The sequence below is a fragment of the Lineus longissimus genome, chromosome 16 (genome assembly GCF_910592395.1).
Source record: "Lineus longissimus chromosome 16, tnLinLong1.2, whole genome shotgun sequence".
NCBI lineage: Eukaryota > Metazoa > Nemertea > Pilidiophora > Heteronemertea > Lineidae > Lineus > Lineus longissimus.
Window position 1 is genome coordinate 16,218,646 of NC_088323.1, and position 60,948 is coordinate 16,279,593.

General features: G+C 43.6%; 2 protein-coding genes and 1 pseudogene across 2 annotated transcripts; 1 reads left to right on the top strand and 2 right to left on the bottom strand.

The window, feature by feature from the left end:
* Positions 1 to 33,432: 33,432 nt before the first annotated feature.
* On the top strand, positions 33,433 to 36,311 carry LOC135500363 (carboxypeptidase N subunit 2-like). The gene is made up of 2 exons (XM_064791794.1): positions 33,433 to 33,478; positions 33,969 to 36,311. The coding sequence occupies exons 1-2, from the start codon at positions 33,473 to 33,475 to the stop codon at positions 36,027 to 36,029; spliced, it is 2,067 nt and encodes a 688-aa protein (XP_064647864.1). The 5' UTR covers positions 33,433 to 33,472; the 3' UTR covers positions 36,030 to 36,311.
* An 11,090-nt stretch (positions 36,312 to 47,401) lies between these two features.
* On the bottom strand, positions 47,402 to 50,494 carry LOC135500680 (uncharacterized). Its single transcript, XM_064792289.1, has 3 exons — positions 50,370 to 50,494; positions 49,629 to 50,021; positions 47,402 to 48,290 (listed from the first exon to the last, which is right to left on the bottom strand). Exons 2-3 carry the CDS (start codon positions 49,961 to 49,963, stop codon positions 47,993 to 47,995), a joined length of 633 nt encoding a protein of 210 aa, XP_064648359.1. The 5' UTR covers positions 49,964 to 50,021; positions 50,370 to 50,494; the 3' UTR covers positions 47,402 to 47,992.
* Positions 50,366 to 59,932, bottom strand: LOC135500186 (uncharacterized; annotated as a pseudogene).
* Between the last annotated feature and the right edge of the window lie 1,016 nt (positions 59,933 to 60,948).

Sequence of the window (60,948 nt, forward strand, 5' to 3'; positions counted from 1 at the left end):
ACGGTTATTACCGCAAATAAAGACAAACCAAAGCAAAGACACTTGTGTAGCATATCAAGGACACGTAGATTGATACTCCTATGTGTGCCATATCAAAGACATCTAACGATGCGAAGTCAACAGACGGCGCCACCGTCTTGGGAAAAGTAAAAACGACATCGACAACTTCAGGTTTTTGTTGATATAAGCGACTAGCGGGAAAATGCACATGTGTTGTTATGTCACTATTGCATCTATTCGTAGTAGACTGTCGTATTTTGAGATCCCCTTTCTTTTCAACATCATCAATCATACTAGTATATCATAACCATGGATAGAGATAAGTTAGAAAACCGTGTCAACCTCCTTCAACGTTTTACTTTTCCCAAGACGGTGGCGCCGTCTGTTGACTTCGCATCGTTATCTTTGACGTGGTGTATCATGGTCCAGAGAGGTATTGCCTTCATGTCTTATCTGCGCTGTGTATGGCTCATGAAAACAACTGTCCATCCCAGAGAGGTTGCGGTCTAGTTTTATCTATGCTGTATCAAACAAAAACAAAACATGCATTCCAGATGTCTTTGATGTGGCACACATAGAAGTATCAATCTACGTGTCCTTGATATGCTACACAAGTGTCTTTGCTTTGGTTTGTCTTTATTTGCGGTAATAACTGCCCATAATCCAGCCTCTCGTACTAAACGATGGTACAGTCCCACATGAAGTCATGTTCGACAGAATTCTAAAACTGAGGAAGTTGTACTTAGAATCGCGGTGACGCACTCATCGACAGGACACTCTGCTTATGACCCTAGCGGACAACGCAGAATGTTGCTTAAAGCAAATGACCAGGTTATATGTATGATACAGATCTAACGATTTGTAGCGCACTCATTGACACCGATTACAAAGAATATAGCCTTTGTATTGGTCAATGTAATCTCGCCCAGTGCTCCTCCCCCACTGTGTAGGGTAGAACTCGGTCTACCAGCCAGGCTATGAAGGAGACGTTTATAGCCTGGCGACTGGTACAAATGTGCTTGTCACCGAAGTTAAGCAACTAATGCAGGTAATAATATCAAACAAAGTGGAAGAAAGCATTGATCAGTTACACTTATGTGGCTGGAGTTTGGTAAATTCACTATTGACATTATGGGATAGTTACTGTTTTTATACTGTTGTATCTGAGTTTTTCAAAATCAAATGTTTATTTTTTGTGTCACCGATGTAGTATACAGATCGATGGACAGTAATGTACTAAGCGACACCGCCCAACACCCGTGGAATGTAGTGGATATTTGCTAGGAGCAAAGGTCGAGAGGTTGAAATGTGTGAGACGGACCCGAAGGACAGTAATGCACTCATCGACAAGGCACACCGCCCAACCCCCGCTGACTCCACGGGATATTGCTCGGAGCAAAAGTCAAGAGGTTAAAACCGAAGAACAGCAATGCACCAATCGACAAGCCACTCCGCCCAACCCCCGCGGACTACTGGATATTGCCTTGAGCACAGGATACTTCGTAAATTAAATATCGGACAATATGAAGCACATCCTGCTGTGATTTGCGAATTGGTAAATAATATATTGATTCCTTGACAGCGTCTCTCTCAGAGCTAATGTCCCGAGTGGTGCTCAAGGATTTGGGAATGGTGTACCATGAGGTGGGTTTATTTACACGCGCCAACTAAACGTTGGTATATTCATTAAGTAATTAGCTCAAAGCCCAAAAATAAAGAATAAGATTTTTAAGATCTTTTTCATTTTTTTTTTATAAAGTGTATGTACATTCGTCTTTTCTGGATTTTCAACTTGTGCACGACAGGAGGAACTGCAGAAGACATGATTTGATTGGACCGGGAGAGGACAGTGCCGAGGGAAGGGAATTTACAGTGTCATAACCTCAGGATATAGCAGACCACATCCCAGGAGATGCACCTCCACACACATCCAAGTCTCATACAGTCTTACCTACTTGATCTGAGGCACCAGTAGCGTAATTTTTTGATAACAACTTTTACTTGTCAAGAAAAGTTTACATCAAAGGAAATCTTATTAAAAGCACGCGATGTCAAGTTGTTTTTCTCATTCTATTGTGGCGAATCTTGATGAGGAAAATGGGGAACTAATTAGCCCTCGTTGGTGGTAATGGAAGTGGTGAGGGGGGGGGGGGGTAAAGTTACTTGAAAGGTCACTTACACATGGGTTTTTGTTTTCCATCTATTTCACCTTGGCGCATATCCCGCGTCCATAAGCAGACATTTCAAGTTCATCACAATCGATTCACTCAGTCACGTTTTATGCGTGTATTCATGTACCAGGTACATTATATATCAAGTCCAATTGCATACTGGTAGAATATAAATTAAATTGTCGCATTTCTCTTTGACAGAATCCAGCAATAACTGTCTTCTTTATGATCAGACCATCTGTTAAATAATTCAGATCCATTGCCGGACCATTGATTTATGAGACTATGATTGTTATTGTCAATCTGTTAAAGTTAAACAAGAAATATTGACCGACTGACAATCATTAAAATCTTAAAGTATCAGCACCTAATCGGCTTAAAATATCTCCCCGAATAGTATGGGTTCTTACAATTTAGATTGTGAGAGCGACCTGGTCAATAATCTAATTCTCGGAACTCCGCGCGATACAAAATAAAATTGATTGCCTCTGTCCCTTTATTATACGCGTTACAGGCCTGTGCAGGAATAAGGGATAAAGCAATTATCGAATAATTGGTTTGTTTACAACATTGCTGAAAGTATTTTCAAATGGTAATTATAAATGCAGTACATCCTTTAAACCAAGAGACATGTTAAAAGAAAAGAAACTCAGAGATTGTTACAAAATGCGATCAACAGTTTGGAAAAAATGAACGTTTTCCCCCACTTTAGAGAAATCTTATGATAAAAAATATTTCTTAGAATTGTTGTCACATGACTCGTATATGGCAAGCCAAAGCGGAATTTATTCAAGACTTTAGAATTACCATTCAAGAAGTTAAATATAAGTTCAAGAAGGAAATATATGTTCAAGACTAAAATATGTTCAACCTTGAATCAAATGTTTTCAACCTTGAATAAAATATGTTCAACCTTGAATAAAATATGTTCAACCTTGAATAAAATATGTCCAACCTTGAACAAAATATATTCAAGACTCACGTGACCATATTCAAGACGCACGTGACCACAAAATTGATGACGTAGAGCGTAGAATCTGTGGTACTTCCGATGCGTTCTGTTTCACGACAGGCATTGCGCATTTTGAACCTATAATTTGCCTGATATGTCTGTGAAACATGTATCGACTCTGACATTCACTCGGCATCCATGTCATGATGTGTAGGATTACAGTACATGTCAGGTGTAGGCGGCTAGGTACGTGTACAACCATGTGTCAAAACCTCGTGCGAACAATTCGAGCTCCGAAACGCAACACAAGTACCATGGGTTCGGGAAAGTCCGGACGCGGGTTCGGGAAAGTCCGTAAAGCATCAAAACATGAGCAACTACGTCATCAATTTTTGTGGTCACGTGCGTCTTGAATATGGTCACGTGAGTCTTGAATATATTTTGTTCAAGGTTGAATATATTTTGTTCAAGGTTGAATATATTTTGTTCAAGGTTGACAATATTTGATTCAAGGTTGACAATATTTGATTCAAGGTTGACAATATTTGATTCAGGATTGAACATATTTTGGTCTTGAACATATATTTAACTTCTTGAATAGTAATTCCACGGTCTTGAATAAATTCCGCTTTGGCTTGCCATACTCGTATGACGTGTAGAAGTGGACAATTAACCAGTACTTAAGTCATAGGTTTAGCGACCCAGACTAATACCTACTTACTTAAACTGCAGGTCCCGCAATTATAGCTATTGCGAATTTCGTCTCTGAATTCATTCCAAGTAGATTAATTTACAAAGTAATCAATATCTTCCTGTCTTCTCATTAATTACCTCACGTGGTGAACTTAAACTTCTCAACCAATGGCTTATACACGTCGAACCTTGACGTGACCGCATATACTTCGAAGTCATAAAGTTCATCTTGGTCCATGGTCATTATAAACATCGACCCGGGCCAATATTGCTGTGACCACCGTACCATCTGCACAGTCAATAAACTCCGTTTGCCTATGTGACAAAGCTAACACAACACATTGACTTAACATGTGATATTTAGTTAATTAGTGCCGGCTTTTCCGACAACATATGCGTATTAATGCGCATTAATTGCACTGATGAATTCCCGGTACACCATAATGGCTTTGCAGTTGGGTTCGAAAACAGACAAATATTTTTGTAGAAAAATTTCCGGATTTATGAGCGCCCTACAATATTTACGCCCGTTTTAATTACATGACAGTGACGGACATTTTTTTTCCGCGGCATGCTATTGTTTATAAATCACCGTAATGTGTTTGTGGTTGGGTTCAAAAACCGACAAATATATTTGGTAGGATTATTTCCTGAATTTACCCCCATATTGAGTAGATGTTTCTGTGCAATTTTTCCCCAATCTATATTTAATAACTTATAATAATGGACTGCTAATTACAATGCAAACATATAATGTGACGTCACTCTGAGAGCAGAAGGTTTAATATGGATGTGTTGTAGTGTACTCAGTCTGGAACGAAATATCACAGATTGTATGATGTCAACGAGATGTCCTTCGATCAATCCACTGATGAATACCCTCCCAGTCAGGATGAATTAGTTCGTAGCAAATTTCAACCTGTGGCTGTGTGAAAAAACACTCTGAACTTTGCTTATATTACAAAATGATACCCTCGTTTATCATAGGAATGGCGCCTTTGCCCTTTCATCATCATCTCTTTCGCCATCGTTAACTGGAGGTATGCGGATCGAGTCCGCCACAGATCACTGTAGGCTACTGTCCACCTCTGTGGGGTCTTTGTAACACAAGAAAAAACATCAAGGTCCAACCGGGGATTGAACCCGGGACCTCTCGCTTATAAGGCCATCACTCTACCGACTGAGCTAAAGGGAATTTCCCTCTAGACTGGGCTATTAGGAATGATGCCACCACTACAAAGGGACCACGGCGCTTAGTTTCATCCGACAGACCCGCGATTATATTCATACACCAGCCTGTGAAGAGCCAGGAACTGTAGTTCATTGAAAGCCACGCCGATTCATCGAGAAATACAATACCAGTTTCTTAAAAACCGCTAATGTTTGGCCACAAATCATTACAACTGACAATGTTCTGCTTTTTGGCTGCGCAGATAAGATTTAACAACATTGCTATACGGACGCAGAGAGTCAACCAGTGGTTCCAAGCATCCATGCATGCATCACATCAATAGCAGCATCTATATTGTGGTTTGTAGTATTAGCAATGTATTGAATAAGGTATAAGTACAGCGTAATGGACAAGTGTTGTCATGGGCTAGTTGACACTGGTAACCCATCCATGGAAGAACATTCACGAGTGATCTGACATCGATCTGGTCTCCTCCAATAACATGAGGTACTGCCGCGTACTAATTCACTCCCATGATGAAGGACGAGTGGACAATGCCACTCATTCAGTGTTCGTTGTCCGGTACATACACTGACCTGACTGAAGCGCTGACTGAGATAACATATGTGACGAACACAGGGCCAAGATTTACCCAATACCAGGTCAAGCATACACCAAGGTCGGGGTGTGCACTCAATACGGTTTTTGCCCCTGACCTCGCAGTAAAAAGGAATTCAGGCCTAGCCCAATACACGGTCTATTGTCTTTAAACAAAGCCCGCTCGCACCTACGCCTAAATTCCTGTCGTTACGTTTTTCGCCCTTTCCCTCTCAGTTAAAGAATTGAGGTCGAGCCCAATACACGGTCTATTGTATTTAAACAAAGCCCGCTCGCACCTTGGCCTGAATTCCTGTCGTTACGTTTTTCGCCCTTTCCCTCTCAGTTAAAGAATTGAGGTCGAGCCCAATACACGGTCTGTTATCTTTAAACAAAGCCCGCTCGCACCTAGGCCTAAATTCCTGTCGTTACATTTTTTGCCCTTTCCCTCTCAGTTAAAGAATTCAGGTCGAGCCCAATACACTGTCTATTGTCATTGGACAAAGCAAGCTCTCGATCACCAAGGCCTAAATTCCATTGCATTAGAGCAAATCGTTATGACATCGCCTCACATGAAATAGCTTTCATGAGGGTCAATAGGCTTGAATAAACAAGGGAAAATAACTGTCATGCCAATATGATAATTATATACGTCTCAGGATAAGGTTTATTTTCGAAACAGCGCATAGGTCGACGTTCGCGCTGATTCATAATTCAGAAATGACATGTTTCTCATTCGCGTTGTGTCACATGACAGTGACCGACAGAAAACAAAGTTGTCCGATCAGTCGATCCAATAGATGTTAAAACACGTAAATATATTTCGCAAAAACCCCAGTTGAAATGAGCTATGCTTTCTGTCCGATAAAATGCAATCCACATTTCAGCAAAAGACGAGGCATGGTTCTTTTTTTCACATGCCTTCCGTCAAAATTGACAACAATAGTTCACTTCGCTCGTCTTTCAAACGAACAAGTATCAAAGGATGTGAAGACTATTTCAGTATTTTATCTTACCTTCATCCAAGGGAAAACTTCTAAAATGTACTTTCCGATATGTAATCCAACTTTTGCACACAAAACAATTAAGTTGTATATTTCATTGAGAACTTGCATTAACAACTATCGCCAACAAGGTAAGTGCCAGTCGTTTCTTTCAGTCAAATAACCAACATTGATAATAACATCGGCAATTTTTATCTTAGCTACATCCAGAAAAACGCTACCTCCATAAAACCTAGCTGCTGAAAAACGTGTTGCGTTACTTTCGTCCGATAAAATGTAACCCAAATATCAGCATGTAGGATTGGTAGGTTTCAGTGTGAAAACTTACACGCGTTCTTTTAAATTTACTGCTACATGTACTTATAACAGTAAAATTTATTACCAGTCTTTTCTAACAACAAACAGACACTAAACATATTGTATTTTATCCTACCTTGAACCAAGAAAAAACAGTTGATATATACCACGTTTTCCGTAAATGTAATCCAAATAATAGCAAACGATCTCAACAGCAACATACCACGCGACATTATATCAATACTTACATCAAACTAACCAGCGTGTTTTCCGATATTGGACGGAAATTGCCGATTCGCCTCCCGATTGGTTTTCAAACAGCATCGTCGCGCCCAGTATACACAAACAGCCAATATTGCTTTGTTTGCAGTCATACTGCATGTATTGTAGCGTTTTGGGTTATCATCGAATGTGTGTGAATTCTAGGGCGGGGTTTTGCTAATTCGTTATTTCAGCTTCGACATAATGATACTTATCACAAACGCATAACTAGGATAAGGGGCTAACTACTCTTGAATGTGTGCCTTTAATCTATGTCAGATATTTTCAAGCAGTTTTTTCGCGTGATACTCAGATAGACACTATGTCTTGTAAAACATCTCAAACCGAATATTTAAATGTAATTTTGATTATTATGTTCAGTTTCCCTTGCCGTTTTAAAAAGGCCTAACGACCACCATGAAGGGTGTTTCATGGGGGTCGATGTTATCAAGATTTGCCTTCAGAACCCCTTGATAAGACAGTAGAACAATGGAAATTTAGGCCTAGGTGCGAGCGGGCTTTGTTTAAAGACGATAGACCGTGTATTGGGCTAGGCCTGAATTCTTTTAGCTGCGATGGGATTTTAAGGCCTAGGTGCGAGCGGGCTTTGTTTAAAGACACTGGACCGTATATTGTGCTAGGCCTGAATTCTTTAAACTGCAAGGTAAGGGGCAAAATACATATGTAATGTGATGACAACGTTTTTGCTGCTTCCAACTGTTGTTCCATCCCAGGCGGTGAAGCTCCCGACACCAACACTTCTGTGGTCAACAAAACGACAGCGGAACCCGAACTCACCAAGGCACTTTAGAATATGATACTAACTAATTTGTTTCTCTTCAAAATGTCACTCGACTCCATTCATCTTTTTTCAACGACAATTCTGTTGACTGAGTGATTGATTCTTGCGGAAATTCAGCATTCAGCACGAAGAATAATTGGAACATTGCACCGCGGGATCCGTGTATTGTGTTGGGCACGTTCTGGCTGCTCAGTCTTAGCAATCAATATGTCAAATTAGATGTAATTACTAATTGAAATTGCGGACTACCAAACTATGTTTTGTGCTTTAAAGTACGTGTAGCTAGCTGCTGATTGTGCTGTTCCTCCTATACCCTATCCATCATTTCTAACCCAAATTGGACCCGGTTGTTAAAAAACATGTTAGCTCAAAACATCGTGTTGACATGTCGTTTAATGTCGACACATAACAATCAGTGTCAGTATTTCATTAGATGTTTTGAGCTAACATATCTTTTAAACAACAAGGTAACTAAACGATGTCACTTGACCGGTCATTTGAACGCTCTCAGCCTGCAGTTGGTGGTACCGTAGGAGGCATACAAGTACCATCGACGCTCTCTGTAAAGGGTTAAAGCTAAACGCCAATCAGCATCTGTCTTAGACTAGAGATCATGCTTTGTGCTTTAGAGTAACTGGCAGGCGAGTATTGTACCTACTATAAACATATCCATCATTTATAATCCAAACTTCCGAGAGTGTCAAATCCACGTAACGTGATCATTTATTTAAACTCGTGACCAGCACTTGGTTCCAAGGTTTATGAGAAAAATATCCTCGAAGCGCTCTTACATGTCCAAAGGGTTAAAGCTTTAAACGACAATCGGCACTTGTCATTGGACTAAGTTAATCAATGTATTATTTGTGGAGTAAGTTGCTGGCTGATGAGCGTGTTGTATAAGGCTTAGGTATGATGAATTAAGGGGATAATACTGGGTTGGGAATGATCGATCACTAGCGCTGATGCTCAGCATTAATCATGACAGTATCACCGCTTGTTCTGCGGGTGACTACGCTGGGCGGTGGATCAGGTTGAAAACTGAGATGAGGGAAGTTTCATTGGGAAAATAATGGAGTTGAGAGTAGTTGTCTGGTGCCGCATCAGTGGTTTGGATAAGGGCTTGTCATCCTTTCGGCCAATTGGACCGATAATTCCGTTGTTATTGCCCCTATGGCCCAGCCCCGTACACCGTCTATTGCATCCAAACAAAGCAGGCTCGCACATGACCTACATTCTAAATTCCCTTTGTACTACCAACTTATCAGAATATTATCCTGGTAAATCTTGATAACATCGACCCTCACGAAACAACTGTAATGGGGATAGATGGGCCTAGGCCGGCAAGGGCAAATACACGTAATAATAATTGTCTGCCCGGTCACATCACTTCGTGTTTATATTCCGACGCCTGAAGACCAAAGACCTCTAAAAAGCGACGACCCAAATATAAAACGAAGACCCCCATCGGCTGTAAGAAGAAGACCTTACGATGAAACGAAGACCCCACCGGTTATAAAACGAAGACCCAGCTAAAGAACAAGGACCCAGCTATAAAACGAAGACCCCACCAGTTATCTGAACGAAGACCATTGATGCTACAAGAAAATGACTTATTTACATGTTTTTACGCCGAGCTGGTTTTCCACGCATTGGGACAGTAATCTCCGCTGAAATCTTGAGTGTCCTACAAATGTCCTTATTCGGCAGGGTATGGTATTCCAGTTCAAATTCAAAATTCAATGATTCTTCATTTCTACTACATCCAGTATTTGTTTTAGAAGACGATTTTCAGCAATTACAAATGTAATACCCTTCATCATTTCCTATGTTGATTGCTAACGAAATGCGACACCGATTAATTCCCATTCATTAATTGCCATGTCAGACGCTGTGTAAAACTCGTCATGATGCCATTTCAAATCATTTCACTAATTACCTAAAATGGTGGGTACAAGAAAGATTCGATGATAGGTTTGGATTTCAGAATGAGGACTTGTTGTTCGTGTTTGTGATAGGCAGGCTTCACGATGGAGATTTACGAATGGCGGAGTTGGATATACGCAAGTGTATTTGAACGCCGGCGGTCCTTGAGGATTTCCTCGGCTACCTATGCCATTGAGTGTGAAATCTGACGATTGTCGCGTAAACGAATTCCCGATCGCACAGGACTTGATGACACCACTGACCCTCGTACATCGTACTTCGAACTTCGTCTACAGAAGAGTTGCGCAAGATGCCCCTTGTAGAAAAAACACGAACCTAAAGATTTAACGTTCGATTGAGTTATAGCCATCCATCAGAAATGTTCACTCTTAGATAGAAAGGTTTTTGAGCTCAGACAATTTCCTACCAACACAAATCTGCAGCCCGTTAAGGTTTTTCAGCGAAGTGACAAACCTTTGTTCCCAAGAGTGCTGGGGCACCGGCACTTAAATCCTATTTCTAAAAACCCTGTAGTCATCTCCTAAGTCAAGCAATCAAGTCAATCCTAATTAATTCCGTTGATCAGAATCCCTGCTTTCTTTCCAAACAGCAAGACGGTCATCTCTGCCCTAATCACCCTCAGCTCGCAATCAATGGCAATTAGGTAAATACATCTAATTGTAATCTTCCCAATTGGACACCTAATTCAATTATTAGAATGACTAGACAATACCTCATTAATCTTAATACTTAAAGGGGTACGCCGTTCGCATTTACTGCTGGCTCAGCAAAATAGAAATGCAGTTATACACAATGCCGTAATGCAGTTATCCTGACTCCAGCAACTTGGCTTTAACTTCGTACTCGTGGTCCACACAACGTTACTGTTGACACTTATATTCAGTACCTATTCAAGCAATTTGAAATTTTCAAATTCAATTACAAATTCTAAATTTTGAGGAATTTGAGGCAAGGCGTACGCCTTTAATCATTCGGACTACGACACAAATGGGCAACCGAATTACGAGCAATCGCCGAGGCAAAAAATCTTTTAGGATACGAACAACAAGATGAAAATAAAAATAAAAGATCACCCGCGTCTTAATTTATTAGATCCCAATGGAAAATTACACTCAAGTATGGAGTGTACGTATATACATGGTAGATACACTCTTCGAAACAGAGTTTCTTGAGTTTCGATTAACACAAATATATGTACACCGTAGAGGTTTTTCAGCGAAATTGAAAACCCTCGGCGGTATTTCAGAATCTCAAAACCATTCGGGGTGTTTCATTGTTCGAAGAAATAAAACCATCCACGGGTCCTTTTATTTGTTTTGACCAAAAGCTCAGAAACCTTTATTTCTAAGAGTGTATAGCTTTCGAATGTTGATCTTTTGTTTTCAGTTTAAGACCTGACATAACAAATTTAAACATTTATAGCAGGTTATTAGTTACAAACAGAATGCAAGTTCCCTTTAACGACGACCACCAACGTCTAAATGAAGTCTGTTAAAACTATAGCTTGCATAAACAGTCATCCCAATATAACCACCATCGGCAACGGACTTAGTAACAATATACTATCAGTTCAGAGTATCAAAGCCATACTTCTTGTATCTGGATTAAGCTTAGCGGGAGGTTGAGGGTGGTGTCACTCGAGGAACGTGAGATCAAACCAATAGTGGCCATATACGGGTAAAACCATGAATGGAACTGTTTCCATTTTCAAACAGTTTACGCACGATGTTGACAGCGTCAATTGTCAAAGAATGTACGTACGTCGTATTCTAATCTTCTTGCTTTGATCTGACCATGGTACTTGTAGAAGAACAGGAATTGCGTTATTGATAATAACACCCTGGGGAAATGGAGCTGCCCGAATCCCCGAGGGCAATCCAATTACCGAGGGCAGCACTGCTCTGATAGTGAGTTTACCAAAATCAAGCAAAGATTATCATTTCAAGGAATAGTAGAAGTTAGATATAGGTTCATTCTGGTGGACGCATTTGATCCTGCACACGTGACATTCTGAAATGCGGACCCCGCATATTCATGGTGTATTTTAGATGTCGTCATGACATTAAGGTGATTCGAAGTCAACAGAATGTATACCTCTAGAGGTACATGAATCTTTCTTCTGAAACAAATCCGAGATTGAGATCCCAGAAAGTTCTGCCAATAAATATCCCGACCGTTCTGGTATAAAATACCTTGAACCATCTTTCAAAATGAACACGAATTCTCATAAAATTAAATCAGTTCTGGCCAAGCCAGCCAAGCCTAAGGACAGGCAGCATGATTGACACGACAAATCATCTTGGACGATGTCACCCAGTAATATATTATACACATCACATCAGTACGAGATAACAAAGACCCCGGGCTAGAATAATGGGAGAAAGAATAAGTCGCCATCGCTGATCCCGAATAAATATAACATATTTGATTCTTGGTGACTACTTCTCAAAAATCAAGCTCTCCGACCTCAGTAATAATGCATCCCTTTTTCTGTTCTGTGGGTTGTGTATCGTGGTTGTTGGGTTGATCTGATAAAATGGAGGCAACTTTCCATGCTGCACCACCAGGCGAACATCAGAGCAATGATTAATAAGCATTTACTTAATCAAGGGCAGACATTTTGAAAGTAATGTTGAAAATCCTCTTGAACATGTTGAAAGTCGATATGGTACGATATCATCTTTAGTCATTTTTGTTAAGATAACAGCTTTATTGTCGAAAGGCAAAAAAAATCTGTCGTGATTGACACATGTCAAGTGATTCGAAAAAATACAATCAAGGCCATCAGAATTATTAGTCACAACATGCCTTGGCATATCTCTGCATCAGGTCAAACTTGCAAATATTGAAGAATGATAAAGAGAGTGGCGTATTTTATTACGATTTATCTTTTTAATTAGTTTTGTAATCACAACACGTCAGAACAGTGGTCGTTATCACCATCGCAAAAAGACGATAACAGACACGAGGGACCCAGGAGTCGTTGCCTTGCCAAATCATCAACGACTAGGGTATTTCAAAGGTTGTAGCATCGTTGAACCACAGCAATGGCGGGAAGACTTGGCGATATCCTCCCATGTTTCGGCACAACCGTAGCATTTCTGAGGTATAAAAGTGAAGTTTTTTTATCATTGTGTCATGATCGCCCTTAACATGCTTAAAGAAATGACCATAACCCCTCTCCCCTACCGCGAGTCGTGTGCTGACGAATCGGCCGCATCGGAACAATTAAATCAATGGGCTCGAACCTCCGTTCACGAGGCGGACGCCTTTACAACCATGTTACATGTTGAAAGACTCGGGCATGCCTATCGCAGAGTGTTAACATCCTGTCGGCAAACTGGCAAAGCCCGATAAACGGGCCACTTAGCGTATTTCCTCCGTCTAATCCCTGATGTACTTGTAGTTTTAGAGAGCATGACAATAGCAGATACTGAACTTCTCAATACATTCTTTTGGCGAGAGTCAGTTCAAACACACTTGTATCACGCGAATGAAAGTCTGATATTGACAAAATGACTACAGTTTACTGAGTGACTCGTTTCTTTGTATGGTTTAGCATCAATCCTGTTATTTTACCCTGACTGACCACTTTAACGCTGACATGCATGAAAACCCCTAACGGCCAAGTTAGAAAACACTATAAACGCCCGTCCACCATGTTTTAAACGACCGGTCAGCCGTGTTTCAAACGCCCTCAGATATGATAGACTACCAGCAGGCCGCAGTGGCGCTACCGTATTCACCAACAGAGCACTGGACGTAGAGCACCCATAAGTGGCCATTGCGATTTCGCGTGATCAATGTTTGAAATCGAATGCCTCTTCATCAGACAGTTCCTCAATACATGCATGGTTTTAATACCAGCAAAGCGGGAAATTGTTTTGCATCTTTAAAACTCGAAAAATAGCTGCGTGCTCCTGTCATCATCACAGGGTGTCATGTTCATCTCCTGATTATGTATCTTATGAATTCACTTTGCCAATATTGTAAAAGAGCAAATTTTAAAGGCCACTTTAAAACTGAAAATGGTACAGATGGCACAAAAGACGCCATTCTGTCAAGCTTGCACGTGAAATGAGAAAGTGAAAAATATGTTCATTTCCAACAACGGCTTCATGGCATAGCAGGTAAGGCGGCTAGTATCAAGCGTCGAGGGTTCCGAGTTCGAACCCGCTCGAGGAATATTTTTCATTTTTTCTTTCCACGAGAGCGTCTCTATGACCTGTCTCGTCAATGAACTTGTTGTTTGTGCAGTCAAGTGTGACCAGTCGATGGATGGTATCATGTTTCCAGAGGATGTGCCTTTGGTGGTCGGGCGTTTGTAGTTTCTAACTTGGCCGTTAGGGTTTTATGTCGGCATGTCAGCGTTAACCTTCAAACAGCTTCTTCTCTAAAGGAACCATGTCTGTATCGGTCGTGTCGACATGTTCTTTCAAATATACCCTGTATAAGGGTCTAATGATTTTTCTATCTGTCGATAATAACCTTCATCTTCATTGCTTTTGTTACTTAAAATCGGCGAGGATGAATGATTGATGAGCCTCTGACGATGTCATTTCAAATCCTTTGTGAATAAGTGTGGAATCCTAACTGAGCCTTTAAACGGGTGTAGAGTGTCGAGAAAGTGCACTCTATTCCCAGCCTGACCCTGACTCTACCCTGATCCCCAATGCTAACCAAATCCCTTAATCGCTTCTGACCTTGACTGCCCTTACTGAAGTCGGACCATTGCGTTTAACATTTTAACTCAAACGTGAATTTCATTAGCCTCTATAACGAAACCCCGAACACCCTCCTGTCTTTTTTCCATATCCAGATATCACTTAAAACATTAATTTGGTATTAAAGGTGTCGTATAGCGGAAACCAGGGAACATCCCTCTCGAACTGTGTTAGCACAGAACTTGAGTACAGTGTCCCTTTACAGCAGCGGTGAAACCTGTTTGAATTTAATCACGGTGAACATGACCAAATCAATTAGATGGCTCGATCCACTGTCTAGATTTCAAAGTGGTGTTGACATGGCCTTGTGCACGGGGTTTGTTTTCCCGTAATTGGACTAGGTAGTTAATTGAGTGGAGCGCTCTTGATAGGGGTAATCAAACTTAGGACAGTTTGCTTTCGTCTGGCGGAACTTAGAGGATGTGGTTGCTATTGCATGTTTGATGACATCTTCGCCTATATTCGATCCGAGGGGGTTAGTAATGTCAAAAAGGACAAGACATTGGCGAGTGAAATGAAGACTTGCTTTAAAAATGTTTGAGTTGTCTGAAGTAACAAGTGGTAGAAGGGCTAGATAAAAGGATCATGCTATGATATGAGACTCTAAGACGAAATATAACTGCGACCAACGCGCCTCTGTCTAAAGCATGCTCTCACGCTTCACGAACGATCGGCGTCCGAAAAAAAAGAAGTAGGCTTGCGTCGAGAGGCTGTTCGTTCACAAGCGTATGAGGAGTATATATTTCAAACTAACCAATCAGTCACCTGAGATTTCCATTCAGTTAATTCTCAGTATAAGTCGTCGTCAATGCCATCAACATTTTATAATCTCGACTTTTCGGGATGCCGCCATCTCGCCGGGGGATTCAGTCGTTTGAAATCTAAACCACAGCTCTCCTGTAGCGACTGGTGATATCAAACAGGTGGGTGATCGTGGTAAATAAGCCGGCCCCATAGTCAAATCCATCATTTAAAGTCCGATTACTAATTCAAAAGTCGGAAATAATTGAGGTTCTCGCAACTTTTCGTACCAAACGGATTCGTTATAAAAATGTTGACTGGCCATAAAAGATCAATGATTCTATGTACCAACGTAACATCATCTGTTGATACATTTGTATTTATCCGAATCAGATTGAGAATGATTACCAATGATTGTATCTATTCCATTCAGATTGAGGATGGGTACCACAGATACCGTATATATTTCGATGGATAAAGGTGTATTTAGCAGATACAGATGAAGATCTTGTGACAATGAATTTATTCCATGATTGGAAATCTCATTTGAACGACAGGACAATAAACCAAAATATGAATTTGAATTGGATGCTGGTATTGCCTAAAGGAAATATGTTTCATACAAATATAAATAATCTCCATTAACGATTTCAAGCTAATTGCCGTTGTAGAGTGGTATTTATTGCTTCTCAGAACGAAGGCCGGGTCATTCAAAACTCATCTTTTCTATGAGCATTTATCGACAAGTTTGCTTTAAGCAAGTGTCATGTTCAGTATATAAACGATTGTATTGAATGTGTACATGATCAAAATCAACAGTTAACTCACTGGGGGATATGAGGAAATGACCTTGCAGCGAATTTTCTATAAACTAGTTGCATGTACTGCGAGCTCGGAAATTCCATCAACGAACATAACCTCTTGTGTATCAAACGAAATGGGCACTATTTCGGATCACATTGACTCGAGAATTCTCACGCGATTTGCCAAAATGCGATATTTTCTAATCTACGTGAATAGCCATCGATGGTATGTTAACACTTCCGGGATGTTTAATAAAATATATAAAAACGAAGTCAGCCTCGTCCCAAGTCATTACGCCTCTGCCAATTCCTGACACAAGGTTGGATTGTAGCAACGTTTACCGCAGCGATCAACCAGCCAAATGTCACGAGATCATGCAGGAAGGCGTGGCTTCACCCGGCTGTCAACCAAGCAATCGCATTCAGTGTGAACCTCCTCGAACGAAGGATCCATGAGTGCGTTTCGTAAACGCTTTTGGTGGAAACATACCCTGCCCGAGGTATATTTCCACAGAATGCAAATTTGCTGGAACCTTCCCGACGTTTGCGCTAAGCGGGGGATCCACCAGCTGCTACCGATGCGATTGCGATATAGGGAGTAGTTAGGGTAAGCTTCCAGAGTGCTGTAAAAAAATTCAGAAATCCTAGCGAAATACATTGTTTATTGTCTTTAAACAAAGCCAGCTAGCATCTAGGCCTTAATTCCACATTATTTTGCCACTCAATACCGCGAATTATGGCACAGCCCAATAATGCACGGTCTATTGTCTTTAAACAAAGCCCGCTCGCACCTAGGCCTAAATTCCATTGTTCTACTATCTCATCAATGGGTTGAAAGGGTAAATGTTGATAACGCCGAACAAACAAAACACCTTTCATGGTGGTCGATGGTCCTAATCCGACAAGGGCGAATGCGACATTGCAAAGGAAAGCTTTTCTTCTTTTTGTTTAGAGTGTATGCAGTATACCCTGAAATAGCAAAGCCGTCACGCGAACTTTCTCGCAATCGCACTCAGCGACCCGCTTCTAAATGTAGCAGCTCAAGTTTTCTCGCAATTTCTTGTGAAAGCACGACCTCCATCAGAATTCTTCCTACCCGCAACACCCTCACTATCAGTCGCACTGGATGACAATTACAGCGGTAATACGCACCCCGCGGCGGCTACCGCGATGGCGCCGGTTCAAATTCAAATTGGAACCACTCGGGACTGAGTTTGCCCGAGGTGTGAGCGGAGGTTAACCAAGCCATGATGCTCAGCCCCAGGACACAGCTCTCCCATTGAACAATCCGTCGTCTTCGCCGGGGTAATTTTTGTAGCTAATGATATCTTTATTGGGTACAAATTATCTATTTCTATTTCCTGTTTGAGCAATGTCCGTCTTGATTTCAGTGGCGGCACCTGTGCACTGTTGGTAGAACTAGACTTTGTATAATGTTATATTTTGATATTATGCGAGTTTTTAAAAATCAAAAGTACAATGTAGACATTCTGCATTGTGTGTCACCTAGAGTAACCTTTTCACAGATCAGCTGAACATCAGATCTGTAACCAATACATCCGCCCATGGTCACTGGCCCGGTGGTTCAAAACACGTTTTCTCGCTAACGCTGGCGTTGATTTAATTTGGCGTTTCAGCTAAGGGCTACACTGAAGGAGAAAACCCCAAGGTGTACATGCATATTGTTTATCACACTACGAAAGTCAGCTTTTAAACCGAGCCAAAAACGTAAAAATACAACGGGAAATTTATTTTGAAAAATACTACAAAATGATTGATTACAAGTTTCGATAGTGAAATCTTTGACAATTGATGAAAAACTCGCGCGTGCCAAATACTGGCAATTAAGTGCACCAAAGAATGATGTAGGTGATTAATCGGTTATGATGATTAAAAAGAGTCTAAAACTGCCTTTGTGTATGTTGGTCGATACTTTCAATTAACGGGTAGCCCGACGCCGTGACGCCATCAGAGCAGCTCCTCAAAGGCCGGGTTATTAAAAATGGCGTTTTATTAGAAGTGGGACGGTACATTTCGTTAAGATTAAACGTGAAGGTTGACAGCGGAAATAACACTATTTTCTTTTGTTGTCATGGTTGTTGTGCGCGAGACTTATTATATCGATGCTAGGCGTGCCTTCAAATGTATGTAGGCCTACAGACTAATCTATAAACTGTAGAAATTGACATTATGCGTTATTATTTATTTCCTCCTTGTTTACCATAATTACTCCAGGCGATGTTGACATGTAGGTATTGATATCAACCAAAATATAGACACATTTACAATTCCAACATTCCAGCGCCGTTTGAGGTGATGAGAGGTGCCCCTTGGGAGCCCCACTGTCATTAAACATGAAAACAGGATGATACGAGTAGGATTTAATCCGGGTCTCCACAGATCACACATTCAGCTTCAATCTTCAGGCATCGTGCACAACAAAACAAATTATGGTTAGAAAAATTCTGAATTTTAGAGTAGGGAGATATGCTTAGAATTCTGAAATTTTAGCAGAGGTAAAATGTACTTTCAAAGTTTGGTCCAGTTCAATATAATAAATTTGGCTTTTTGATCATTACAGCAGTTTATTGATCAGCAACAAGCAACAATCTGTGTTCCTGAATTATGTCATACATGCCTTATATTACACTATCCATCATAACAAATGCCATCTCTCAAAATCTGAAATTGTGCAATTGTGCAAGACTTTCGTTTTTGGGAGAACATTTTATTTGAAATCATTGCAGTAATGATGACCAGCATTTCAATTTCTACAAAGCTTTCGTGTTGTACACGATCCCATGGACCGTTCATTGCCCTTGCCAGTCAACCCCATGAAAACTGTTGAGTGGGGTCGATACTTTCATGATTTGCCCTGATAACCCTTTGACAAGACAGTAGAACAATGGGAATTTAGGCCTAGGTGCGAGCGAGCTTTGTTTGATGACAATAGACCGTGTATTGGGCCAGGCCTGAATTCTTTTAACCATGTTAACTGCGAGGCAAGGGGGAAATAACGTGACGAACCTAAATTTTTCGTAGAGACAAAAATGGTAATGCTGGAGGTACCTTATCATTCCGACCATCGGTCCCCTTGCGGGGGCGTCACACGAGGTTGACTGCGTCCACTCAACCTCAAAGCGTCAACGATTAATTTCATTATGAGGGCTGGCCATTTATCACGCCGCTTCCCCCTGATGTACCGGCGCAGAAACATGATTGCATGGCCATAACGGATTCAATCACAAAAGTCCGCGGAGCGATTGAATGGGCCGCGCTGACGGACATGCGATGCGGTCACCGCCGGGAAGTATGTTCATAGGTAAGGAGTGATAAAACACGTTAAAGGGAGAGCACGGGCATTGACAAACTCTGCCGGCCGGCAAGTTAAAGTTCGTTTTTGAAAACGCCAGATGTCACCACTTGTAGCGAACCAATCTCACGTTTTGAAGGCCATTTTTAACGTTTAAACCTCAGTGTACTTGCGCTTCCGTTGGACGTTATTCTTCCTTGAAAAACAACGAATTTTTGTGCGTGTATTCTGGCTTTCAGAGTTGCTTGCGGATCAGACGCAATTTCAATTAGCCTGAAGAGAAACCAGCATCTTGTGTAGTCCTTTTTTTACCAGGCGTAATAACATGTACAGTCTCAATCGCGACTGTGTCCGTCGAGCGGTATCGAATCAGCGAGCGGTGACGGACATATGGTCACCGCCGGGAAGTATGTTCCTAGGTAAGAAGTGATAACACTTGTTTAAGAGCAGCATGGGTATCAGACGCAATACAGATTGAAAAGTTCAACTTAGCCACAAGAAACTTGCATGATTGTTTTTTACCAGGCGTAACATTATCTATCCCGGCTGTGTCCGACGAACTGATTGAATGGGCGTACGGCGAGGGACATGTGGTCGCCGCGGGGATTGTGTTCTACGGAGAGACTGATAAAACATGTTTGCTTGGCTTTCACATGAAAACGCATGTCCAACATTTCCCAACCACTGTTGAAAGCTGATATCGGTATCAAGTTCTGATCGAGTTCTTTGGAAAAGGTCTTTACCTGTCGTGGATAGGTAACCGATATTATGAAAATGTTGCCCTGCATGGCGGGGGACATGGCATTGCCTTTCCGGGATATGACATACCCGAGGGGGTACATTTCGTCATCTCCTCTCCATTCAGGGCATAGCAGCAACAGTGTCGTATCCATCCGATCCCCGCCCCCGACGGTGCTCGCCACATCGGCTGAATTATTCACACTGGTCGACTCCCCGGGTGTGAAACGTATCAATCATAGACGAAACACATCGTAATGGGAATTTCGCCAAAAATATACAATTTTATGCATTATGCCAAATATTTATGAGGACAAAATTATGCAACTCCAGAATACGTAAGGCATTGTATCATCATTACATTGGGCATCCCTGGGTTCTGCCGGAAGATGTTTTATTGAAACACAGTGATCGACGCACAGAATGATGTGATCTAGCCCTTTTATTTTGTTCGCTGAACTCCAAAAAATACATCAGACGTTCGGAATTTTAAAATATTTGTTAGAAATATTATCAGAAATTTGTATTTAGCGCCAGACTATTAGTCATATCGTTTGTTTTCTCTTGCCGGTTCAGGTCCATCGTCCAGGATGAAAGCTGTTCCGTGGGGGTCGGTGTTACATAGGCTTGCCCTGATGACCCATTGATAAGACAGTAGAACAATGGGAATTTAGGCCAAGGTGCGAGCGGGCTTTGTTTGAAGACAATAGACTGTGTATTGGGCTAGGCCTGAATTCTTTTGACTGCGATGGGATTTTAGGCCTAGGTGCGAGCGGGCTTTGTTTAAAGACCATAGACGGTGTATTGGGCTCGGCCTGAATTCTTTTAGCTGAGAGGTAATGAGGAAAACGTAATGGCAGCGACTTTCTTGGCCTCCAAGATCAACAAGCGACATCCGATATCAGTAACGGAGATTGGATTTTTACCACGATGCACTATTTCGCGCAAAAGACCAAGATTGCTAGGATGAAATTAGCTACGTTGTACGAATTCAGGATCCGAGCTCAATAAAAATAGGAACTCAGTCCAAAAATATACTCAAATTTTGACTTCCAATTATCACGTGACTGTACTCCATCACGTGATCTTGATCGATCACGTGCTGACTTGGTACGAATAAGAATGATTACCCTACTCGTTTTGATATATTTGTCAATATTATCTCATCGCCTTCCAAAATAAGCCGTCGCAACCTGTCTCCGTGACGTCACAGATGTCGAGTCAGGTGATCAATCATCCGGGTTCCTCGCAGATAACATCTGCGTGGACAGTTTGTTGCTATGAGTGTTGACAGAGTCAGATTGAGAATTTTTCTCTTGACTCGACCTGAGATTAGAGGAAATGTGATCCGTTCAAGACTGTCATCCCCTGCACTCTCAGTCTCCTGTCAAAGACACAACAAACGACGCTCACCAAGTGACATTTAGGCAGTCTAATGTGCTACTTTGTGTGCCTAGTGTCGAGGCAGTGTTTCAAAATGCTCAACCAAGAAAATTACAATTGTAGCAGCGTAAAAGAAACTTGCAAATACCGATTTGAAAAAAAACAATAGTTGCTGAAAACACCTCAAACGTTTGGCCCCATAGGGCTCCTCAATCTTTCTGTGCAATCAAGAATATCAGGTAAAACTTTTGATTTGTTATCATTTCTTGAAAATCTGTCATTCTTCAAAAACTTGCCTCCCAAAAGTCCCAAAGCCCTAATCTTGACTCAGCAACTCACACAATGTTAGATGAGTGACGGGAAAATAATGGCCCAACTCCTTCAGAGTAACAAATAGCCGATAGGGGCCGCCGCAGAGGGAGATACACTCGATATAAAGACCTGAGAGGGTATAGAGAATTACCGGACGGTGCTGGGCCGGGTTACAGATTGTGCCCAAAGGCCTCATCAATAATATTTTTACTGCAATTATACCAAGGAGAATAATATTTAGAATAATCTGGAGAGAGACGCCCGTAGACCCAGGGTGCGGCCTGTTTATACTTGTCGTGAGCCTGGGCCAGGCAAATATTGTCAAGGACTTCTCGATGAAGCAATATTGTGGCAATAAGGTAGGAAGATCGTCTGGAAGGGTTAACATCCCCGTTACACTCACATCTGAACATGCACCTAAACCTTTTTCCGGAGGGATCGTCAGTCGGTGGTGTATGATGACAATAGCACTCTAAAGCTGCCGTGATGTGTGACAAAACACAATGGCATCTGTTTTTGCACCATCTTATTACGTTTGAAAGAAATAAACTTAAACTTGTACGCCTCATCTTTTTCATACTTTATTGTGAAATCGATTTTACATGTTCGGGGAGATAAAAGTTCATTTCAAATCACGTACGTAAGCGGTGATAAACGTGACGGTAACGTGATCGTTTTTTGTATCTTTATGTCTCGTCGCTTAGTGTAATCTGTTCTGACTAGAGGTAAGATTGCATAATGTCGAGTGCACTTTAAGATTGCGTAGAAATACCACAGCAACATATCTAAAGAGCAAAGTTTATCGTTCTTCAAAGTATCAGACCAATTATCTAATACATTTTATGATATTTCTGTCCGTTTATTGCTATATCTTCGAGTGTAAACTGCCAAGACGATTTTTCATTCAACCAATACATTCGCAAGAAGAAAACAAGGAGAAGAAAACAGAAGAAGAAAACGTCGAAATAACTGAAGAAGACTCGGGCGAAAAGGTGACGAAAATAGACTGCTGAACTCTGTTACAGAATGATAAATGAAATGATACTTTATATTGCTATGTGTGCCTTGGTGCCCCCATGCTCTGATGTACTCTACGTGATGAGCCTTGGTGCCCCCATGCTCTGATGTACTCTACGTGATGAGCCTTGGTGCCCCCATGCTCTGATATACTCTACGTGATGAGCATTGGTGCCCCCATGCTCTGATGTACTCTACGTGATGAGCCTTGGTGCCCCCATGCTCTGATGTACTCTACGTGATGAGCCTTGGTGCCCCCATGCTCTGATGTACTCTACGTGATGAGCCTTGGTGCCCCCATGCTCTGATGTACTCTACGTGATGAGCCTTGGAGCCCCCATGCTCTGATCTACTCTACGTGATGAGCCTTGGTGCCCCCATGCTCTGATGTACTCTACGTGATGAGCCTTGGTGCCCCCATGCTCTGATATACTCTACGTGATGAGCCTTGGTGCCCCCATGCTCTGATGTACTCTACGTGATGAGCCTTGGTGCCCCCATGCTCTGACGTACTCTACGTGATGAGCCTTGGTGCCCCCATGCTCTGATATACTCTACGTGATGAGCATTGGTGCCCCCATGCTCTGATATACTCTACGTGATGAGCCTTGGTGCCCCCATGCTCTGATATACTCTACGTGATGAGCCTTGGTGCCCCCATGCTCTGATGTACTCTACGTGATGAGCATTGGTGCCCCCATGCTCTGATGTACTCTACGTGATGAGCCTTGGTGTGAGCGGGCTTGGAGACTATAGACCTAGTAATAAGCTGGGCCTGAATTCTTTAAACTGCACTAGGTAATGGGGGCAAAATAATGTATGACTTCGTTTCTGCCACGTGATAAATTGCATTTGAGATTTTGTTGTGGCCCGGCCGGTGCCCTCCTCGTTCAGATCTAAAAACGGAGACGAAAACGAAGGGGAAAATCAGCTTCTTAACTTAAACTCTATTGCAGAAGGTTGCGTGTACTTCTTGAAAGGAAATGTCATGTGTGCGTTGGTGCCAATTGTCTGGTTGATATTTAATCTCGCGGCGACAATTCCTCCCGTTAAGAACGCAGAATATTGAATAGATAATCCATATACATGTACTTGTGCCACTTCGTCTTGTTTTACCTTAAAGCTGACATGCATAAAAACCCTAACGGCCAAGTTAGAAAACACTGTCGCCGTCCGCCATGTTTTGAACGACCGGTCAGCCGTGTTTCAAACGCCCTCAGATATGATAGACTACCAGCAGGCCGCAGTGGCGCTACCGTATTCACTAACAGAGTACTGGATGTGGCGCACAGAATGATCATCACTTCATATACATTACAAAAGTGGCCATTGCGACCTCACGCAACAATTGTTTGATATCGAATGCCACGTTATCCGACGGTTCCTAGATACACGCATGGTTTTAATACTAGCAAAGCGGGAAATTGTTTTGCATCTTAAAAACTCGAAAAATAGCTGCGTTTTCTTATAATCATCAGAGGGTGTCATGTTCATCTCCTGATTATGTATCTTATGAATTCACTTTGCCAATATTGTAAAAGGGCAAATTTAAAACCCACTTTGAAAATGAAATTGGTACAGATGGCACAATAGTCGGCATTCGGTCAAGCTTGTACGTGTAATGAAAACAGAAAAATGTGCTTGTCTACAACAACGGCTTCATGGCATAGTGGGTAAGGCGGCAAGGATCAAGTAAGGAGGGTTCCGAGTTCGAAACCGCTCGATGAATATTTTTCATTTTTTCTTTACACAAGAGCGTGTCTGTTACAACTTGTTGTTTGTGCAGTCAAGTGAGACCAGTCGCTGGGTGTCTATCATGTTTCAAGTGCAGTTGGACGTTTGGTGGTCGGGTGCTTAGCCGTTAGGTTTTTTGCATGCATATCAGCTTTGACCTAGGAATTTTCTAATCCCATCATCATCATCATCATCATCATCATCATCATCATCATCATCATCATCATCATCATCATCATCATCATCATCATCATCATCATCATCATCACATAAGGCAACGTGGCCAAGATTTGGGCCTTTGCCAAATGCAACAGTTCCAGATAATTTTAATCTAGCCACAGTTTTATAATTGAATAGAATCACGTACAGAAACCGCTCATCTACATCTCCATCATGATGGCGAAACTTCCAGGCGGATATCACTGACATATTGGTTAGAGTATCGTGCTCTAAATCGTAGGGTCACGGGTTCGACTCTCGGACGGATCACTACTGGCTTTTTGCATTTGTGTCCTTTAACAGGGCACTTGACCCTACTGGTTTCTTTCTATCCGTCCGGGATTCGAACCTTGCTCGTAGAGATGGTCAGGTTGTGAAGCCAGTCTTAAGTACTAAATAAATCAACTTGGAAGGAGATTCAATAATATTAGAATGTTGAGTGTACTTTACGATTTCAAAATGTCATGTTGTGCTCGCGCAGATTACGTTTAAAGATCTGCTCGCTACTCTGAGAGCGATATTACCTCAGGGGAAGTATGTCATTAAAGGATCAGTCCATTAAATGCTGAATTGTTTAAAGATTATTTCTCGTCTCTAATGTCTCGGGGTGCGCACAAAGCGGAACTTACTTGTGACCGGTAAAATACGGTTACGTCGAAAGATGAAGCCATTCGGCGGGTGTGACGCTGCAATGAATAGCAATACCAGCTTGGTAAAACCACGCGCCTCCCGGCCAGATTTCGTGATATCTGGCCGGTCGATTGCTGTAGACGTAGCTACATTCCAGCCTTGCTTCAGGAATTGGAGGAGGCGAAGAATGACTTGGGACGAGGCTGGAACATCTTTTCTAAAAATCACGTGCAGCGGTCATTTTTTCATGGACAGGTCGGTTAATTCAGCCAGCCGCCACATGCCCAAGTTGTGGGGCAAACGAACACCAACTCGAGTAAACGCGGGGCAAGTAATGGAACGCGCCAATATTGTAAACAAGATCACGCTTTCGTAGCAACTGATCTTACCAAGAAACTGGTTCAACAAAACCCTGTCATAGATAGAACGAATTGGATATATGACGTCAAGCCCAGCACGTGGGACATGCCAACACAGTCAATGCCGACCACACTCAATGATTCGGGGAGGAAAGTGTAATAACATTCTCTCGGCTTCTCACGCATATCAATAAAGCATCTAAGCTGAAATCTATATCATTAAGTCCGTATCAAAGATATACTTGTGCCAAGCAACGAATTCACTGCGGGTTCCGGCAGCGAGTTATATATCATCGCACTTACTGGTTTCTGCGGCAATTGCTTTCACAGTTTGATGTCTGGTGCCCCCTTCAGGCCCTCACTCCATTTGCTCTCGCCATGCTATGTGCCATGTGATTCTAGGATTTGGTTTTATGAAGAGTCTCGATCGTAGCCAAGTGGGATCACCGATGGCTACCAGGCAACTGGCCCCACATTTGATCCCTGTGTGAACCAAGGATTGTATTTCCGGATGAACCAGCGTGTATTTCTAGGAACTGAAATCCCTTGCTCTTCACAGTCAACCGAATGAGATGTAAACCCTGTATTTCTGGATAAACCGGCGTGACTTTTAAGGAACTAAAATTCCTAGCTCTTCACAGGTTTTCGAATAAGAGCTCAAATTGAGGATCCTTATATCCCGTGTCTATGCCAGAGCAAACAAACGTGGGAAACCTACCACATTTATCCTTTGTGTTTTTGTGATTTGGCTGTTTTATCGTGGAAGCTGACGCTATTAAATAATGATTGCTGGTTTTTGATTCTAATGTAAACAGTATAAAAACTACAACATGGCGTCATAAAGGCAGAAAATAATGACTCGCTGAACAAACACTTTTTTCAAACCAAATTAAGACTTCAATTACAACGAATCACTATCAGTCTCATGCAGCAATTAGCTATTAGCAATTAGCTTCCTGTCACAACTACTGATTTGTCTTGTTGGTGTCGTTATTATCAAGTTTTGCCCTGACAATAAGAGAGTAGGACAATGGAAATTTAGGCCAAAGTGCGAGCGGGCTTTGTTTAAAGACAATAGACGGTGTATTAGATTAGGCCTGAATTCTTTTAGCTGCGATGGGATTTAGGCCTAGGTGCGAGCGGGCTTTGTTTAAAGACAATAGACCGTGTATTGGGCTAGGCCTGAATTCTTTTAGCTGCGATGGGATTTTAGGCCTAGGTGCGAGCGGGCTTTGTTTAAAGACAATAGACCGTGTATTGGGCTAGGCCTGAATTCTTTTAGCTGCGATGGGAATTTAGGCCGAGGTGCGAGCGGGCTTTCTTTAAAGACAATAGACCGTGTATTGGGCTCGATCTCAATTCTTTTAGCTACGATGGGAATTTAGGCCTCGGTGTGAGCGGGCTTTGTTCAAAGACAATAGACCGTGTATTTGGCGAGGTTTGGATTCTTTCACTGGGCGGTAAGGGGCTGAATAACCAAATGTATTCCTGCAATCATACCGTACGGCTTGCAATAACGTGTCGATTTCACAATTGTAACGGTGTCTTACCTCAAAGGATCATATTACTTATTCAAGCTTCTCTCAAAAGTTACCAATCTGGCCAGATTGGTGAAAACATTGCTGGTTATTTCCCCATGGTAGGTCATTACCATTTTAGATTCGGGATGAATGATTTAAGGAAACCTTATTAAGCCGGATTGCTTTTGCTGTATAAGTAGGCCGGGCCTCTCGGGAAATGATCGGGGCAAGTAAAATTGGGAGGTGTTGAGATATGCTCCAGTTAAAATATTCTGAATTTGGCCCATGATACATGCCGTGGCTGGATTATGATAAGGAATGGAATATGTAGGATTCGCCCCCGCTATCCGCATCGTCGTAAGCTTCTCAGCACCTTACTTCACAAGGGGTTTTTTTTACTAAATTTCTCCTGCGGTGTAGATATATTACACGACCACTTTTTACAACTCTCTACAAATTTTGCTGCGGTTTCTCTTCAAAAGGATGAACTTTCATTGACAGTCGCTTCTCCCCTCCGCCCCGATCACTCATCAGATGGCGTTCGTGTAGCCATTGAATTGGAGACGACCGTCTGATATTCTAAAAGCCCTTTATTGTCAGAATTTAGTACCTAGTGCTAGATAAGGTGAAGTAGCACAGCTTCCAATTTCTCTGTCGTTATATAGTTTTGATTGCTTCGTAACAGGTCCTGTGTACGAGGTTTGCTGAGATCTGAATTGGGTTAACTGGAAGTGGTGACATCTGGCGTATTAATAAAGTAACTTTATCTAGCCGGGCGACAGCATGGTTTGTCAGTGTCTATAGTCTCCCTTTAAAACATGATTTCACTGGTATAACCACTTGGCAGAAACGAAGGAAATAGAGAAGTATAATACTGAACAATAACAATCGTAGCTTAACTTCTTGATCGTATCTCAAACCTATTGGGAGTATCGGTACAAAAATAACAGGTCGCAATTGTGAAAACGTCAAATCAAATTGTAATCAAGTAGTTCGTGGCAGCAGTCAATAAAGTGCGTGCAACTTGTCGTTAAACGTCCGACCTGAAACAATAATTAGCACCGTCTGACTCGTTTGTATCAAGGGAGCGTCTCAAAATGTGTGACGCAAATCGAGTGTACAGTGGAACCCCGGTAACATGACACTCATGGGACCGACGTTGAATGGTCGCGTTACCGGGGTGGTCGCGTGTATAGTGAAGTTGAAAATCCGGGAACAAAATGCATGATTAGGTTTTCCCGCCAAAATTGTTGAACTTATTTCATCAGTTCAAAATTCTGAAAAATTTTCGAAAACAAAAACACATTTGGGACTGATGATGTTTCTTCATTTTGAGCAGAAAAAAAGAAGTGAAAAAAAAAATTTTTGACTTGGAAATTTGTTCATCCTTCAGAGGTAATTTTTTTCATAAGATCAAAATTCTGAAAAATTTTCAAAGACAAAACACTTTTTGGACTGATGATGTTTCTTCTATTAGAGCATTATGCACTTTTTAACGGTTTTAGTTTGGCGAAAAGTGACATTTCCTCTTCGATTTCTCTCATCAATGATAATATTTTCCGATTTTGCGAATCCGCGAAAGTAAAAATGCCCGAAAATGTCGCGGCCTACTGCACAGGGAGTCTTATCTCCTAATTGTGGAAAGCATTTGGAGTAAATTGACTTCACGATATATTTGAGTCGTTCCTTATTCGCTTTGTTACTCCATCGTAACGAAAGCAACTAAGAACTGCGAGTCGATTGAAAGGTCTAATGAAGTGGAAAATGCATTCTCAAGACATCGCACTTGATTAACATTCGGGATTAATCTTGTCAGAGCATGTACGGTGAGGATTTGTCAACTACAGTTTTTTTCACGAAGTTCAGTTTTGAATTTCGACTCAGTATCTTTAGTATTTTATTTGACAAAAATTGGAACGACAGGAAAAAGATTTCGCTTGGAAATAAGTTCTCGTGAGGTTACGATTAAATCTGTTGCATACAAGGTCGCCATGCGCCAAATATACACCACGTGACGTCATATACATATACTCCCTATATCCTTCTGGATATGATCCAACATATCTGATTCCATGATCTCTGATATTTATTCAATCTCGACAGAAACATTTTATCTGCTCTCGTCTTTTTCTAAAGAACTCTTCTCATGATAAAGTCACTATAACTCATTTACAACTTCTTAGAAATGTTCGATGGCTATCATTTTATGTGAGGCATGTACTGAATGCGTGACAAAATGCTGACTTATTATCAGCTGATGGCAAAAAACGCGACCGTAATTGTTTCCTGACCACTTCGGCCTATACTGGCCTAAGGAGTGAGATAAATGAACTCGTGACGGCATGCCTGGGTTATCACTGATAATGAAACTATACCTGACTACTCATATTTCTGCTCGTCATATACACAGAACCAGTTTGTTGTCATATCTGAAAGAATACCTACCGAGAAGGATTGAGACATGGCGGTAAGATGATAGAAGGTTCCGCAAGCCTTACGAAGAGCTACGAACGACGAAGTATAAATTCCTACTTAAACTAAGTACGTATGTAAGTGATGGTTTACGAGTGCCACGTAGAATTCGAACAGGATTTGATGACACCACACACATTCGTACTCAATACTTCGTCGCTCGTAAGCAGGGGTGTAGCTAGCGAGGGGGAGGAGGTGGGAATGATGGTGAAAACACGATTGGTGACCTCGTGAATCGTATGTAGCCCACTCTTTCTAAATGATTTGTTCGTTCTTCATGTCACGCGTGAAAAGTGAACAGTGCCACGTTTCATTTGAAAACGTAAACGCCTTAGGCGCCATTTCATCAACATGATCGAGGCCGGTGAATGTGTCCTCTCCTTAACTGTTCTGCAACGGGCATCCCAACGATCCAATGAAGGCAGTGTCTTTTGCAAACCTTTCATCTGCAGGTATGTGGTTCCCCATGTCTCGGCACCTGAGAGTAGTGCGGTGATTATCACGGCATTGTAGATTCGCCTTTCGCCTGGGGAATGGATACTTCTTTTTCGTCTTTTCGTTCGCTGGACATTCACTCCAGGTCTGTTGATAAAGTCAACTGTTCTGCGGAGCTGTTCGAATGCCTTGTCTCCATAAAGCTGGCTATGTAGGCGAATTCCTTCAGGCCTAATGTTCTTCCAAACGCAGAACGAATTGTTCCATGACTCTTTGTTTTCCAGGTGTGTCGTGAAGGACTGATCCTGGTGGCTTTCCTACAGTGCATCTTCCTCTGTACTGACCTACACGCCCATGACCCTCCGAGAATGAATGAAAGCAGCGACCGCAGGACCGCTTTCTTTCCTGGGCTACCAGTGCAGTGTACGGTCACCAAAACTACTGAAGGAACGACCCTCGACTGCAACGCTCTTCCATTCAGTGAAATTCTTCAAACCATGCGAGGAATTGGTAATGACCTGGTTGTCATCAGAGTCGGATTCTGCTTGCCAATAACACCAGTGAGTCTAAATGCATCATGTTTTTCCAGCAACACCAACCTGACTGACATAGTTTTGTTGAATTGTGGTGTGGTGACTATCGCACATGGTGCTTTCCTCGCGCTTCGACACCTGAATACACTAGGTTTGCACTCAAATATGATGTCCACGGTCACCACCGACATGCTTGCGGGGCTTCGTCATCTCAAAACATTAGAACTTGGTGACAACCTTATCTCGGATTTAACAACAGAGACATTTGTGAATTTGAGGAAGCTAACATATCTCAGCGTTGCCAACAACCGCATCGTGAGGATTGAACGTAGTGCGTTTAAGGGCCTGGCGAAGCTGAAGAAACTTTCACTGAAATCGAATATAATACGTCAAATTGATCAGGATGCGTTCAGTGGACTTCACAGCTTGGATGTTCTGGACTTAAGCAACAATGACATACAATTTTTTCAGAAGGAGACCTTTAAGACAGTTGAAAACCTGACATCGCTATTTTTGGCCAGGAATCCTGACTTATGGTTAAAAGACTATTCATTCAAAGACCTTAGGAGGTTAGAGAACCTATTTCTAGGTTTAAGCAACATGGGATCGATCGTTATAATAGAACCGAGGGTTTTTGCCGGACTAAGAAATCTCAGGCACCTCGAACTAAATGGGATAAGTATGACACCTTGGGAGGACAGTGATCCTAGTGATTTATTCACGGATCAGAGGGCGTCTTTGAGACATTTAGATCTCCGGGATACCCGCCTCACTAACCGTTTGTTAGAAATGTTAAAGAACCTTACACATGTGGAGAGGCTTCGGTTGGGTAATAACGACCTTCTCTACATCAAGCAAGACTCGTTACCAAAGGTAGCTAGGAATGGTTCGCTCGAGCTTAACAACAATAAGATCAGTTACATTGACGGAGATGCGTTTGAGGGAATGCAAAAGGAGTCGGTTACGTTGAGGAGAAATCCGCTAGACTGTAGCTGCAAACATGCCCGCTTTTCCCGTTGGTTGCAAAGTGTTGGAGGTGCTATAGTGAAGGACCGTGATCAGTTGATGTGTAGAAGTCCGATTGACTTGTCTGAAACGAGGGTGATGGACTATGATCCGTATTGGTGGCAGTGCAGCCAATATATGCCACTGGTTGCATTGATTTCCACCGTTGGTTTTCTCCTGATTGTGACTCTGGTAATACTAATCGTCTATTGCAATCGGATTAACCTGAAGCACTGGCTTCTCGAAAGGCGAGTTGCGTCCATGCCGAATGACGAAGAGCAGGATGCGGAACAGCCAACCGAAAGTGGCCCTCTCCTTAACCCAGTTCTGTGCAGGAATGCGTTGAGGCAGGGCAAAACCGGCGCGTATATAATCCACGACATCTACGAAAGACACCTGCTGGAGTGGGTGAACAAGTACCTAGAGGACCAGTTATTCAACCATCCAATGAAAATCACTCTCCAGTTCCCGGCAGGCCCGGAAGTTATTCCGCTGTGGAAGCAAGTCAAAGACTTCAGTTCCCAGGTCAACGCCTTCCTCGTCCTCGTCAACGACCAATTCTTGGCGAACCATTGGCCGGAGATTGCCGAGAAGAGCGGTGTGGAGAACATCATGAAGTGTGTGTTCGTGCTTCACGGGAAGAAGACAAGTGAGCTGCCCAAGGAGATGAAGCGATTGCAGTGTCCGTGCTTCCGGTGGCCGGAAACTGGGACGCGGTTTACGACACTGGAACGAGAACGGGATCAGTTCTGGAAGCAGGTACGCCTTGCAGTGAAGGCGACCATTAAGTGAGACACGTCATTCCAATAATGATGACGAAAGTTGTTACATTAGAAATACTTCGCATCGAGGAGCCATAAGATGGCAAAAAGGCGTATAAGAAAGGTGGCCCTCTTATATATTAACAAATGTACCATTATAGGGTTGTACAAAACGTTCGATAACAGGAATGCTTGAATATCCAAGAACTTAGAAAGAGTGAGTTACAAACGTCTGGTATAACTTTTCTCTCGTTCTCTCCATTGGGCCATTAGATGGAGTGTAATGTAAAGTGGTCAACTCGTTCTCTCCATTGGGCCATTAGATGGAGTGTAATGTAAAGTGGTCAAAGTGGAAGTCTAATAACTATCAACTTATTCATTCTGTCTGTTTTGGCTTGAAGGTCTCCATATATGTATATACTCAACCTAAATCGATCTATCGGGAAATATGAATATCTGAGCTCTTCATACGTTAAGTACCAGGATGTAAACGCTACGTACACGTATATCACAACTCACAGCATTTTGTTCGTTACTCAGATTCATGATATTTGAATTATCCACTCAAACGAGACATGACCATTGATTTACTAGTTGCTCACACAACATCATGGGTTGCGCTCTTGCCATGCACTTCCCGATTGGGACTTGATGCTTTCCACGTTAACAGGTCGCGAAGACTTTCCTAAGTGTCTTTTATCACATTTCCTCCAATGCTTCCGCTAAGGCTGAGACATGTATCGAATGCATGACAATAACATCAGTGTCTGCCAACCCGATATAGTCATGAACAGGACAGGGGCAGCCTATCGCGGACGCATCATCAGTCTGCTGACAAAGTTGAAACAAGAAGGACATCCAAAGATTCAATCAATGGTAGAATGGCGGTAAGATATTCATTACGTTAATTTGCCCCTTGCCTCACAGTTAAATGAATTCAGGCCTAGCCCAATACACGGTCTATTGTCTTTAAAGAAAGCCCGCTCGCACCTCGACCTAAAATCGCATCGAAGCTAAAATAATTAAGGCCCAGCCCAATACACGGTCTATTGTCTTTCAACAAAGCCCGCTCGCAACTCGGCCTAAAATCCCATCGAAGCTAAAATGATTAAGGCCTAGCCCCAATACACGGTCTATTGTTTTGTTAAAAGTTTAAACAAAGCCCGCTCGCTCCTTAGCCTTACTTATTCCTATTACAGTTTTATCGAGTGGTTATCGGGGAAAATCTTGACAACACCGAGCCCGATGGGTGGTCGATACGCCTAAATGAACATGGTCAAATAAAGATAAGACCAGTTTTTTCACGAAATATCTGAAGGCTACGGGTTTGGAGAGATCTACATCCATTAATAAAAAGTTCTTTCTTCGATTCTTCAGATTCATCGCCAAGAACTAGCCTTGTGTTTTGTGTTGCTGTGCATCATTCCCTGCACTGATCTACATGTTCGCCGACTGCCGGGAACGGGGAGTGATAATGACCTTGGTACCGGTACTGCTTTACCCCCTGACGTACCGCCTCAATGTAAAGTCACCAAAGCTGCGGAAGGAACGAAACTCGAATGTCAGGATGGACGATTCAGTATAATACTACAGGCGATCCGAGCAATTGGGAATGAAATTGTTGTCATCAACGTCTTAGACTGTGCGCCAATGGAACCAGTGAGTCTAAATGCGTCCTGCTTCATCAACAACACCAACTTGATGGAATTATGTTTTTCCAATTGTGGTGTAATGAATATCGCAGCTGGAACATTCACAAATCTTAAACGTCTAGCTACACTCGATGTGAGCAGAAATGACATTTCAACTGTTGGCGGAGACATCTTTTCAGGTCTTACACATCTGAGAAGCCTAGAACTGAGTTATAACAATATTTCTTCTTTGTCAGGTAGAATATTTGTGCATATGGGCAATCTCAAGCTTCTAAATCTAGAAAGAAACAAAATCAATCATATTAGGAATCGTACGTTTCATGGTCTGTCAAAGCTCAAAATCCTTCAACTGAGATATAATCGCATACACAACTTACATCCTCTGGCGTTTAGTGGGCTTCATAGTTTGGAAGAACTTGGTTTAACCTCCAACAAGATCGCATATATTCCGAAAGGGATATTTAAACCAGTTGAAAACCTTACATCGTTATACTTGGGCAGGAATGAATTATTACGACTCGATGATTATGCATTCAGACACCTCAAGAAATTAGAAAAACTGTTTTTATTTGAAAATGTATTGGCTTTCAGTAAATACCTGAACCTTGAACCAAAGATTTTCGCTGGACTGAAGAACTTAAAATTACTCGAATTATCTGGGGTAGACCTGACGAACTTGGAAGATTCGGACATCAGAACTCTTTTCTATGATCAGAGGGAGTCACTGAAAGGATTATACCTCGGTGATACTCGCCTTACTAATAATTTATTAGTGATGGCAAAGGACCTGACACATTTGAAGGAGCTATGGCTTAGCCATAATCGACTCACCCATATCGAGCAATCTTTGCTACCAAAAATTGGCGAATTTGGCCAACTGTTTATGGACAACAACAAAATTGTTTACATAGACGAACATGTATTTGAGGCAATGGACAGCACATTAGACGTAACGTTGATGGGGAATTCGCTGGCTTGCAGCTGCAAGCATGCAGGCTTTTCCCGTTGGTTGCAAAGTGCGCAAGGATCAGCCGTGCATGACCGTGATAACGTTTATTGTGAAAGTCCGAAATTAATGTACGGAACGTTGGTGATGGACTATGATCCGTATTGGTGGCAGTGCAGCCAATATATGCCACTGGTTGCATTGATTTCCACCGTTGGTTTTCTCCTGATTGTGACTCTGGTAATACTAATCGTCTATTGCAATCGGATTAACCTGAAGCACTGGCTTCTCGAAAGGCGAGTTGCGTCCATGCCGAATGACGAAGAGCAGGATGCGGAACAGCCAACCGAAAGTGGCCCTCTCCTTAACCCAGCACTGTGCAGGAATTCGTTGAGGCAGGGCAAAACCGGCGCGTATATAATCCACGACATCTACGAAAGATACCTGCTGGAGTGGGTGAACAAGTACCTAGAGGACCAGTTATTCAACCATCCAATGAAAATCACTCTCCAGTTCCCGGCAGGCCCGGAAGTTATTCCGCTGTGGAAGCAAGTCAAAGACTTCAGTTCCCAGGTCAACGCCTTCCTCGTCCTCGTCAACGACCAATTCTTGGCGAACCATTGGCCGGAGATGGCCGAGAAGAGCGGTGTGGAGAACATCATGAAGTGCGTGTTCGTGCTTCACGGGAAGAAGACAAGTGAGCTGCCCAAGGAGATGAAGCGATTGCAGTGTCCGTGCTTCCGGTGGCCGGAAACTGGGACGCGGTTTACGACACTGGAACGAGAACGGGATCAGTTCTGGAAGCAGGTACGCCTTGCAGTGAAGGCGACCATAAAGTGAGACACGTCATACCAATAATGATGACGAAAGTTGTTACATTAGAAGTATTTCACAATCTATGGTTGTCCTCTCATATATTATTCAAGGTACCATTATATGGTTGTATAATAGATTAAAAAAGGACTGATTGAATATCCAAGACTGGACTAGAATGACAACGAGTTTTTTTTAGCAAGTTTTTTCTCTCTCTCTCTCTCAAAGGCACATTTGGTGGCAGTAGCCTTGCATTCATCTTGAGAGAGAACCTTGCAAGCACTTACTTCTTTCTTCGAACGAAAGCAAAACTAGTAAAAGAGAACGATTTGTGAAAGTGATCATGACACGACAGGCTATCGTAGTTCTTATTTCGTCGTTCGTAGGTGTTGCGAAGCCTGCCGATTCGCTCTATAATGCTTCCAACGCATCAACAGGGGAAGCACAACCTAACCGAAGTTGACTGGTACTATACCGTCAGTCATTAAGACCAAATCACCGCTCACAGCAGGCCAACTGCCCCCAGATGAGACATTCTTGCTCTGATTTAGAAAACGGGCGGTACGTGCTGACGATAACGATGATCGGCCTGATCCGCCTCTACTAGAGTGGAAACTACGCACCATTTATCCGACCATATTCCCTCGTCAAAGAAAAATCTAAAAGGTTTGCGCCGTTGGTTTAGAATAAGAAGTTTGAAGTTGAATTAAAAAATATGATTGCGTCAATATGTAGTATAAATATCAACATTGCCGTTGTGTGGACAGGTAAACAAACTCCAATACATTACATGTACATAGCAAGTTTCAGTAAAGCTCCATGCATAAGAACTTCACTGCCGCGCTGAGTATAACTACATTTCTATATTCCTGACCTCACGAATACGAACGACGTACCCCTTAATGAAAGTTTTTCAGAAATAGGTAATGATATGATGCAGAAATCAGCTGAGAGGAACACAACTTGACAACTCCGTAAAGGGAGATAAGAGGCTCTAGCCAGTTCGGTCAGATTGAGTCACACAAAATTGCTGATAGAGGTCTCTCCTGTCTGACTATATCTGGAAGGTACTCATGTTTGTATGAGGAATATTACCATCCCCGAACACAATCTAGGTCGCTAACCACAAACCAGGTCCCTAACTGCGCATACTGGTCATCTGACAACTACAAATTCGACCCCCCCCCCCCATCTTCCTTATCTACATCCCAGCTCCTAACATGAACCCTTCTAATCATCATTGTAATGGCGAGTGTACTTGAAACTTGAAACAATAGAGAGTTCAAGAGATTGTCACGTCAACGCTACGAAAGCGATGACTACTTTCTTACAGTATAGACCTACTTTACAAGAAGATGGTGTCACCATAAGCGCTTATGCAGTCTTCGCTTGACGATCTCTTGATTAAGCACTCTATTGTTATTTTACCCCTGAACCTTTACATTCTATGACATGAACTGTGTTACAATCCCCCCCCCCTCCCGTTTGCGTGATCACTACGTGTCATCCCTTTAAAGCTGATTTGCATGCACAAAACCAGAGCGTCCCATGCGGCAATAGTAAGAAATTCAAACGATCGAAAGGTCCTTCTGAATACGGCCTGAAACATGATAGACCTCCAATGCTTTTATGCGCTTGATTTCACAAACCAGCAAGCCACAGGACGATGCGGAGAGTCTCGGAGAATTATGGAAGAGAAAAAAATCAAAATCTTCTCCAGGGATTCGAACCCGGGAACACGGGCTCAGAATACGAACGCTATAACCGTCTGAGCTAAAGGGGCTTTCTTGTGAATTGCTGCCAGCAAATATATCTTATATGAATGGCGATTATGCTTTATTTTTGAGAGACGAACCAGAACATTCTATAAAGGGGTATGAAACGACAGGCAGCCTAGTGGCCTTGAGGATAAGAGCGTTGGTAAATAAAACCAGAGGTCTCGAGTTCGAGTCCCCGATGAGAGGACCTTTTTATTTTTTTCCTCCCAGAATTCTCTGCGAAGGTCCGCATCGTCCCACGGCTTGCTGGTTTGTGAAATCAAGCGCATCGAAGCATTTGAGGTCTATCATGTTTCAGGCCGTATTCAGAAGGACCTTTCGGTCGTTTGAATGTCTTACTATTGCCGCACGGGGTGCTCTGGTTTTGTGCATGCAGTTCAGCTTTAACTGGGCTGTGACTTGTAAACAAACACAATGTTTTAATCCCTTGTATACATGCTTCCCGAATTTGGTGGCTTGCATTGGAACTGACTTTTTCCCCCTTGTCCGTCATCAAAGGCATTCAAGTGTGTTGGTCAACCATGACTATCTCCTTTGTCCATCCACCATAAGGCCTAGTATCCCCTTATGACATCACTATTTCGGTCACTCAGCGCCCCATTTCTAGAAAGGTGTATACTAGTCTTCCTGTTTGGAAGTGTGAGGTAATTGGGTGGACGTCTGGTGGTGTAGTGTGTCATAATGAGCAAGAATGGTGTAGTGTACGGTATGACAAACATGAAGAATTTGCAGCTGAGCATCAGTGATAAGAAACAAAGGTGTATAACTGTGTGTATAACATCATATCCGATCAATCATAAACAGGCGGACATTTTGATATGATAAAAGAAGTTTGATGATTTATCGTATGGTGTTGTGTGGTTTCAAACACAAGTTACCGGCTGTGCAATATCACAAGTAACAAATCTATCTAGCTTATCCACAGATGATGCACATATGTCAGTGTAGCCTCTTGTTGGATTCTGTGAATTTCATGGATTACTTTCTAATGAATCATACAGTGCAATATGTATGATTGTGTTCAAGGGTCACCCTGAGAAAATCAGGGGCGCTGTTCGCTTATCTGGTCCTTTCTAACTGTACGGGTACGTCATGTCCATTCAGTGGACAATTTGCGAACATGTTGATCTGATCGTGAAATCTGATATAAAGTCAGTCTTCACACAATCAATGTTGAGTCACATTGACGTTTGTGCTTCAAATGGTGCCAGCATTCTTCTTCAATTGTGTCTCAGTCTAAATCCTATCACAGTAAGAATTTAGTTGCGAGTAGGCTTTGTTAAAAGAAAATAGACCGTGTATTGGGCAAGGCCTGAATTCTTTTAACTGTGATGTAATTCATGAATAACATAGAAATGTTTTGATTTGAAACTTACAGTAACGCACAACCAAAGACACAGACGCACTTACACTTCTTTGATTCATGTAATTCAACAAATAAAAATCATTGTTTACTTTGAGACAAATCTTTGACTGATGTACCGTTTGCAGACGGCAGGTGATGCCGCAGACCGCAGACAGCAGGTGATGCCGCAGACCGCAGACCGCAGGTGATGCCGCAGACCGCAGACGGCAGGTGATGCCGCAGACCGCAGACGGCAGGTGATGCCGCAGACCGCAGACAGCAGGTGATGCCGCAGACCGCAGACCGCAGGTGATGCCGCAGACCGCAGACGGCAGGTGATGCCGCAGACCGCAGACGGCAGGTGATGCCGCAGACCGCAGACTGCAGGTGATGCCGCAGACCGCAGACTGCAGGTGATGCCGCAGACCGCAGACGGCAGGTGATGCCGCAGACCGCAGACGGCAGGTGATGCGGCAGACCGCAGACGGCAGGTGATGCGGCAGACCGCAGACGGCAGGTGATGCCGCAGACCGCAGACGGCAGGTGATGCCGCAGACCGCAGACGGCAGGTGATGCCGCAGACCGCAGACGGCAGGTGATGCCGCAGACCGCAGACCGCAGGTGATGCCGCAGACCGCAGACCTTAGGTGATGCCGCAGACCGCAGACAGCAGGTGATGCCGCAGACCGCAGACCGCAGGTGATGCCGCAGACCGCAGACGGCAGGTGATGCCGCAGACCGCAGACCTTAGGTGATGCCGCAGACCGCAGACCGCAGGTGATGCCGCAGACCGCAGACCTTAGGTGATGCCGCAGACCGCAGACTGCAGGTGATGCCGCAGACCGCAGACAGCAGGTGATGCCGCAGACCGCAGACAGCAGGTGATGCCGCAGACCGCAGACCTTAGGTGATGCCGCAGACCGCAGACAGCAGGTGATGCCGCAGACCGCAGACGGCAGGTGATGCCGCAGACCGCAGACCGCAGGTGATGCCGCAGACCGCAGACGGCAGGTGATGCGGCAGACCGCAGACTGCAGGTGATGCCGCAGACCGCAGACCGCAGGTGATGCCGCAGACCGCAGACTGCAGGTGATGCCGCAGACCGCAGACCTTAGGTGATGCCGCAGACCGCAGACCGCAGGTGATGCCGCAGACCGCAGACGGCAGGTGATGCGGCAGACCGCAGACTGCAGGTGATGCCGCAGACCGCAGACGGCAGGTGATGCCGCAGACCGCAGACGGCAGGTGATGCCGCAGACCGCAGACGGCAGGTGATGCCGCAGACCGCAGACCGCAGGTGATGCCGCAGACCGCAGACCGCAGGTGATGCCGCAGACCGCAGACTGCAGGTGATGCCGCAGACCGCAGACGGCAGGTGATGCCGCAGACCGCAGACGGCAGGTGATGCCGCAGACCGCAGACGGCAGGTGATGCCGCAGACCGCAGACGGCAGGTGATGCCGCAGACCGCAGACCGCAGGTGATGCCGCAGACCGCAGACCGCAGGTGATGCCGCAGACCGCAGACTGCAGGTGATGCCGCAGACCGCAGACCGCAGGTGATGCCGCAGACCGCAGACCGCAGGTGATGCCGCAGACCGCAGACGGCAGGTGATGCCGCAGACCGCAGACCGCAGGTGATGCCGCAGACCGCAGACGGCAGGTGATGCCGCAGACCGCAGACGGCAGGTGATGCCGCAGACCGCAGACGGCAGGTGATGCCGCAGACCGCAGACCGCAGGTGATGCCGCAGACCGCAGACCGCAGGTGATGCCGCAGACCGCAGACTGCAGGTGATGCCGCAGACCGCAGACCGCAGGTGATGCCGCAGACCGCAGACTGCAGGTGATGCCGCAGACCGCAGACAGCAGGTGATGCCGCAGACCGCAGACCGCAGGTGATGCCGCAGACCGCAGACGGCAGGTGATGCGGCAGACCGCAGACTGCAGGTGATGCCGCAGACCGCAGACGGCAGGTGATGCCGCAGACCGCAGACTGCAGGTGATGCCGCAGACCGCAGACTGCAGGTGATGCCGCAGACCGCAGACGGCAGGTGATGCCGCAGACCGCAGACTGCAGGTGATGCCGCAGACCGCAGACTGCAGGTGATGCCGCAGACCGCAGACTGCAGGTGATGCCGCAGACCGCAGACCGCAGGTGATGCCGCAGACCGCAGACCGCAGGTGATGCGGCATTTTCTTATCGGACATCCCCGGTTCTATTTTATACGCTGCAGGCATAATTGGCCTGGTATTATGCTCTTAAAACGTTTGAGCAGCCAACAAAATCATGCACCCGATAGACAGGTACATACTAATTATAACTCCATCCAAACTCTGTTATTTTTATTCGATGAGTGTTGTCAGTTGGGATGGAGTTTGATCTCCATGTATTAAAAAGCCTTTGGGCATTCCTCACATGGTCAAAAAGTGTTTTTCGTAGGCCCATCTTCCCTACATGACCTTTCCTATCTATCTTCCCAACCCTCATTCCCACCAATAACGAACAATGATTGAGCGGCAGCTGGACGAGTGTAAACATTTCACAATCATCATAAAAACTATAAATACCGGCAGCACTTTGATCACTCGGGCAGAAAATGATGAGCTTGATTTGAAAAATCCGAGGCCTATGATCATTGGGCTGTTTGCAGCTGGGCTGTGACAGTATTTATTAGTCATTCATCATCTTGTTTTAAACTCCCAAGCAGATCATAAACGCAAAAGAATTACAAAGAACATACAACGAACTTGTCGTGGAAGTGGTGAACTATTCTTATTATCCAGAATGAAATGGCCAGGGCCATTGTGCTCACCTCATGTGGAGGAAAGATGGATAAAGAGCATGGTATTGTGTCATGTAGTGTTAGGTTTGATGTAGGTCCAAGCAATTACAATTTCCCCAAAATGGCCAATTTACAGTACATTCGACCTCTGTGACCTTGAAAAGTAGGTCAAATCAAAGAAGACCCGGGTGACACATTGAATGGTTGTTAGAATTAGATCTACCTATGATATAAAATTGGTGCCAATCGGGCAAGTCATTACTAGCAATAATGGCATTTTGAAGAATTTAGGATTTGGCCCCCTCCCTGCAGGCCAAACGGCAAATCAGATCGCACCAAACTTCAGTACCTGAGATCACCTGACCAAGGGGTACATGTGTACTTAATTTGTGATCAATAGTCATTGCAGTTAAGAAACGTGCCATAGTTACGGCCTGACGGCGAATTTATGCCATTTGACCTCTGTGACCTTGACAAGAAGGTCAAATTAAAAACATGTGTGACATATACTGTATCGTGGTTAGATGTACCCATGATATCAAATTGGTGGCAATCGGGCAAGAAGTTAAGGAATAATCACATTTTTAAGGTTTTTAGATTTTGCCCCCTGGTGGTCAAGTGGTGAATCATATTGGACCAAACTTTGGTCCCTGAGATCACCTGACTAAGGGGTAAATGTGTACCAAATTTGGTATCAATAGTCATTGCAGTTTAGAAACGTGCCATCGTTACATCCTAACGGCCGATTTACACCATTTGACCTCTGTGACCTTGAAAAGGAGGTCAAATCAAAAACCCGGAGGATATATGATGCACCTTTGCTAGAAGTACCTACCATATTTTTTTCAAAATTTCCCGACTACTATTAAGGGAGATATTGCATATTTTCACTTTTAACATTTGGCCCCCTGGTGGCCAAACCATGAAACGAATCGGACCGAAACTTGGTCTCCAAGGTGTCATTACATAAGGGTACATGTGTACCAAGTTTCAACTCAATAGCTCTAACAGTTACGAAACGTGCCCTGCTAACGGACGACGGACGACGACGGACGACGACGACGACGACGACGACGACGACGACGACGACGGACGACGGACGCCACGGTATGGGATAAGCTCACCTCTGCTAAGAGGTGAGCTAAAAACCTGAGACAGTTACTCTCATGGATTTGTACTTTGCTGCTCAAGTGCATTTGTATGGGGCCCAGCGTCAGTGGGCCTATGATAGAATTCCCCTCACTTGATCCTTTATGGGCCATCAGTGGATCCACTATGAATGGGCCATCAGTGGATCCACTATGCATGGGCCATCAGTGGATCCACTATGCATGGGCCATCATGAAATCTATGATGTGATCCGCGTGTAAAACCTGGTTGGTGATAATCATCATAGAGCCATCGAGGGGCCCATCAATGATCCATCACGGATGGAGACGTTTGCCCATGTACGAACGACGAAGTATGGGGTATTAATGCAAATCGTCAATGATTTTTTAAAATCCTCGATTCCTCTTACAGCTAAGTATAAGATAATATACGAGAGTCGCGTTCGAATGAATTCATACAAGACTTGATGACAACAAGGCGATCGTACTTCAAACTTCCTCGTTCGCTGGCCCTTGGAGGGATTATACTTCCTCCAAGGCTTGCCTAACATCTGCGGGCTCCTAGCCCTGCATGGCTTATCACTGCCAGGATATCTGCTACCCCTATATACGCTACACAAAGGTCAATGAGCGACAGCCGGATGGACGCATCTTGCTTTAAACACATCTGCCATGGCTGTGATCTTCGGGCCATGAAATGATGCTTTTCGATCTGAGAAAGCCAAGTCTCTTTGACTATTGTACTCAGGCCTTGACAGGCATGATCCAAGGGTCTGGGCTCGGGGTACGTCAAAGCAATTAGTGGACCAACAACCCACCGTGAATGCAGCTAGCGAGCATTTTCCTGTTGTTTGAAGTTGATAAACTTAAGTTTCTCTGATCCAAAACAAGTTCCGAATATTCACTTCTAGCTCGATATCATGCATATGGCTGTTCGATGTATGTCAAAATGTCAATCAACTTTGGTTAAGGTTGGCTATGGTATTTACGTCATGTTTCGACAAGTCGTTTGTTTGTATTTCGTAGTAATTAATCAACCCGTCCTAGATCAGAGAAACTAGAATATTTGAGAAACCGGCATAAAGTGCTACCGATCAGGGAAAGTTACACAAAGAGTCATAAATTAGAAAGCTTACCAAAAGCAGAACTATATCCTCTTCCCGATCCTTCTCCGAAATCGCAAAAAAACACCACGTGTTTATAGTATTCCCGAGTAACTGTTATGGTTTTCCATCGATCGCTCTCCACTACGACAAGTGGTTCGACTTCATTCCGAAATGAAACACATTCTCACACTGTTATCATTACGAGTAACCAGTCATCTTATCCCAGTCTGTCAATGAGAGACAAGCGAAGTACTCAGCCCAAATGATAGAACACATTTGTTGGCGGAGAAAAAGTATGCCTGCTACGATCCATCTCTAATATGAAATGTATTGATGTCCAGAACTATATACTACAAACATTTGCAATATGATATTAGTCAAAGGCAACACGTGGCATGCAATGAATATACACGAATGCTGCAGTGCAGAAATGTTTCATGTAGATCGAGTCAGATTATCAACAAAGCAATATTTTCATTTGAATATTTGAATTATTTTTTATGTAACTGTCGGCTGCTACTTGAATTAGTGATGACAAAAGCATATTTGTTTAATCTATTTGATAAATATGAATTCAAAACGCAGCATAAAATTCAACTCGATCACAATATGATACTTCCCAGACTAAGACAGACGACAGATTCTATGATGATCATCACAAACCACACGTTTGATGGGCGATGGTCATGCGGTAGCAAGTTGACATATTTATACAATGGAAAGGCAAACAAAGGAAATATGTTTAAAATCGATTTCGCCAAACATAGCTTGACCCTGTCCAGAGTATCAGCTGGGGTATCGATTGATTATAGAACAAGTTGCTGGAAAGGACAAAGGCATCACACACGAGCATGATATGAACCACTTGCCCCGAAGAATTGCTAGCCTGGCGCCGGCCTTTACCGGACTTAACCGGGTTTCTGGCATCTGGGAGGTGTCCACATGCTAAAGTGTCCACGCATGGATCTATGACGGGAATTAATCATCAATTTTCCATCCATGGGCCATCATAGACCCATCCATGTGGTTCAATCCATGTGAGAGTACTAGTGTTCATACTAATGCGGCCGAGATGTAACCTTATTGAAGGTGGATATTTTCCGGTCCCCAGTGGAATTTACCACCCTAAATAACAAAGGCGATGTACAATGGAATCGTCTATCCTGTAATACAACAGGTGCTACCCCATTGACAGCAATGGATCTGGTCTGAGACGAATAATACTTGTATCGTATTTAAGAAGTAAATATTTTTGGGCCAACTCTTACAAGATTAATCGTTAAATATTTAAAGAGGTTATTTGAATATCTGACGGCTGTACCTGGCCTTTAAGAGCCAAGTATTCTACCCAACCTCCACTATAAGTGCATCTGCTTCATACGCTCTCAACCAGTAACCACCCCCAGTAATTTAATCAAACGTCCAATAACAGCTCTCCCCCGAGGCCGAAAACCCTTCATTGTTTTGATTGCATCGCCCAAGTCCATGACGTGGCTCTAAATTACCCACCGTCAACTCTCAAACGCCACAGAGGCAATTCCTTCACCTCGCGTTTGAAGCCCGCCGGGGACTCCGACCATTAACCTTTGAATCAAGATGCCAGGATAACCTCCCATTCGTTCGACGCAACGCCCGCGGCCATTCTTCACCAGTGACAATTGAAACTAAAAGACGGTCATTAGAGGTCATGATACGTGCTGGTATTACTAAGATGGTCATTGTTTATATGGACTTATAGTTTGTCTGGCGAGGAAGAGATTCAAAATGAAGCCAAACCCTTAGGAAATACTCGTTCAGAAATAGACAGCAAGCGGAAATAAACGATTCTTTGCAGGAGTAATGATGGAGGGGGACCCATTTTCTAACATGTCTCGTGTTATATCTATTTTTCAATGAACTGTGTGCGCCGGTACTCTAACGGTAGAGTTTCACACCTCGGCTGGTTACTGTACATCGCCATATTGTTAATTTCTAATCCCTGCGGGACAGATGAGACATGTAAAAGAATTAACTTTTTAGTGAACTAGAGACACGTCAATTTTTGTTGAAATAGACTTGGTTCTATTTCCATAATGGATTAACTTATTGCCTTATTCTATCCCGCAAATATTTATTTACCAAAATTAAATTTGATTCGAATGACGCCTTTATTGGCAGTCAAGCTTTTCACAGACGACATAGTTTTGGCAAATATTTGAAGAGTGGGTTGAAGTTTAATGCTTTCCGTACAAGAATTTCCCGTGGATGTCAGTAATATGATAGGTGTGAAGTGAGCCCATCTCAAGCCTGTCAATGGGAGGCTGTTCAAACGAAACTCATATATTGATCCGAAATGAACACGAGAACATTTTCTCTGCTCGGTGTCATCATATTGAGTTGATTTTTATATGATATTTCTAGGCAGACCAGACATTAAAGACACACTGTTGCATTGCATTTCCAACAGCAGGCAACGCTATTTCCGTCGTTCTAATACCTCCTAGTCGTTCTCTCGTTCTCGGGTAAAGTCCACACCACTCTAGCTTCACCTGGGCAGTGCACGCTGATTCTGACGGTCGTCCATTTGAGACAAGAAAACCAGTGATCTACTCTGATCGCCTGATAAGATTGATGCGATCCGCATAGGAACAAGTACCTATTATCGCCAAAAGAACCAGAGAACTAATATGGGTTTCTGTGACGTTTACGTTTATACTTGTATTTCTAGACGTCCCTATTATTCCGACCAATATCAACCTCGTGTAATGAGGCAAGAATTTTATGACTTAATTAATGAAACAGAATCAACCGTGCTTAAAGTTAATGGGGGTGACAACTTTATTAAACCAACTTTCAATTTGTCGCCATATTTTGTGGTTAATCGACCATAGACAGAGAAAATTAAAATGAGTGATCCCATTTCGTTGTCGAGATTACCAGTTAGGTCTTTTCGCCCGATCAGGAGTAGAATCAGGATAAAACGGCCGATTTGGAGGTGAAATGATGCTCACAGTCAGTAAAAATCGAGCCAGTATTGTTATCTCAATTAGAATTGATTTCAACTCAATGCCAAGCATTTATTCATATGAGGGACGTTTCAAATGTATGTTGCTACGCGAAACGACCACGTTAATAGCAACTAGATTGCATAGTAAATCCTGACCAGGAATCAGGTTTGATGAGGTTGATAAACATAAAAACACAATAGTCAAAAATGTATTTGAAATTTATTTCCTAGATAAACTTCGTCTTAGAATCATTTATGCATCGTGATCGCCTCCTATGACGCATCTGAAAATGGTTGCGTCACTTCGTTTACAAAACCATTCCAGACATATCACGTGACCTATTCTATTGCCGATGATTGGCTACCGCAATGGCTGACCCTTCCAGATCGGGATGTGCATCCTGATTTGGTTGTTTTTGTCCGATTGGTTGAAATCTCCTGACTGCTCACACGGCCTAATTGCTACATGGTTAATTTAAGGGGTGAACTGAAAGTTGGCAAATTGGATTTCACGATTTCACAGTTGATATACCACGGGAGTTGCCTCTTCAATGTTTGGTATTAAAAGTAATAAAAATCCCGGTGCAAATCTAATCAAATGAACACAATTGGATAGTGCACGTTTATGATTTGTGCAGGAGTTTATTGTCATTACATATGTCGATTAATTACTCATTTTATAAACACGTCAACATGACAAATCATAAACAAACATCTCAATTAATGCTATTGATCCCACATTAGATTGAAAGATTCCGTAAAAACTGCATTATGCTCGTCGTCGTCTTCTTCTTCTTCTTCTACACCATGTAAAAGTTTTAAATATCCTAGAATAGAATATCCGGGGTACAAAGGTTTCTGTTATGCGAAGAAAGACGAAATTCTATCTAAATTCAATACATATCGTAAGTAAGAGAGTGGCGATTAAAACCCATACTCCCAGTTGAGCTCCTGGCCCCGCGGCGTTGGTCCAGGTGGGTTCGGGTCCTGGCTGATAGGGAGCGGTTGTCTTGTCAGCTGTCTCGGCGGTGCTGTCGTCTTTGTCTGCCGGTTGGGTCGTCATGGCGTCTGCTCCAGGTACCGGCGTGTTCAGAGCAAAATCGCAGCGACGGTTGCCCGCTGGAGGTGGCGTTCCACTATAGCAGCCCATTATGTAGGGGAAAGTCCGAGTCACGTGATACCTACAATGAATTATTGTAAATCAAATCAAGAAGTTGATCTATGTACTCTGCTGAGCACATTTTGCTAAATGAGTGTTTTTAGACGTCAGATCCTTTTTTCAATTGAAATTTCGCAGTCTCTCGTGAAAGGATACATTTGATCAAACTGCTGTGCAAAATCTGAGTACCATTTTCTGGCGAATCAGTTTGGGGATTAACGTGACAAGTCTACGCATTGCAGCAAGTTGTGTTCGTTCTCTTTTAGGGGAACACATCGGAATCAGTGATATCATTTCTTTTGTATATCTGCCGTCACGACTTCAACATTAGAGAGGTTGCGAACCGTTCCGACTCCCACTCCCACTCCGAGTTCAACTCGAGTCGTTCTCGGAACTCGTGACGTCGAAAAGTAGGTTGCGCGCACCAACGGGAACCGAGTTGGGAGACGTCATTCGGCCAGCCTGCGAGTCACACGGCCAAACTGGAAATCAACCAAATTAACGACGTACGAGAAAAAAAGTAAATAAAGCAGACGAAATATTCTACAATTTTGGTGATTTACAGCTAGTAAAAAGCCGTTTCCTCTGTAACATGTGCGTATTTCTATAGTAAAACTACGAATTACTTCAGTCCTAAGATAACTAGATCCAAAAAGTACAGAGGGGAACAGAGTTTCATTCATGAAACTATATTTTGGGGCGACAGGCCTACGACGTGCGAGTCTTCCTGTCCTACAATATCGTAGTGATGCCTATGCCCACCTGGCATCGCCATCAGATCATGCCTAGGCCTAGATGATCTTGACTGGAGGTAGCCGTGTATTTTCTCTTTGGACCAGTGCAATGGTTAATTGAAAACGTGCAGCCTATCTCAGCTATCTGGCCATGTTTTTAAGCCCTCAGGCTAGCTCCTCCCAAGTCAGTCAGTACACGGTCGTTCTACACAATTTCGAACACTTCAAAAACAACAAGTTTTCTACGTCTTTTACACAAAAAATCTTGTTACAACTTAGGTGACGTGCTAGAACAGTGTGTAAGGGATATTGCTTCTTCATTGTCACTTGATTTAAATGTCTAAAAGCTAAGATAATGCAAGTGGGAGAACACTTACGAGTTCGCAGCCTCCAACTCGTAAAATCGTCCGAGTTCATGGAGCAAGACGGGGAAATCCCTCGTGAAGTGATGACGTAATACGCCAAAACGGAATCACCTCGGAGTGGGAGTGGGAGTGGGGACGGTCCGCAACCTCTCTACATTCCCTTATTCCATCGTGTTCTGCTGATGTCGAACGAAACGGGACGACTAACAATGCGTAGTCTGTCGCGAGAGTCACATCATGGATTATGGGGAATGACCTCACCTGTACTCTCCGCCGACGTATCTGCCATTGCACCCATCAAGATCCGCGCTAGTGACGTCATTGCCATCCGCGTCAACAGGCCCGTAGATTGGGAAGCCGTCAAGGGCGACACCGATGAGCTGTCCAGGGGTGTTGTCGCTCAGGCAGTCGGGCAGCTGGTGATAGTGGTACAAGCCATTACCTGTAGGGTGACCGTCACACGAGTCAAACGTCTCCGCCCCGGGGCCCTCCACAGCATTATCACCCTCTAGGTCAAATGGACTAAACAAGGCCACACCGTTGACTGCTACACCTACGGTGCCCATGTTGAGGCACGAGGTCTTGGCGGCGATCATGGGGTTGTTTGGGACGGTGTAGGTCTGCGTCTGTTCGACAATCGGGTTTGGATTCGCGCTGAAAGTGAACAATCAATCAATCAATCAATCAATCAATCAACCCGAAGAAAGAAGTCTTACCGTGAGTTTCACACACAGGAAAGAGAGACTGGTCCTATTGTATTCTGCGGATTATGGGAAGTAGTTCTAAAGAGGCCATGACCGTCAAAAGCTCAGATATAGCTCACGGTAGAACCCTGCGTTCCCCGAACATTTTCCCCTGGGACATTTCGAACTTGACACATTCTCACTCTTTTGCCACAGCCACTGCTGTGGTTCATCACGTTATTTAGCCGCTTTAGCCTGGCAGTTAGAAGAACTTAGGCTTGGTCAAGTGGAGCGGCTGGGTGAAATAAAGGTTACTTACCCTCCTGGATTTGGGTTGGGGAAGACCCCTGTGTCGTGATCAGGGATATGGTTGGTGTCCAGTTGAAGGTCACCGTTGTCCAGTTTGGTGACGGTCACGTAGCCGACAGCTCCCGTGTTGCTCTCCGCGACTCCTGTGGTCTTGAACTGGCTGATCTCCCAGTCAGTCAGACAAAGGGCACTCCCAAGGAACACCAGAGAGACAAACAAACAGAGCATGATGAGATGCTTTCCTTGACCAACCTCCGATTGAAATGGTTATGAGAATACAGCCCTTGTCTGGGTTAAACTCAAAGTAAGAATCTATGCCAAATCCTCAACAGAGAAGGGCCCTTAAAGCTTTTAAGCCGGATTATAGTTTTGACAATGGTGTTCCCCCATCAACTTTCACAGCCAACTAGCCACAACCCTCAATAAACAAACACTTTCGGTGTATTATTCAGTGAGACATGTCTAGTATATGAATATGTATATCCGGTTACACTGACAATCTCAATACCTCCCTAAAATCAACAACTTAACGGTTATGCACTATTATGCACCCATTGGCAACAACCACAACCCGTACACTGGAGGTCTACAAATATTGATCAGTTTATTAATAGACACGTTACGTACATGTACGTTTACGTGACTTTATTCCACAGTTCACGCTGCAGACTATTACGTCATGTGTGTTTGGCCGACACGACATCTAGCGGTCAGACGTCTAACTAAGAAGTATAGTGGAACCATTCGGAACATAAAGGTGTTGATTAACATTGATTGTGTTACAACTCACCTTTATGTCGTGTTAGGTCTCGTACAACGAAGCACGAATCGCGGCATCAAGTCCTGTGGTGGTTCATTTCCACACTCGTAAATAATCTTTTACAATACATTTTTCTAAATTAGCTCTACGCGACGGAGGAATCGAGGAAATCTTAAATACAATAAAGACTTCGAACTTTATCGCTCGTAGCTCTTCGTATTGCGAAACCTTCCTATTTTCCAGTTGTCATCAGCCGAATTGCCAATCAAAAACTAAATAATGGCCTCATTTAGAATAAGTGTTTAGCTGAGACGAAATAGCAAGGGTCAAACACAGGATGAAATACTCTGCATGTACTTTGTATTGTAAGGGCACAAAATGGGTCAATAATCAACGTTATGAACGCTTACTTTGCATAAACACAGCACTAAGCCGTCGGCTGAATCGCCCCAGTCAAAAAAGAGGTCAAACAAAGCCAAACACGGGCACATGAAGATCAAATGCAAACCCAACGCACACAGGCACGTGAAGATCAAATGCAAACCCGACGCACACAGGCACGTGAAGATCAAATGCAAACTCGACGCACACAGACACGTGAAGATCAAATGCAAACCCAACTCACACAGGCACGTGAAGATCAAATGCCGGCCCAACAGATACAGGAACATGGAGAACAAAAGCCAGAAGGCGTTTCCCGCGCCAGGCCCTGTACTGGCTGAAATAACGAATAGCATATTTCTACTATATAAGAGTTGAAACAACATTTGAAAACGTCGAACACTTTCAAAAGAATAGTAGACGACGTCAAACATTCCGAAGTAAAAAGCCGCCCACTCCTTTCAATGTCTGTGTTGTATGACTCGGCAGTTTAGCCCAATCACTCTTCCAAACGGCGAGTCGATTGGAGAAAATCCCCGCTCCCCTGCTATTATGGCTGAAATAAATCATCAACAGTTTCTCTGCCATTCAAATGAAAAATAGCGTTGATGTTCGAAGATGGTGATTACTAGAGAGGTTGAGACAAAGTTTACGCGAAGATGTACGCAACATTTCCGTATTTGTAAAAGAATACCAGCCTCGGGGTCCCCAAACTCTGAGTCTCCCCTGTAATCCACTCTCGCAAATATATTTTGCACGTCAACGGCTGACAGCTAACAACCTTTGAAAATATGACCGAAAAATACATTTTATATATCTCCAACCTCCTACGCAGTTCTTCAAAGACGTACAACCTCTAAACGACGATAGTAAACAACGGAATCTAAATCGCCACCAGTATAAATGGGAATTTGTGAAATGTCCTAGCGGAATTACAGCCCCATTTGATGCAGATGCTGGGCGGGAGAAGCGATAAGCGAACCGGTCATGAGCTGCTGCAAGCCCGCACTCGGAGTCGACCATGTAATCACTCTCACAAATATCTTTGGCACGTCAACGATTGACAGGAGAACGCCTGTTACTTTTACTCGCAAGATTAATAACCTTTGCTGTGAAAACGCCATTCTATAATGTATGATAGCGGCTAGAGTTGGTTTCCAATAACGCGGCTAGCGAGAAATCAACGCTCACCATTGCTTCTAAGTTAATGAACACAGTCAGGTAACTATAATGAGTGATATGAGTTTTCCAAAAATATGGTATTGTATGGTTAAGATTTCAATTTAAAAAAGTCGTTTTTGCTTAAATGGACAACTAACGTTCAAAGAATTTAGGTGACCAAGGCCCGGTTGTTCAAAAGCACAAAAGTAACGTTATCCCTAACGGTTACGTTAAGCATCCTTATGGACGTTATCTCTTTCAGTTAATCCCATTAGAATTTTCACGTTAAGTCTTCACGGCGCGGTTAAACTAACGTGATTTGAACAACCCAGCACTGAAGAATCATGTGCCAACACACCCCTGTGCACCTCATAGCAGTTCACACTTAAAAGCGGATACAATAGCAGCTCCCTGCGATTATAATCGCTGCTATGTGTGATAAAGGGATATCTCGTCTGCGGTCAAACCGGTAAACACTGGGTTTTATATGTACTCGTCAGGATTCCGGTCGAGCCCGAAATGTCACGATTCAGCGGCTAGTAAGGAGTAGCGTTGCAATGATGCACAAAGTCATGGGAAGATAATCAAATTGACGAAATCTAATGAATAGAAGAGAAAAAATGGTACGTGTCGGCGCTTCACCAAAACAGTGGTGCCACCTGTCCGACAACAATGACACTATTGTCACAACCTTTTAGTGAGGAGGAAGACAAGACGAATTCGTCACAGGTTGCGGCGATCTGCGATTGTGACCACCGCAAACGAGGGATTTTCACCACATGCGATTAAAATCGTCGGTTGTAGCGATTTAACTTGCTCGTTTGCGGGTCCCTCTGGTAATCAGTAACCAGTTTTTCACTGCAACCTTTTCATCGCAAATTCTGTTGAACAAAAAAATGGAAGAGATTTTATAGCTAGAAACATAATCAACAAACGAAGTTTTTGCCTCTAGAACCATGCAGAGGTTGAATTAAGATGACCTACCTTGCGAGTTCAGCCCAACAACTACGTGGTTAGTATCCAGGATCTAAATGAAATAAACCAAAACATATGTACATATGATAAGGCTTCAGACATCAATTGAAATCGGACAACAAGCCAACACCTGTACCATAAATGAATAAACATAAAGATTTCACTATAGGTTACGTAATGTGCAGCATCTCTTCAGAATAGTGTTGAGCAGCTGATCAAATAAATTACCAAAGACCATCACCTGTTTAGATATTGATTTCCTCAACGGCGTTAGTTTTGTTTCAATCCCCCGGACACTGCTTATGAAATCCCGCCTTGAATCAATATGAAGTCAGGTCAAAATCCGTCAATTTCCTCGCAAACGATCAAACTTTATTCCCCTTTTCCACGTACCGTCGCCGGCCGACGTACCCTCAAAATCGAATCAAAAATGCGATTGATTTCCTATCACGGCGGCAAGTAGAATATTAGTAAGAGTTTCATGTCTGCGCGGTATCCCGCCCGATTACCACCAAACATAATATTTCAATGTGGCGTAAGAAGATGGTGAAGTGATAGGTGCATATTTCTTTCGGTTGTCTGACCGGTTTAAATGCATCTGCAATTAAAACAGATGCCCCAAAGTTACAATGCCATATTTGTATAGTAGCGAAATAACAGTATCGACGAGTCGTCAGATTTCATACCATAGCATTATCATAAGCAACTAAGAACACAATGTTTTAGTTCATCCAGTTACCATATCTCCGTTACGGAATTTCATGAAGAAATTGCTTGATACCCCTGTCCAAAACCGAAAAAAAAATTTGTTGCCGACATTTTGCTCATGTACGTTCACAAGTAAACTCTTCCAAGCATGATATGAGCGAACCGATATGAGCTGACTTGGGACTGGACCCGCTGCGAACCGATATGAGCTGGCTTGGGACTGGACCCGCTGCGAACCGATATGAGCTGGCTTGGGACTGGACCCGCTGCGAACCGATATGAGCTGGCTTGGGACTGGACCCGCTGCGAACCGATATGAGCTGACTTGGGACTGGACCCGCTGCGAACCGATATGAGCTGGCTTGGGACTGGACCCGCTGCGAACCGATATGAGCTGGCTTGGGACTGTACCCGCTGCGAGCCGATATGAGCTGGCTTGGGACTGGACCCGCTGCGAACCGATATGAGCTGGCTTGGGACTGGACCCGCTGCGAACCGATATGAGCTGACTTGGGACTGGACCCGCTGCGAGCCGATATGAGCAGGCTTGGGACTGGACCCGCTGCGAACCGATGTGAGCTGGCTTGGGACTGGACCCGCTGCGAACCGATATGAGCTGGCCTGGGACTGGACCCGCTGCGAACCGATATGAGCTGGCCTGGGACTGGACCCGCTGCGAACCGATATGAGCTGGCTTGGGACTGGACCCGCTGCGAACCGATATGAGCTGGCCTGGGACTGGACCCGCTGCGAACTGATATGAGCTGGCTTGGGACTGGACCCGCTGCGAACCGATATGAGTTGGCTTGGGACTGGACCCGCTGCGAACCGATATGAGCTGGCTTGGGGCTGGACCCGCTGCGAACCGATATGAGCTGGCCTGGGACTGGACCCGCTGCGAACCGATATGAGCTAGCTTGGGACTGGACCCGCTGCGAACCGATATGAGCTGACTTGGGACTGGACCCGCTGCGAACCGATATGAGCTGGTTTGGGACTGGACCCGCTTAGCACAGAAAAAAGGCATCAAAGCCCTGCGCTTAGCTGGTAATTCGGCCTACCCTTAGAAGAACTTTAAACTAAAATGTAAGCCTTATCATCATAACTAACAAGTCTTTCTTGGGGAAATTAAGTGTAACATCTTTAACCTGCCTACAGATAATATCGTAAGCCAATAGACTCTTGATAGAATATTATTGATCATGCAGTTAAATGCACTTTAAGTTTGGATGTGTAGCCTTGATACTTGCCTTGGTTCATTAAGTCAGTCAGACTTGCTATAATTATCAGTTCATCGACTCCAAGTTACAGGAGCCAACATCTTTGATTTATTTGAACATTGAGTTACACATAAAAGAAACTTCACACTTTGAAAGATAAGAGCAGGTGGCGTTATCGTCGATAGCAATCTAGATCAATAAAACGGCCGATTTGGAGGTGAAATGATGCTCACAGTCAGTAAAAATCGAGCCAGTATTGTTATCTCAATTAGAATTGATTTCAACTCAATGCCAAGCATTTATTCATTCGTTTCAAATGTATGTTGCTACGCGAAACGACCACGTTAATAGCAACTAGACTGCATAGTAAATTCTGACCAGGAATCAGGTTTGATGAGGTTGATAAACAAAAAAACACAATAGTCAAAAATGTTTTTGAAATTTATTTCCTAGATAAACTTCGTCCTAGAATCATTTATGCACCGTGATCGCCTCCTATGACGCTTCTGAAAAAGGTTGCGTCACTTCGTTTACAAAACCATTCCAGACATATCACGTGACCTATTCTATTGCCGATGATTGGCTACCGCAATGGCTGACCCTTCCAGATCGGGATGTGCATCCTGATTTGATTGTTTTTGTCCGATTGGTTGAAATCTCCTGACTGCTCACACGGCCTAATTGCTACATGGTTAATTTAAGGGGTGAACTGAAAGTTGGCAAATTGGATTTCATGATTTCACAGTTGATATAGCACGGGAGTTGCCTCTTCAATGTTTGGTATTAAAAGTAATAAAAATCCCGGTGCAAATTTAATCAAATGAACACAATTGGATAGTGCACGTTTATGATTTGTGCAGGAGTTTATTGTCATAGCATATGTCGATTAATTACTCATTTTATAAACACGTCAACATGACAAAACATAAACAAACATCTCAATTAATGCTATTGATCCCACATTAGATTGAAAGATGGCGTAACAACTGCATTATGTTCGTCGTCGTCTTCTTCTTCTTCTTCTTCTACACCATGTAAAAGTATTAAGTATCCTAGAATAGAATATCCGGGGTACAAAGGTTTCTGTTATGCGAGGAAAGACGAATTCTATTTAAATTCAATACATATCGTAAGTAAGAGAGTGGCAATTAAAACCCATACTCCCAGTTGAGCTCCTGGCCCCGCGGCGTTGGTCCAGGTGGGTTCGGGTCCTGGTTGATAGGGAGCGGTTGTCTTGTCAGCTGTCTCGGCGGTGCTGTCGTCTTTGTCTGCCGGTTGGGTCGTCATGGCGTCTGCTCCAGGTACCGGCGTGTTCAGAGCAAAATCGCAGCGACGGTTGCCCGCTGGAGGTGGCGTTCCACTATAGCAGCCCATTATGTAGGGGAAAGTCCAAGTCACGTGATACCTACAATGAATTATTCTAAATCAAATCAAGAAGTTGATCTATGTACTCTGCTGAGCACATTTTGCTAAATGAGTGTTTTTAGACGTCAGATCCTTTTTTCAATTCAAATTTCGCAGTCTCTTGTGAAAGAATACATTTGATCAAACTGCTGTGCAAAATCTGAGTACCATTTTCTGGCGAATCAGTTTGGGGATTAACGTGACAAGTCTACGCATTGCAGCAAGTTGCGTTCGTTCTCTTTTAGGGGAACACATCGGAATCAGTGATATCATTTCTTTTGTATATCTGCCGTCACGACTTCAACATTAGAGAGGTTGCGAACCGTCTCGACTCCCACTCCCACTCCGAGTTCAACTCGAGTCGTTCTCGGAACTCGTGACGTCGAAAAGTAGGTTGCGCGCACCAACGGGAACCGAGTTGGGAGACGTCATTCGGCCAGCCTGCGAGTCACACGGCCAAACTGGAAATCAACCAAATTAACGACGTACGAGAAAAAACGTAAATAAAGCAGACGAAATATTCTACAATTTTGGTGATTTACAGCTAGTAAAAAGCCGTTTCCTCTGTAACATGTGCGTATTTCTATAGTAAAACTACGAATTACTTCAGTCCTAAGATAACTAGATCCAAAAAGTACAGAGGGGAACAGAGTTTCATTCATGAAACTATATTTTGGGGCGACAGGCCTACGACGTGCGAGTCTTCCTGTCCTCCAATATCGTAGTGATGCCTATGCCCACCTGGCATCGCCATCAGATCATGCCTAGGCCTAGATGATTTTGACTGGAGGTAGCCGTGTATTTTCTCTTTGGACCAGTGCAATGGTTAATTGAAAACGTGCAGCCTATCTCAGCTATCTGGCCATGTTTTTAAGCCCTTAGGATAGCTCCTCCCAAGTCAGTCAGTACACGGCCGTTCTACACAATTTTGAACACTTCAAAAACAACAAGTTTTCTACGTCTTTTACTCAAAAAATCTTGTTACAACTTAGGTGACGTGCTAGAACAGTGTGTAAGGGATATTGCTTCTTCATTGTCACTTGATTTAGATGTCTAAAAGCTAAGATAATGCAAGTGGGAGAACACTTACGAGTTCGCGGCCTCCAACTCGTAAAATCGTCCGAGTTCATGGAGCAAGACGGGGAAATCCCTCGTGAAGTGATGACGTAATACGCCAAAACGGAATCACCTCGGAGTGGGAGTGGGAGTGGGGACGGTCCGCAACCTCTCTATTACATTCCCTTATTCCATCGTGTTCTGCTGATGTCGAACGAAACGGGACGACTAACAATGCGTAGTCTGTCGCGAGAGTCACATCATGGATTATGGGGAATGACCTCACCTGTACTCTCCGCCGACGTATCTGCCATTGCACCCATCAAGATCCGCGCTAGTGACGTCATTGCCATCCGCGTCAACAGGCCCGTAGATTGGGAAGCCGTCAAGGGCGACACCGATGAGCTGTCCAGGGGTGTTGTCGCTCAGGCAGTCGGGCAGCTGGTGACTGATAGTGGTACAAGCCATTACCTGTAGGGTGACCGTCACACGAGTCAAACGTCTCCGCCCCGGGGCCCTCCACAGCATTATCACCCTCTAGGTCAAATGGACTAAACAAGGCCACACCGTTGACTGCTACACCTACGGTGCCCATGTTGAGGCACGAGGTCTTGGCGGCGATCATGGGGTTGTTTGGGACAGTGTAGGTCTGCGTCTGTTCGACAATCGGGTTTGGATTCGCGCTGAAAGTGAACAATCAATCAATCGATCAATCAATCAATCAACCCGAAGAAAGAAGTCTTACCGTGAGTTTCACACACAGGAAAGAGAGACTGGTCCTATTGTATTCTGCGGATTATGGGAAGTAGTTCTAAAGAGGCCATGACCGTCAAAAGCTCAGATATAGCTCACGGTAGAACCCTGTGTTCCCCGAACATTTTCCCCTGGGACATTTCGAACTTGACACATTCTCACTCTTTTGCCACAGCCACTGCTGTGGTTCATCACGTTATTTAGCCGCTTTAGCCTTGCAGTTAGAAGAACTTAGGCTTGGTCAAGTGGAGCGGCTGGGTGAAATAAAAGGTTACTTACCCTCCTGGATTTGGGTTGGGGAAGACCCCTGTGTCGTGATCAGGGATATGGTTGGTGTCCAGTTGAAGGTCACCGTTGTCCAGTTTGGTGACGGTCACGTAGCCGACAGCTCCCGTGTTGCTCTCCGCGACTCCTGTGGTCTTGAACTGGCTGATCTCCCAGTCAGTCAGACAAAGGGCACTCCCAAGGAACGCCAGAGAGACAAACAAACAGAGCATGATGAGATGCTTTCCTTGATCAACCTTCGATTGAAATGGTTATGAGAATACAGCCCTTGTCTGGGTTAAACTCAAAGTAAGAATCTAGGCCAAACCCTCAACAGAGAAGGGCCCTTAAAGCTTTTAAGCCGGATTATAGTTTTGAAAATGGTGTTCCCCACCAACTTTCACAGCCAACTAGCCACAACCCTCAATAAACAAACACTTTCGGTGTATTATTCAGTAAGACATGTCTAGTATATAAATGTATGTCCGGTTACACTGACAATCTCAATACCTCCCTAAAATCAACAACTTAGCGGTTATGCACTATTATGCACCCATTGGCAACAACCACAAACCGTACACTGGAGGTCTACAAATATTGATCAGTTTATTAATAGACACGTTACGTACATGTACGTTTACGTGACTTTATTCGACAGTTCACGCTGCAGACTATTACGTCATGTGTGTTTGGCCGACACGACATCTAGCGGTCAGACGTCTAACTAAGAAGTATAGTGGAACCATTCTGAACATAAAGGTGTTGATTAACATTGATTGTGTTACAACTAACCTTTATGTCGTTAGGTCTCGTACAACGAAGCACGAATCGCGGCATCAAGTCCTGTGGTGGTTCCTTTACCACACTCGTAAATAATCCTTTACAAGACATTTTTCTAAATTAGCTCTACGCGACGGAGGAATCGAGGAAATCTTAAATACAATAAAGACTTCGAACTTTATCGCTCGTAGCTCTTCGTGTTGCGAAACCTTCCTATTTTCCAGTTGTCATCAGCCGAGTTGCCAATCAAAAACTAAAACTAATAATGGCCTCATTTAGAATAAGTGTTTAGCTGAGATGAAATAGCAAGGGTCAAACACAGGATGAAATACTCTGCATGTACTTTGTGTTGTAAGGGCACAAAATGGGTCAATAATCGACGTTATGAACGCTTACTTTGCATAAACACAGCACTAAGCCGTCGGCTGAATCGCCCCGGTCAAAAAAGAGGTCAAACAAAGCCAAACACGGGCACATGAAGATCAAATGCAAACCCAACGCACACAGGCACGTGAAGATCAAATGCAAACCCGACGCACACAGGCACGTGAAGATCAAATGCCGGCCCAACAGATACAGGAACATGGAGAACAAAAGCCAGAAGGCGTTTCCCGCGCCAGGCCCTGTACTGGCTGAAATAACGAATAGCATATTTCTACTATATAAGAGTTGAAACAACATTTGAAAACGTCGAACACTTTCAAAAGAATAGTAGACGACGTCAAACATTCCGAAGTAAAAAGCCGCCCACTCCTTTCAATGTCTGTGTTGTATGACTCGGCAGTTTAGCCCAATCACTCTTCGAAACGGCGAGTCGATTGGAGAAAATCCCCGCTCCCCTGCTATTATGGCTGAAATAAATCATCAACAGTTTCTCTGCCATTCAAATGAAAAATAGCGTTGATGTTCGAAGATGGTGATTACTAGAGAGGTTGAGACAAAGTTTACGCGAAGATGTACGCAACATTTCCGTATTTGTAAAAGAATACCAGCCTCGGGGTCCCCAAACTCTGAGTCTCCCCTGTAATCCACTCTCGCAAATATATTTTGCACGTCAACGGCTGACAGCTAACAACCTTTGAAAATATGACCGAAAAATACATTTTATATATCTCCAACCTCCTACG

Bases quoted from the DNA above. Each gene is read 5' to 3' on its own strand.
- LOC135500680 (XM_064792289.1), bottom strand. From the start codon at position 49,963: ATGATCGCCGCCAAGACCTCGTGCCTCAACATGGGCACCGTAGGTGTA. The intron at 48,291-49,628 runs GTGAGGTCATTC...AATTCATTGTAG, and splicing joins TACGTCGGCGGAGAGTACAG to GTATCACGTGACTCGGACTT.